Genomic DNA, 72089 nt, shown 5'->3' with positions numbered 1-72089 from the left:
AAAAAAAAAAGACACAATTTATTTATTTTTTTAAATAGAAGTATAGTGGGCACTCGATATCTGGCACTACGTCTTGGGTACAACAGATTTATTTAGGTAAACAGTGTTATCAATCAATCACAGACATAAAATAAAACTTGCAGAATATTCCCAATTGTATGACAGTACAATTTATAAAATGTCATAAAAGATTCCTAAAAGTTAAAAAATATATATAAAAAAAAGTGTTCATAATATAATACTCCTAGAGGTTAGTAATAGATATATATATATATTCACATTTATTGATAAAAGTCCCTTTGAAATCTTCCGCAATACTTAGTGCGATTGATATAGTAAAATATACTGAGTTTTAGCAATGTTCTATCCGCTTATATGTTCAAGTCTGTAGGTCTCACTTCTATGAAGGATTATAATGGTGGCTATTCAGGGGTTAGTTGTATGCAGTATATTATAATTATGTTTCACTCACTGCTTGATGTTCGTTAAGTTTCTCTGACTTTCGTGGCGTCCCACTACTGGTCAGATCACTCGCCCCTCTTATACGCCGTGTATGGGCTGCGCTTCCATTTAGCTGTATTGTTGCGATGTCCGTGAGGTTTCCTCTCAGTCTCTGTTCAGCGTCCCACGTGTAGATGGTTTGTCACGTGATCGGAGTTTCGAAGCGTCACGTAACTTAGATCAGATGTGGTTGGATTAGTACAAGTTCCGGAGGCGGTACCAACCTCCGTTTACACAGCTTTCTGGCGATAATCTTGTTGTTTTTTCGCACTAGTTTGTTGCTGGTTGTAGTAATAAAAGACGTCTAATTACTATAAGGATCTCATCCACTTATCCACTAGCGGGAGTGGATGAGATAAGGATCTCATCCACTCCCGCTAGATTTCTCTGACTTTCGTGGCGTCCCACTACTGGTCAGATCACTCGCCCCTCTTCTTATACGCCGTGTATGGGCTGCGCTTCCATTTAGCTGTATTGTTGCGATGTCCGTGAGGTTTCCTCTCAGTCTCTGTTCAGCGTCCCACGTGTAGATGGTTTGTCACGTGATCAGAACCTGAGGCGTTAATTGCCGTGGATTGCAGTGCCCTGTCGTAGAGGCCGGGTATGTGATTCTGCAGACGTCTTAGACGTCTTTTATTACTACAACCAGCAACAAACTAGTGCGAAAAAACAACAAGATTATTGCCAGAAAGCTGTGTAAACGGAGGTTGGTACCGCCTCCGAAACTTGTACTAATCCAACCACATCTGATCTAAGTTACGTGACGCTTCGAAACTCCGATCACGTGACAAACGCTCTGAAGCTCCGATCACGTGACAAACCATCTACACGTGGGACGCTGAACAGAGACTGAGAGGAAACCTCACGGACATCGCAACAATACAGCTAAATGGAAGCGCAGCCCATACACGGCGTATAAGAAGAGGGGTGAGTGATCTGACCAGTAGTGGGACGCCACGAAAGTCAGAGAAATCAACGAACATCAAGCAGTGAGTGAAACATAATTATAATATACTGCATACAACTAACCCCTGAATAGCCACCATTATAATCCTTCATAGAAGTGAGACCTACAGACTTGAACATATAAGCGGATAGAACATTGCTAAAACTCAGTATATTTTACTATATCAATCGCACTAAGTATTGCGGAAGATTTCAAAGGGACTTTTATCAATAAATGTGAATATATATATCTATTACTAACCTCTAGGAGTATTATATTATTATGAACACTTTTTTTTATATATATTTTTTAACTTTTAGGAATCTTTTATGACATTTTATAAATTGTACTGTCATACAATTGGGAATATTCTGCAAGTTTTATTTTATGTCTGATTGATAACACTGTTTACCTAAATAAATCTGTTGTACCCAAGACGTAGTGCCAGATATCGAGTGCCCACTATACTTCTATTTATACTTTTACCCCATATTGTGGTCTGGGTGAACCACAACTTAGTGAGAGCCCCGGTCTATATTAGCAGGAGGGGTGAGCCACTATATATTTCAACTATTTTTTTTTTTTTGTCACATTACATCACAAAAATTGCAACAGCAAGTGATCAAAAAGCCGTATGCCCCCAAAATAGTACCAATCCGACTATCACCTCATCCTGCAAAAAATGAGACCCTACCCAAGAGAATCGGTCAAAAAATAAATAAAAAAGCTATGGCTCTCAGACTATGAATACACTAAAATATTTCGGTTTCAAAAATGCTGTTGTGTAAAACTTAAATAAGGAAAAGTAGACATATTAGGTTTTGCCACTTCCGTAACGATCTGCTCTTTAAAAAAGTCACATAACCTAATCCCTCAGGTATACGCTGTAAAAATAAAAAACATCCTTTTTTTGTTTTTGTTTTTTTGTTACCTTGCCTCACAAAAAACGTAATTATAGAGCAATTAAAAAAATCATATGTACCCCAAAATGGCACCTTTATCACGTAGTTTCCAAAATGTGGTCACTTTCTTGAGTTTCTACTGTAGGGGTGCATCAGGGGGGCTTCAAATGGGACATGGCATCTAAAAACCAGTTCAGCTAAATCTGCCTTCCAAAAACCATATGGCGTTCCGTTCCTACTGCCGTGTGCCCCTACAGCAGTTTAAAATCACATGTGGGGTGTTTCTGTAAACCGCAGAATCGGGGTAATAAATATTGTCGTCTTTGGCTGTTAACCCTTGCTTTGCTACTGGAAAAAATGGATTAAAATGTAAAATCTGTGAAAATCTGGAATTTCATCTCCGTTTTCCATTAATTCTTGTGGAACACCTAAAGGGTTAACAAAGTTTGTAAAATCAGTTTTGTATACCTTGAGGGGTGTAGTTTCTAAAATGGGGTCATTTTTGGGTGGTTTCTATTATGTAAGCCTCACAAAGTGACTTCAGACCTGAACTGGCCCTTTTTAAAAAGTGGGTTTTGGAAATTTTCCGAAAAGATTTGCTTCCCAACTTCGAAGCCTTCTAATATCCCTAAAAAATAAAATGTCATTTTCAAAATGATCCAAACATGAAGTAAACATATGGGGAATGTAAATTTTTGTAATTTGGGGAATGTAATATTTTTGGAGGTATTACAATCTATTATAAAAGTAGAGAAATTGATATTTGCAAATGTTTCCAAATTTTTGCTAAATTTTTTTTATGAATAAAAATGATTTTTTTTTTTTTTTTTTTTTTACTCCTTTTTACCACTGTCATGAAGTACGATATGTGACGAGAAAACAATCTCAGAATGGCCTGTATAAGTAAAAGCGTTTTAAAGTTATTACCACATTAAGTGACACGTCAGATTTGCAAAAAATGGCCTGGGCAGGAAGGTGAAAACAGGCTCGGGGTTGAAGGGGTTAAATAGTTTGGACTCTTCGGATGTGGTGATAAGGCCTAGAACCTGGGATCTTTTAATCCCTTGTCCTATTCACCCTAATAGAGCTTTATTGGGGTGAATAGGACTTCACACTCTCCCTGCTGCCTTGTCCTCTGTACACACAGCAGCAGGGAGATTACCATGGCAGCCAGGGCTTGAGTAGTGTCCTGGCTGCCATGGTAACCGATCGGAGCCCCAGGATGACACTGCTGGGGCTCTGATCACAACTGACACTGCACCCCCAATAAGGAGGTGGGGAGGGGACCCTTTGGCCACTGCCACCAATTGCCTTGATACTGGGGGGAGGGCGCACTGCGCCACCAATGAAGATAACTAACCCATTAATCGAAATAAAGATGCCGACTGCAGAATCACATAGTCGGCACCAGACCTCTGACAAGGCGCCGCGATCCACTGCAGTTAACCCCTCAGGTGCGGAACCTGAGGCGTTAATTGCAGTGCCCTGTCGTAGAGGCCGGGTATGTGATTCTGCAGCTGGCACCCGCCACCTGTTTTTGTATTAATGGGTTAGTTATCTTCCCCCTCCCCTCTCTCCTGTCATTGGTGGCAGTGACACAGCGGGGAGGGAGAGACTCCTTCTCCACTGTGCTGCTGAGGAGAACATGGCACACGTTCAGATTAGCCGTAGCACAGCCTAGTATCGGTAAAAGGCATATCCCGGTTCTAAATTGACACCGATACAAAAGTATCGATTGGGTACCGATAATTCAATACCCGGTGCAACCCTAGGATGTAATGGTTTGTGTAATACATAAAGTTTGTCAGGAATATACAGTTAGGTCCATATAAATTTGGACAGAGACAACATTTTTCTAATTGCTCTGTACATTACCAGAATGGATTTTGAACAAAACAATTCAGATGCAGTTGAAGTTCAGACTTTCAGCTTTAATTCCGTGGGTCGAACAAAATGATTGCATAAAAATGTGAGGAACTAAAGCATTTTAAACTCAATCCCTTCATTTCAGGGGCTCAAAAGTAATTGGACAAATTTAAATAATTGTAAATAAAAGGTTAATTTCTAATACTTGGTTAAAAACCCTTTGTTGGCAATGACTGCCTGAAGTCTTGAACTCCTTGTTTCCTCCTTCTTAATGCTCTGCCAGGCCTTTACTGCAGCGGTTTTCAGTTGCTGTTTGTTTGTGAGCCTTTCTGTCTGAAGTTTAGTCTTAAACAAGTGAAATGAATGCTCTATTGGGTTCAGATCAGGGGACTGACTTGGCTATTAAAGCAAAGAAGTGGAATGTTCTTGAATGAACTCCTGGGTTGCTTTGGCTTTGTGTCATTGTCCATCTGTATTATGATACGCCGACCAATCAGTTTGGCTGGATTTGAGCACACAATATGTCTCTGAAAACCCCAGAATACATCTGCATGCTTCTGTCCTGTCACATCATCAATAAATACTAGGGACCTAGTGCCACTGGCAGCCATGCATGCTCAAGCCATCACACTGCCTCCACCGTGTTTTACAGATGATGTGGTATGCTTTGGATCATGAGCTCTGCCATGCCTTCGCCATCCCTTTTTTTTTTTTTTTTTTTTTTTTTTTTTCTTCCATCATTCTGGTAGAGGTTGATCTTGGTTTCATCTGTCCAAAGAATGTTCTTCCAGAAGTGTGCCGTTTTTTTTTAAGATTATATTATTATTTTTTTTTTTAGCAAACTCCAATCTAGCCTTCTTATTCTTGAGGCTTGTGAGTGGCTTGCACCATGCAGTGAACCCTGTGTATTTACTTTCATGCAATCTTCTCTTTATGGTAGATTTGGATCTTGATACGCCTATATCCTGGAGAGTGTTGTTCACTTGGTTGGCTGTTGTGAAGGGGTTACTCTTCACCATGGTAATTATTCTCCGATCATCCACAACTGTTGTCTTCATGGGCGTCCAGGTCTTTTTGCATTGTTGAGGTCAACAGTGCTTTTTTTCTTTCTCAGGATGTACCAAACTGTAGATTTTGTCACTTCTAATAGTGTAGCAATTTCTCGGATGTGTTTTTTTCTGTTTTCGTAGATGAAGGATGGCTTGTTTCACCTGCATGGAGAGCTCCTTTGACCGCATGTTTACTTCTCAGCAAAATCTTCAAAATGCAAGCACCACACCTCAAATCAACTCCAGGCCTTTTATGTGCTTAATTGAGAATGAAATAATGAAGGAATTGCCCACACCTGCCCATGAAACAGCCTTTGACTCAATTGTCCAATTGCTTTCAGTCCCTTTAAAAACAGGGTGCCACATGTAAAGGAGCTGAAATTACTAAACCTTTCATCCAATTTTAATGTGGATACCTTCAAATGAAAGCTAAAAGTCTGGACTTTATGTCCATATCCATTATAAAACTATAACTTGAATGTTTTCGTAAACGGGTAATAAAAGCTAAATTTGTGTCTGTGTCCAAATATATATGGACCTATTTGTATTTGTAAATATATGCAAAAAATGTTTCCCCCTAAATCAAGTACTAGGATTTTATTTCTCTTATCTCACCTATAAAACTGCCTTTTCAGTGTTTTATCTTTGTTTTCTAGATAGTTCAGTCTTTGGTATTTCTAGTCCTTGCTACCCTGTTCAGCTCCCTGACTGGCCTTCCATGGAGCCTGTACAATACTTTTGTGATTGAAGAAAAACATGGCTTTAACCAACAGGTAAGCATGTTGTTTTTGGTGTAAGGGCTCTTTCACACGAGCGGATGCCGTGCGTGGAATCCGCTGCATGAAAGACAGCCAAGCCCCGCTCCGGACAGCAGAGACACAGATAATTGCCATGATTGATAATGCTCCGTGCCTCTCTGTGATCTTTTTACTACAAAATCACAGTGACCACTTTATCTCACATCCGCTTATGTGAAAGAACCCTTTTTAAAAAAAAAAAATGTTTTAATTTAACTGGGGAACAAACCAAACCCTTACATGGTGGCCTTCTTTTCAGCTGTAGATCTGTAATTTCCTGGGCGCTGTTTCTGTCATCCAAGAGGGCTGCACCACTTCTCAGACTACCTGATGCACACTGCGCCCAAGACGCTTCTGCTTGCCCAGCCTTGATCTTGGTTTGGGCAGCATTTCTCACATACTCAGGCCAGTCTGAGGGAAGCGGGAAGCTTTGGCCTAATCTTGATCTTTATGTAATCATATAAATGCTTCATTTCAGATATTTCAGCAATGCAGATCTTCCCCTTAACACACTGCCCGCACACCCTTTCCTTTGCTTGGTAAAGGACTTTGGCATGCCATTGTATTACAGTACCTTAGAATAGCATGTCTAGCTGTGTGTGACTACAGAGAGAAGGCAGAGGCAGTTGTGAAGAGTGCTCAAATGTGGTTAGGCATTAACGTAACCCCATTTAGTGCTAATCCGAATTGGGCTGGGTTCAACTCTGCTTTGAGCTTTCCGTTCTTCTGATCCGTAATTTTTAATCTTGCTGTTCCTCTGATGGACCAGTCTTTTTGTGCATCAGTTCCGTCAGAGGTCAGTTATTTTTGACGGGAGAAAAAGCACCTTTACTCATTTACTCCCATCAAAAATAACTAATTTCTCACTAAACTTGTGCTGAAAAAATACGGCCTGTTTTTTCATTTTTCTGTTCTGACGGATCAGAAGAACAGAAAGCTCAATGAATATGTCCTCAGCAGCAGTAGATGTGATAAAATAACAAAAAAGGGTGATGCTTTCTCCCCTTTGTTTTCCGATCCTGCAGCGGTGACATCCATGCACATAAGTCACTATGCAGCCATTCGCTGACCTCGGCAGTAGACATGACCACTGATTGGCTGCAGCGGTGATGTGGCATGCATTGAATGTCACTGCTGCAGTCAGGAAACCGAACGGTTAACCCCAGCAACCTCTGCTTTGTCATTACCTGTCACCAGTTCCTGTTTAACAGGAATGAAAGGTGGTGCCACATTCCTAACCACAAGGGTAGGGTGAAAAAAGTTTTGTGTGTGTGTTTTTTATTTTTTTATTTTTTTCACATACCTACTAAACTTTATTTTTTATGTTGACAGACTCTGGGATTTTTTTTTAAAGATACCATAAAGAAATTCTTTGTAACGCAGTGCATTCTCCTCCCGGTAACCTCTCTTCTGTTGTACATCATCAAGATTGGTGGAGATTACTTCTTCATCTATGCATGGCTGTTTACTCTGGTGGTGTCCCTGGTAAGGCCCCTTGTTTTCTGCTCTTAAGGCCTCATGCGTGCAACCATATGTATTTGGCGGTCCGCAAAATACAGATACCGGCCCTGTGCATCCTGAAATTTCCACAGGCCCCTTTTTTTTTAAATGCCTATTCTTGTCTGCAAAATAGAGAAGAGTAGGACATGTTCTATCTCTTTTTGCAGGGCTGCAGAATGGACATATGGATTCGGACAATGCCTTTCATTTTTCTTGCGGCCTCATTGAGATGAATGAGTCTGCATCCAATCCGCAAAAATGCGTAGTGGATTTGAAAAAAACAATAGTCGTGTGCATGAGGCCTAATGGATATATAAATGTAATAGTGGAGTCTGCATAATGCATCTCCTATTCCTTATTTCCAGGTGCTCGTAACAATATATGCAGATTATATTGCTCCATTATTTGATAAGTTTACCCCGCTTCCTGAAGGAGAATTGAAAGAAGCTATTGAAACGATGGCAAAAAGTATTGCTTTTCCACTGACCAAAGTTTATGTTGTCGAAGGTAAGTGTCATGTCCTACATACTTAGGCCTATTGCCCATATATATGATCATATGAGTGCGGGACAATAGTCCAGCTGGCGGCCCGACGTGCACAGCATCATTGTAATCTATGATGCTGTGTGCTCCCGTGCGCACGATGTATGCCGCTCCGGGATATATGACCCGCTCATGGACTATATATCTCAGAGGGCATACGGTCGTGGGCAAGAGACCTTAAAGAAAACCTCTCAGGGCCTTCATGCTCCCCAAACCATGGGTAGTGTATCAGAGGAAACATAGTTCAAAGGCATGTTGGACATGGGTAGTGTATCAGAGGAAAGGCATGTTGGACATGGGTAGAAGAGTCACAGGGGTGGCTGTCCACCAGTTTCTGCCTACATGATATAATTGACAGGTCTCTCTCTATACACAACTAGGGAGAGGCCTCCCAATCAAGCTGAGCCAAGTCGGTAGAAGCCAGTGGGGACCTGCCGAGATGACTCTTCTCCCTGTTCAATTTTTCTGGAACGCCATAGCTGTTTTTAACCCAAGATCCTGTCGGGAAACTTATGATAGTTTGGCTTTAATACTGATGAAAACTTTAGTTTACAATGTCTTTCTCCTGTGTTGTGTACAGTTGTCTCTAATTGTAGTGGGATAATCCCCATAAGTCAGGGTCCCACCAAAAATCAACCACATGTAGTTTTGCTGCCAGTCACCATGGATCAGTTTTTTAAAGGGGGGTTTTCTGGGAATATTTTTTTTTAGCGAATGCCTGGAGTCTTCTTCTTCCTGAAACAGAAAATTCATACATACCTGCTCCCTGGTACGGTCTTCCGCTGAATTTGCTTTCTTCCATTTCTGGTCCCTGAAGTGTTTACCAGGCCTTCTCACTGTTTACCGCCGGCCCAATGACATCACGACTAGTATCAACTAACGTCGGCGCGGCTAAGCTCTGTTCACTTGAATGGAGCTTAGACCCGCCCACGCTAGTTGATACTAGTCGTGACGTCAGTGGGCCGGCGGTAAACAGTGAGAAGGCCGCGGTGCCGCTGCCTTCTCAAACAGCTGATCGGCGGGGGTTCCGCGTGCCGGACCCCCCGCCGATCAGAAACTGGTGATCTATCCAGAGAATAGATCATCAGTTAAAACAAAGTGCAGAACCCCTTTAAGTCAACAATGGCTTGTCTAATTTACTCACACACCAGTGCAACGAAGAACCTCAGAAAAAAAATATAACCTCTTCCTAACCTGATGATGATTTGAGAGCGTTTCAATCTGTAAATCCCATCTGGACATTGTGGCCATCGTGTAGGACATTCTATCATTCCAGAATGATAGAAGAAGATAGATGTTCCTGTCTTATTCCCAAGAAAATGGTTATTAGAATGATTCTATGGGGATTGCATTTCAGAGGCGTCATATGTGAAAAGCCTGTGCTTGTGGTTCCTTAATTTTTGACCATTTTAAAGGGGTTGTCTGGGATTTTTATTAATAACCTATATGAAAAATATAAAAGTTCCAGATAACCTTTTTTTTAAGGTAAATGCTTGAAAAATAAGTCTTGATCCATGAAAATTGAAAATGGTGAGGCATACTTCTAGATTATAAGCCTATGGACAGGGCACTCTCCCTTTCTGTACAGTCTGTCACTTGGTAAGGTTCTGCTTAAAGAGGCCCCTTTATCAGTCCAAACATTGTAAGATAGTTATTAGGCTGTGTAGAGCGGCGCCCAGGGATCTCACGGCACTTACTATTATCCCTGGATGCTGCTCCGTTCTCCCGCTATGTCCCACGGTATTTGCGCTGAATTGGTTATACTAGGCGGAGACTGCCCTGTTTCTCCCTGGGCGTTCCTTCTCCCTGGCTGTAGCTCTGTCCAATCGCAGCACAGAGCTCACAGCCTGGGAGTTTTTTTTGTTTTGTTTTTTTTCTCCCTGGCTGTGAGCCTGGGAGAAGGAACGCCCAGGAAGATACTAGTATAACCAAATCGGCGAAAATACCGGGGGACATAGCGGGAGAACGGAGCAGTGCCCCGGAATAATAAGTGCTGTGAGATCCCGGGGCGCCGCTCTACACAGCCTGATAATTATCTTACAATGTTTGGACCGATGAAGGGTCCTCTTTAATGTACTGATATGTTTTTGTCTCATTTTATGTACATAACACCCTAGAATCAATGGTGCTTTAAAATCTCAAAGCTATAATTGTAAATAAAGCTGGTGGTCGCCAAACTAATTAATCACTATCACCGAAATACGACTACCTAAAAATTAACCTTTAATAGGATAATCTAAAATAAATAATCCCTAAAAATGGGAACACAATAGTGCAAAAACAGACACAACGGAGCATATCTGGATCAGACGGGCAGATCAGCTTGAGGAAGATGAAGGGGAGGAAAGCATCGGGGCAACATGTGCCAAATCAGTGTCTGTCCCTGTGATATCCCTTATAGAGTCCTCAGCCCGGAGATGTGTCTTAATGGTAGGCACACTCCGTCCACGTGCCTATACTGTCTATCCTCATGGTGCCCTTGGTATACTAGCCCATATGGATATTTGGGTACTAGTATATATTAGATACCGGTTGTACTATCGCGTTTCCCCCCTTCTTTTCATTAAAAGGGGTTCATCAGGGGACATAAATCAATGTCAAACAAACACACCAAGTGTTCAACAAATTTCAGAAAAGATGGATCAAAAATGATAAACTGAAGGCCAAGACGTATTAACAAGATGCAAAAGACCACGCGCATGGTTGTTTAATGATAAAGCAACCATCAAGTAATCAAGAAAGTACTTAGCTGGTGGTCAAGATGGAGATCAAGCTGAGCGGTCCAGGGTGAACGTCTTGGGAAGGGCCTCCAGGGGGCAAAATATGATGTGGCCAATTTGTTGAACACTTGGTGTGTTTGTTTGACATTGATTTATGTCCCCTGATGAACCCCTTTTAATGAAAAGAAGGGGGGAAACGTGTCGGGACACGTGATAGTACAACCGGTATCTAATATATACTAGTACCCAAATATCCGTATGGGCTAGTATACCAAGGGCACCATGAGGATAGACAGTATAGGCACGTGGACGGAGTGTGCCTACCATTAAGACACATCTCCGGGCTGAGGACTCTATAAGGGATATCACAGGGACAGACACTGATTTGGCACATGTTGCCCCGATGCTTTCCTCCCCTTCATCTTCCTCAAGCTGATCTGCCCGTCTGATCCAGATACGCTCTGTTGTGTGTAATTTGTTTTGTGTTTTGTTGTGTCTGTTTTTGCACTATTGTGTTCCCTTTTTTAGGGATTATTTATTTTAGATTATCCTATTAAAGGTTAATTTTTAGGTAGTTGTATTTCGGTGATAGTGCTTTAAAATCTCTGATATCTTTAAAAAATGCATTGTTTTCTGTATTGTGACTTTTTCAAATTTCATTATCTCCAATGTAACGTGTTTTTTGTACTGTGGAATTTCTGAAGGCATGAAAAGCTTCAGTGCAGTGATTGTATAATGGCTGTCTTATCAGGAGTTTTGCGTATTCAGATATCCCTGTGCTAGGCTACTTTTAATATTTTCCCACTGTCTTTACCTAGGTTCCAAGCGGTCATCTCACAGCAATGCATACTTCTATGGGTTCTTTAAAAACAAGCGTATTGTTTTGTTTGACACCCTGTTGGAGGACTACTCTCCCCTAAATAAAGACAACGCTGAGGAAACCTCAGAGAGTGAAAATGTGGACCTTAAACCTAAAGCCAAAGTAAGTGCACATTGTGCTCCTCATGTTCTTCTGATCATGTTCAGCAGAGGTTACATTGTACTGCACTGCTAGGTAGACTTAGCAGTGTTCTCCAGCATGTTCCAGGCCACAATCATCTAGTCTATATACCTTTTTATGGGACTAGAGACAGGAATAAAAGGTCAGAATTGTGCCCTCTGTTCGTTTAGGAAGGAGATTCTTCAATATTGAACAGATTGCAGGAATTCTGAAAATCAAACCGTGGACATGCATTCAAAAGTGCATCTTATAAAAATATCATTGATGCTGTATGTTGAAATCTTAAATTATTATTATTATTATTATTTTTTTCTAATGCAAATTGATGAATTTTCTGTTCTCTAAACCTAGAATGTAAATAAGAAGCAAGGCTGCAACAACCAAGAGGTCCTCGCTGTTTTAGGTCATGAGCTGGGGCACTGGAAGCTGGGTCATACTGTAAAGAACATTGTCATTAGCCAGGTGCGTATATAGCGCTGGGTGTTTCTACCTAACTGTGGATGTAAGGTTGCAGTAGTTTTTGAGGCTACTCTCCTTTATTCTTTTGAAAGGTCCCCATGTGAATGAAGCTGTAGTGTGCAAGCAGAGCCACGGCTCCATTCTCTTCTATTGGACTCTCGGGAAGTATAGCTCGGCTCTATCTTTTTTTAGTCCCATAGAAGTGAATGGAATGATGGTCACATGTGCAGTATCGCTCCATTCACAAGGGACCTCTGTTCTAGTGACTCATCGTGATTAGACACTAATCCCCTGTCTCATGGATCCTTCATACGTGCATGGAGTATTATGGGGTGAGCGCACAGCTGACATTTCCCAGCAATAATGAGATTGGAGATATCTCTGGTCATTTAAAGGGCTTCTGTCACCCCCATTTTTCATTTTTGGGCTAATTAAAATCTTTATGGTGCGATTATTCAATATATAGTGCTCTTACCCTTATCTGTTGTCTAGTTTCTTTAAAAAACACACTTTTATAATATGTTAATTACCTGGCTACCAGCAAGTAGGGCGGTTACTTGCTGGTAGCCGCCGCATCCTCCTTTAAAAAAAACTTCCCCCTCCTCTTGTTGATTGACAGGGCCAGCGAGCGCTCTACTCCTCTGGCTGGCCCTGTCTGAGTTCTAAATCTCGCACCTGCGCCGTACTGGTCTTCAGTCGGCGCAGGCGCACTGAGAGGAGGACGCTCGCTCGGCCGCTCCTTCCTAAGTGCGCCTGCGCCGGGTGTAGATGTGACCTCATCGACGCAGGCGCACTGAGGAAGGAGCAGCCGAGCGAGCGTCCTCCTATCAGTGCGCCTGCGCCGACTGAAGACCGGTACGGCGCACTTCACTTCTGTGGGGCCTGCATTGCGTGAAAAACGCAGACTATAGAACATGCTGCGATTTTCACGCAACGCACAAGTGATGCGTGAAAATCGCCGCTCGTGTGCACAGCCCCATAGAAATGAATGGGTCCGGATTCAGTGCGGGTGCAATGCATTCACGTCACACATTGCACCCAGCGCGGAATACTCGCTCGTGTGAAAGAGGCCTTAGGGGTGAGCGTATCAAGCTTTGGATCCAAGATCCGAAGTCTGTTAGTTCGAAAACTTTGTTTTAATGCTGTACCGTATAGCATTAAAATGTATGTGCTTTGGCTGGGCCAAAATTCCGAAGTTGTGTGTTACTTTGGTGAATAACTTCGAGCTTCAATTCTGCGACTTTAAAAACATTTTGTAAAAGTTTTTGAACTAATTGACTTTGGATCTATGATCCGAACCTCACCCTGCTCACTCTGTCCTCTAAATGGAACTCTGCCCCCCCCCCCCCCTCCCAAGGTGAAATATTGGGGCTATGATTGGTTGCTGTGGCTGCCTGCGGCCTTGTGAAGGTTCCCAGGGCTGCCGTTGCAAATTGACCGTTAAGCCCTGCCTTAGGGTTTAATAGGCAGTGCAAAGTATTCACATAGACTGTAATGGTATACTATTGCAATATATGGTATAAAATATAAGCAATCGAAAGATCACAGGTTGAAGTCCCCGAGAAGCACAAAAAATTTAAGTTGAACCTTTTTTTTTTTTTTTTTTTTTTTTTTTTTTAAACATAAAGCATTTTCAAAAAAAAGTTATTCGCACCTCTCTTCCAATTTTGCATCTAAAAATATACAATAAAAACTGTATAAGGGGACACAAAATTAAAATGGATAAATCGCAGCTTTTTAGTTACTTTGTGTCTTCACATGCATGGTTTGTACATAAGAAGAATGTGCTCTACACTGAGGTAATTCATTTCAGTGGAAAAAGCTATAACATTTGGCAAGACTTTCAATATATGAGACACTAATAAAAAATTAAATAAAAAGTGGAAAAAAACATCCTTGTGGCCTTATTGCAGCCTTCACTTCTCCAAAGCAGTTAAAAAAAAAAAATGGTTGCCATGGGTAGCAAGGCCAGTTTTTCCACTTTTGATTGAGGTTTAGGGCTCATGCACACAGCCGTAGATTGTCCGCATTTATTTGTGTCGGATGCGGACCCATTCATTTCAGCGGGGCCGCAAAAGATGCAGACGGCTCCAAATGTTTTTGTCTCCTCGACCTTTTTAGACCTACTATGGTATCAGAACCTGGGCCCACAAGAGGATCCTCTGGTACTTCGGTGTGCTAGTCTGATGCTGACGACATATTTAAATTTGGCAACATCCGATTTTTCACAGAATATTAAGATTGTTCTCCCAATATTTCACGATGGCATAGTACTGTCTGCCAAAACCATGACAAGTCATGTGGGAATTTTCCAACTATTCTTGGCTGAAATAAGACATGTATGACAGATCACAGGTAAAATAAATTTGTGCTTGACATAAGTTTTTAGTCTGGCATTTCAGTGCTGAGATTGTTCCACTATCGGACTGATTGGGCGCATTCTGGCTGATCCTACACGTATGTGTGTGGGCCGCTTTAGTCATGTCTTCATACCTCACCTGCCTAGCTAGAAGAGATGGCAAAGTACAATCTCTTATTCCTACACAGATTTGACATATTTCCATGTAAAGTATTATCAATCACTAAGTATTGTTTTAGTATGTTGATGGGGATGTAATATATAGGGAGTGCAGAATTATTAGGCAAGTTGTATTTTTGAGGATTAATTTTATTATTGAACAACCATGTTCTCAATGAACCCAAACAACTCATTAATATCAAAGCTGAATATTTTTGGAAGTAGTTTTTAGTTTGTTTTTAGTTTTAGCTATTTTAGGGGGATATCTGTGTGTGCAGGTGACTATTACTGTGCATAATTATTAGGCAACTTAACAAAAAACAAATATATACCCATTTCAATTATTTATTTTTACCAGTGAAACCAATATAACATCTCAACATTCACAAATATACATTTCTGACATTCAAAAACAAATCAGTGACCAATATAGCCACCTTTCTTTGCAAGGACACTCAAAAGCCTGCCATCCATGGATTCTGTCAGTGTTTTGATCTGTTCACCATCAACATTGCGTGCAGCAGCAACCACAGCCTCCCAGACACTGTTCAGAGAGGTGTACTGTTTTCCCTCCTTGTAAATCTCACATTTGATGATGGACCACAGGTTCTCAATGGGGTTCAGATCAGGTGAACAAGGAGGCCATGTCATTAGATTTTCTTCTTTTATACCCTTTCTTGCCAGCCACGCTGTGGAGTACTTGGACGCGTGTGATGGAGCATTGTCCTGCATGAAAATCATGTTTTTCTTGAAGGATGCAGACTTCTTCCTGTACCACTGCTTGAAGAAGGTGTCTTCCAGAAACTGGCAGTAGGACTGGGAGTTGAGCTTGACTCCATCCTCAACCCGAAAAGGCCCCACAAGCTCATCTTTGATACCAGCCCAAACCAGTACTCCACCTCCACCTTGCTGGCGTCTGAGTCGGACTGGAGCTCTCTGCCCTTTACCAATCCAGCCATGGGCCCATCCATCTGGCCCATCAAGACTCACTCTCATTTCATCAGTCCATAAAACCTTAGAAAAATCAGTCTTCAGATATTTCTTGGCCCAGTCTTGACGTTTCAGCTTGTGTGTCTTGTTCAGTGGTGGTCGTCTTTCAGCCTTTCTTACCTTGGCCATGTCTCTGAGTATTGCACACCTTGTGCTTTTGGGCACTCCAGTGATGTTGCAGCTCTGAAATATGGCCAAACTGGTGGCAAGTGGCATCTTGGCAGCTGCACGCTTGACTTTTCTCAGTTCATGGGCAGTTACTTTGCACCTTGGTTTTTCCACACGCTTCTTGCGACCCTGTTGACTATTTTGAATGAAACGCTTGATTGTTCGATGATCACGCTTCAGAAGCTTTGCAATTTTAAGAGTGCTGCATCCCTCTGCAAGATATCTCACTTTTTGCCTTTTCTGAGCCTGTCAAGTCCTTCTTTTGACCCATTTTGCCAAAGGAAAGGAAGTTGCCTAATAATTATGCACACCTGATATAGGGTGTTGATGTCATTAGACCACACCCCTTCTCATTACAGAGATGCACATCACCTAATATGCTTAATTGGTAGTAGGCTTTCGAGCCTATACAGCTTGGAGTAAGACAACATGCATAAAGAGGATGATGTGGTCAAAATACTCATTTGCCTAATAATTCTGCACTCCCTGTAGGCCCACATGATGTACTAAGGTCTTGGTTTTCTTTCCTTCAGGTGAACTCTTTCCTCTGTTTCTTCTTGTTTGCCACCCTTATTGGGCGCAAAGAACTCTTTGCAGCTTTTGGATTTCATTCAGCACAACCCACTCTAATTGGTCTGATGATTATATTTCAGTTCATCTTCTCCCCATACAATGAGGTAAGAATTACGTGTCCGTCAGTAATGAGACTATAACAAGGGAGTGGGATTTTACCAATGAGGACTTCAGGGCAAATTCTCTTAGAAGCATATGATTAAGTTGCTTACAGTAGTTTCGGGGAAACTGTGTTAAGGCTGCGTGAATGTTTGTGTAATTTATATAGCCCTAATCTATATTTAAACGGATTGTCCAAGTTCAATAAAAAAGATGCTAATGTATTAAAAGAAGCCATACTTGCCCCTTTTCTCCCCTGCTGTTTGTTTTGCGGTCTGCAGCGGTGACGTTCTGTATACTGCTAAGGCCAGTGATTGTGTGCACATATCGTCACCGCTGCAGCCAGGAAGATGACGTCAGCCACAGGGAGGACTAGAACACGGCACTGGAAGCCGCAGGGGAGATGAGGGATGGGTGTGGCTTCTTATTTTTTTACCTTTATTGAACTTGAACAACCTGTTTATTTTTACGTAATTTTATAAATCTTTCTTATTTTAAGACAGGATTTTTACTATAGCTTCTGAATGGAATTCCAGTTTAGGCTGAGACCACCTTGGAAATGACAGCTAGCAGGACACTTTTATGACTTGTTTTGGTTAGTTGTTACTTTTCTGACACCTATAGTTGCACCTTTTGTGCCGCACAGTCAAAAATCAGACGGCAAAATTGCACACTGGCTTTGTGGCTTGTACAGGTGTAACACCTTGAAACAACACTAAGGCCCCTTGCAGACGAGTGAGTGACTCGCAGCGAGGCCCCTGTCCTGAACTCCGAGCACTGCCGGGATCACATAGCATTATATTGATTTATGATTGCATCCAGAAGCAAGTGCGGATACGATGCGTTTTTTTACTGATGGTTGCTAAGAGATGTTTGTAAAACTTTTTTAACGCATCAAAACTCATTGCACTAGTGCGGAAAAAACTGAATGCAATTGCAGACAAAACTGAATGAACTTGCTTGCAAAATGGTGCGAGTTTCACTGAACGCATCCGGACCTAATCCGTCACGCTTGTGTGAAAGGGGACTAAGGGTTACATAGCATCATAAATCAATATAATGCTATGTGACCCCGGCAGTGCTGGAAGTTCAGGGCGGGAGCTGTAATGCGAGTCTGCAAGGGGCCGAAGGGTCCGACCACATGGTAGTCGTGTCTTGGTTCTGACATGACAGAGTACAGTGTAGGCATAAGGGCCCCAGCTGGCTCTTGTTAACGAACAAAGACTGTTTAGTCGGTCTGCATTGCTAATGGCCACGTGGTATTGAAAGTGCCACACAGCCATTATTAATGCATGCTGACATAACAATGCGGTCTTCATTAGTTAAAGAGAGCTAATTGTGGCCCCTACGGCTGCACTGTACCCAAACGCAGCCCGGCCAAGTTGTACTTAAAGTGCAAATGTTATGTTTGGTGGAATGAGGGTGTTGCCATTGCTCTTGTTGCACCCAAGCTCCGCTCATTACTGTGGCCAGCTCCCCTCTGACTGCTTTGCCACTGTTGGGCACTGTTAATCAAATCACCCAAGGAGGGGCTGGCCACAGAAATGAATGGAGCTTGGGTGCAACAAGATCAATGGCGACTCCCTCATTGCCCCAAAGGCCTAATTTGCATATTAAAAAAAGTATCCTAACTCTGATCAACAAGAGACAAAGGAGTTTTAATCAAGTCTATGGAAACAGTTTGATCGGTTTGGTCGCTGGTGACGGGTTCCCTTTTAATAAATGAATACAATATGAATTATATATAATACTTTTATTTGAAGCCAGAGTGGGAGTCTGTATCTCTCAACAGTCTGACTCCACCGCCCTGTGTCTGAGGATCTCTGCCTTGAGCTTCCCGTACAAGATTTGTCTGTCTTCTCGTTCTAGGTCCTGTCATTCTGTCTTACTGTCCTTAGCCGGAGATTTGAATTTCAGGCCGATGCTTTTGCCAGGAACCTTGGAAAAGCAAAAGACTTGTATTCTGCTCTGATTAAACTAAATAAGGATAATTTAGGATTTCCAGTTTCAGACTGGATGTTTTCAATGTGGCATTATTCTCACCCTCCCTTACTGGAAAGACTGCAAGCTTTAAAAGTCGAGAAGCAGAATTGACGAAATGCTTTCCCGCTGAAAAAGGACTTGACATTTTTGGTTCCTCTCTTCAGTTCTGGCACTGCACGTGAAAGTGCAGACGGTATTCGAAATGCGTTGTTGATCTATGTACTATGAGGACATTTTTAATGATCTGGAAATGTATAAAATGTACAGCACGGGTTTTCATAAAAAGTTACTGTGTTTTATTTGAAAGTGTACTTTCCTCCATTGAGCCTTCTTGTGTTTTTTACTTATTACATGCTGTAACTGCTATAGGCAGTTTGTTGGCTTCTTCGATCAACAGGACTTTTCTTTTTAAATTTGCATTATGTTAAAAAAAAACTGGTATCACAACAAAATACATGTATAAATGGATGTATGACGCTGTATGTTCTCTATTAAATGTTTCAATTTCAGTTTGTTATTTTTATTTTTATTTTTTTGTGTCCCTGCATAGTCTGACACCAGCAGCAGTAGTCAGACACGCCCGCTACTGGTAACACCCAGCAGTACCTTTACCCTGCTTTCACACCTGAGCGTTTCCCAAACGCGCGTTTTTGACGCGCGTTTTTGGTAATAGTAAACGCGTGTTTGTGTCATTGACTGCAGTGTCCTATGGCCACAAACACGCGTCAAAACGCCCCAAAGAAGCTCAAGTACTTGTTTGAGCGTCGGGCGTTTTACAGCGCGATCGTACGCGCTGTAAAACGCCCAGGTGTGAACCCTTCCCATAGGGAAGCATTGGTTTTCATGTGTTGAGCGTTTTACAGCGCGTTTGAACGCGCTGTAAAACGCTCAGGTGTGAACTTAGGGTTACTGCAGACTGCTGGCAATTTATTTGTAAACGTCTTCTAGCAGGTATGGCACAACAGTCATAAGAAAAGATTCGCCAGAATCGGGAGAGGTGACAGGTCCTCTGCCACGGAACCACCACACATTGTGCTGTCCGCATCTTTTGTGGCCCCATTGAAGTGAATGGGACCACATCCAACCCTCCAAAAAAATGCAAATAGGATGCAGACATTATTTGTGTGCATGAGCCCTTACGCTGAGTACAGTCATTGATGTGCAGGTGTAAGTCATGCGATTGCTGCCTGCTACAGCCAATCGCTGTCCCCAGCATTAGACAATTAATCCCAGAATTCATCAAAAAGTCACAAAATACAGTTTTTGTTACTTTTTGGGTTCACTTGTGGAAAAAACAGTGACACCTTTTTCCATTTTTACACTACTCGCTCCAGTTTTGGAAAGTGGGCATGTTTAGCTGTTATCTGGAACTAGGACTTTTTTAAGGGAGTGGTGCAGAAAACTGGAGTAACATTTCTAGACAAAAGTGCACCAACTTTAACAAAAAACACATGAAGTTTGATAAACATATTGCAAAGTACACCAACGCAGACTCAAGGAAAACCGTAAACTAGGGATCGACTTTTTTTTTTTTTTTTTTGAGCAGATACCAATAATCTGAACTTTCAGGCTGATAGCCGATAATTTATACCAATATTTAATATATATTTTATTAGTTGGTAGTCACTGAGGTGGTGGAAATTTGCATTTGGCACTAGTAGATTATAAATGTAAATTATAAATTTAATAAAGTCCTTAGTTGGTAGTCAATTTATAATATACAAGGGCCAAATGCCAATTTCCACACCATCTCCCCCCCCCCCCCCCTAACTAACTTTATTAACCCCTATCAGACCTCAGATGAATAAAATAAAAAAAACTACTCGCCTCTCCTGTGCTGCGGCTCCTCTTCATCTCCGGGTTCGGCGTCTCGCTTCCCTGTGTTCGCCGGCCTGCGCTGCACTTTCACCTGACAGCGTGCAGCGTCAGGTCATAGTGCGCGCACTACGTCCTGACGCTGTACGGGGTCAAGACAGTGCAACGCGGGCCCCCATCAAAGACCACCAGGGAGGGTGAGTATCGGAAGCACTTGCTGCGCTTCTTCCAGGCACCGGATGCATACTAGTGCGTGCTTCCATAATGGAAGCGCTCACTTGTATTAGCTTTATACACATTATCTGTATATTGGCAAGGTTAGATGCCGATAATGTACAAAATCCTGATTATTGGCCGATAATATTGGTACTTCCGATAATCAGTTAATGCCTAATTAAAACCACTGCCTAATACTGTGTAGACCACCTTGTGCTGGCAAAACAGCTCTAACTGGTCTGGACTCCACACGACCTCTGAAGGTGTCCTGTATAATCTGACCCCAATTATATACCCATGTTGGTAGTGTGGCAGGAGCATTATACTGCTGAAAGTGACCACCGCCATTAGGGAATACCATTACCATTATGGGGTGCACTTGATCTGCAGCGGTGTTTAGGTAGGTGGTTTGGTTCAAGAGTGTCAGAACCCAAGGTTTCTGCTTCCACCTCCTTGACTTCTTCCTATAGTGCATCATGATGCCATCTTTCCCCCAGCACCTGGCTGCCTACATAATGTTATGATAGATGGGTATGATCACTTTTTCAATGGACAGGGCAATTTTTGGCAGCCCCACGTCCCACCAGACTTGTAGAGGGAAGCATGTTGCTTGTAGCCACGTGACCTAAAGCCAGTCATTGGCGGCAGCAGAACATATGATCATGCTGCTTCGGGTGTCAATACTGTGGAGACCGAAACATAGAGGCAGCGTGGAGGACCAGAGCAGCAGGACCAGGCAATTGCAAAAATGTCCTTATTCCCGGAGAACTCCTTTTTAAGGGTGTGTTCACATCTGTACTGAAGGCTCTGGTTGGGACCTCTGTTGCAGATTCTGTTAAAAAGACCGGATGAAAAAGTCCTGCACGTATTTGGTAAAAAAAAAAAAAAAAAAGGATTCTGAATGGACTGTTGGTGGTCAATGTTCAGCTCCGTTTTGGTCAGTTATGTGCCCTATCTGGCACTTTCCTTATTTCTGTTGTTCTGCTCCTCTAACTGAACAGAACATAAAAAATTGTGGCGATGTGAACGCAGCCTATGCCCCTTTCAGAGCAGCGAGTTCCACACTCAGGACTTGCAGTGTGAGTATGCGGCAGCTCCTGTCCTGACTTCCCAGCACTGACTGGGTTGCATACCATTATATTGATTTTAAGACGCTATGTAACCCTTACGCCTCTTTCACACGGGCGTTGCGGGAAAATGTGCGGGTGCGTTGCGGGAACACGCATGATTTTTCCACGTGAGTGCAAAACATTGTAATGCGTTTTGCACTCGCGTGAGAAAAATCGCGCATGTTTGGTACCTGAACTTCTTCACAGAAGTTTGGGCTTGGGATCGGTGTTCTGTAGATTGTATTATTTTCCCGATCCCAAGTGAAGAAGTTCGGGTTTGAGTACCAAACATGCACGATTTTTCTCACGCGAGTGCAAAACGCATTAGTGTTTTGCACTCGCGCGGAAAAATCGTGTGTGTGTTCCCGCAACGCACCCGCATGTTTTCCTGCAAAGCCCGTGTGAAAGAGGCCTAAGGGTTACATGGTACCATAATCATCGACAATCATCATCAATATAATGCCATGTGACCCTAGCAGTGCTCTAGAGTTCAGGACGGGAGCTGTCTTAGGGTACATGCACACGTTCAGGATTCATGTGCGGAGAATCTGCACTGAAATCCCCAGGTGTTTGCAGGCAAATCTGTGCGGTCAATCCGCATTAATTGGTGCGGATTTGCGTGCGGATTTCACTAAGTGAATGAAGAAAATCTGGTCAGGAAAAAAAAAATTGACATGTCGCGGATTTTAAAATCCGCACCGCAGGTCAAAATCCGCACAGGAAAAAATCGCATGGTGTGCATTGAGAATTTCAAATTCTCATAGAATACAATGTACATGACCTGCGGTGCGGATTTTCCGCACGCAATCCTGATCGTGTGCAGGGGGCCTTATACTCACGCTGCGAGTCTGGAGCCTCTGAATCATGTGAACAAATACACTTATGCTATGTTGGTGCTCTGTTGGAGCTGAAAAAGAAAAAACATTATTAACCAGACTGATGAAGCAGATCCAGATGGTGTGCAGAGTACAAACATGATGACTAAGGCTACGTCTACACGACAACATTTGTCGTGCAACATTATGTTGCGCGACAATATTTATAATGGCAGTCTATGGTGTCGTACTGCAAAAATTGATTTTTCTGCGACTGTTGCCTGGCAGTCGCAGCATGTTGCAGTGTGACACCATAGACTGCCATTATAAAAATTGTCGCGAGACATTGGTGCAACAAAATGTTGCGCTACAAATGTTGCAGTGTAGTTGTGCCCTATGTCGCGCGACAAATGTCGTTGTGTAGACCTAGCCTAAGGCTACTTTCATATTAGTGTTTTTTTGTGGATCCGTCACGTCCTCTGCAAAATGCTTCCGTTACCATAATGCATCCGTCATGAACAGATCCGGTTGTATTATGTCTTCTATAGCCATGACTGATCCGTCTTGAACACTGTTGAAAGTCAATGGGGACGGATCCGTTTTCTATTGTCAGAGAAAACTGATCCGTCCCCATTGACTTACATTGTGTGTCAGGACGGATCCTTTTTGCTCCGCACCACATCGCGGACAGAAAAACACTGCTTGCAGTGTTTTCCTGTCCGTGATGGGGATGCATCCAAACGGAACGGAATGCATTTTCGTTCAGTTTTCTCCCCATAGACAATAAATGGGGACAAAACTGAATCGTTTTCTTCCGCTATTGAGATCCTATGACCAGTGGCGGATTATAATTGGGGCGTTTGGGTCAGTAGCCCTGGGTCCGGCATCGCTGGGGGTGCCCAACGCTGACGCATGTCATCGCGCCGCGCCTGTGCCCAGATGCAGCACACTGATGTGTGTGCACAGCGAGCCTGCACCATCTAAGAGTTAGTGCCGACTGGGACACAGGTAAGTATTAACTTTTATTTTTTGTGTGCCAACTTTGGGGGACATTACTGAAGGGACAGTGGGGGGGCAAATTGCTAGTGTGGGGGAAATTACTACCATGGGGGAATTAGTACTGTGAGGGCAGTGTGGGCGCAAATTACTTAATGAATGGCAGTGTAGGGGCATATTACTATATGGATGGCAGTGTCTGGGCAAATTATCAAATGGGGGCAGTGTGTGGGGTTATTACTTGATAGGGGCAGTGTGGGGGGCAAATTACTTTGTGGGGGGAATTACTACATGGGAGGCAGTGTGGAAGAAATTACTGTATGGAGCAATTTGGGGGAAATTACTGTATAGGAGCAGTGTGGGGGAAATGATTACTATATGGGGGTAGTGTGGGGGAAATTACTATATAGGAGCAGTGTGGGGGAATTTACTGCATGGGGATAGTGTGGGGGAAATTACTGTGCGTTTCTATTAGGGAACATTATTTTTGAGGACACTATACAGGCATTATTACCTGGAGCACAATATAGGGTGTTATTACTGGTGTGTAAAAGTACACATTTAAATAAATTGGTACATGTGCTGTCCGTGAAAAATGCGCACAGCACGCGTTAGTGAAAAAGGGAAATGTGGACGAGGCCTAAGGGCTCATGCACATGGCCATAGCTGTTTTCGCGGCCCGCAAAACATGGATACCAGCCGTGAGTTCCGCAAAATGGCCATAAAGCGGACAAGAACAGGGGTACAGTTATACAACCACATTTGTCGCACGATAAAAGGGTACAACTATACTGCAACATGTCGCAGTAATGTCACGCAACATTTTTTTGTAATGATAGTCTATGGTGTCACATTGTGACATGCTGCGACATGGCAGCCGCATAAAAATCCAACTTGGATGGATATTTGGGTGACTGTCGTGTTGCAGCATATCACAGTGCGACACCATAGACTGTCATTACAAAAAATGTCTTAGGGCTACGGAACGGAGATACAGATGCAGACGGCAGACATGCTGTCCGCATCTTTTGCTGCTCCACTGAAGTGAATGGGTCCGCATCTGACCTGTAAAAAATGCGAAACGTAATGATAGGGGCAAGGCGGAAATTGGCGCTTGCCCCTCATGGTGTCACTGAGACACATTTTATGTTATGGCCATGTTTTCTCCCCCCCCCCCTTCTCTTTTCTCTCCTTGTTTTTTCTCCTCAGGTAAGCTGGCAACTGGACGGCGGGTGATTGGCTCAGGAGGGTTGCTGTCCGGTTGCTGGGTTTAGGCTATTTTTAGCCTGAAGCAAGGATTGGCCAGGAGGTGCTGTGGCGGGAAGGGAATCGCTATTTAAGGTCGGTCACTCACCTGGGTCCGGGCTGTTAGAATCTGCAATCAAGAAGGAAGCATCCCCCGCCCGCCCTCCCAATTTTATGTCGCGGCCTTTTGAATATGGGGGGGGGGGGGGGGGTTAGTCGCCCAGTCTTTTGGGTGGACGGATATTAACTTAAGGGATTGTTAGTTATTTATTTAATTTAAAACTCAGTATGATAAATTTATTGTGGTAATATTTATTGGTTAACCCCCAGATTTTAATAAAGACCCCGGCCTTATTTATCCACAGTTGGTTGGCTGTCATTATTATAGGAATTAGTTATAAGGGGTTTGTTAGTTGTCGATTGGGACACCATGCGGAACAAATATACAGTCGTGTGCATAAGCCCTTTTTCTGATGCCTAGAAGGGTAAATACACATTTCACCAGTAGGTGTCTCTCTGTCCTATTAAAAGAAAAAAAAATCCAAGGGCCATATAGTCCATTTTATCCAACAAGCGTTTCCAAATCTAGTGCAGCTAAATGTACTTTAGACATGCACAACGCTCTAATAGAGCCTTCTTACTTTTAATATGGTTTGTAAAAAAAAATAATGAAAAAAGACGCTGCGTGTAGATGTGAACAGAGCCTTAGGGTGGCCATGCACAGTAGATAGAGTTTGGTTAATGGTTGAACAGCAGTTGAAAAATCATCAAGTAAATGATCATTTCGCAAACACAGCCATACATATTTTACTTCACGGCTGTTCAGTCTGGCCGCACATCTTCTCGCGCCGTTGAGTATTAGGCGCAGGTGCAGTGAGGAGGCCAGCAGCCGCCGAGCCGAATACTGAACGCCGAAAGATTTACACTGCAGACACGGCTGGCGGGAGGAGAGCAGCGCTGCCCTGGCCCTGTCAATGAAGAGAAGGACATGAAAAGAGGTGGGCAAAGGGAGCCTCTAGGAGCAGGTGCAACGCCCCCCCCCCCCTTGCTCTTAGAGGCTATGTGACACTTACTAATACAGCCATTGCTGATTTTCTGTGCTGTTTCCTATATTTTATGAGCCATGTCCCCTTGTTAGGCAAATCATCTGTGCTGTCCACATAGGAGATCTGTCTATAAAATGGCTTCTGAGGGAGGGTCATGTGACCAGGCAAAAATAACTCCAGACACATCACTCCACTCAAATACATCACATCTGCACTTGCCCTGTTGGGAGTTTAGTACAGGTGTAGTGTATTTGAGTGGAGGAGACTGACCCTCCATCAGCAGCCATTTTATGGACAGGACCGCTGTGTGGACAGCACAAAAGATTTGGCCAACAAGGGAGAATACCTTATAAAATATAGAACATGGCACAGAATGTCAACAGAGACTATATTAGTAAGCGTCATATAATCATCTTACAAACACACTGATTAACAGTAGCTAGAAAGTGGCCAACCCCTTCAAATTTCACCCGATGAACGTTCATTTTGACTAATGTGTGCGGCCACCTTTATGACCTATATCCCTTGTGTGTTACACACATCTGCAGGTTTAGTCAACCCAAACGTACAGCATCATAAATCTGTTAAACCTGAGATTGGATTGTGAATGTGGCCTTAGGCTCCCTGCAGGGGTGCACCACCAATGAGGCCAGGTGAGGCGATCGCCTCAGGCAGCACCAGGTAGGGGCTGAATGGAAGGGGTTAGGTTAAGAAATTGGCATTCGGGAGTGAGGGAGGGGCACCGTTTCAGTTTTCAGGATTCAAAACAGAAAATCTGCACAATTTTCAGGCGGATTTCTGTGTTTCTTCACCAAAAACACGTTAGCCCGCTTTCAGACGAGCGAGCGTCCCACTACAGACTCACAGCGCAGCACCCATTCTGAACTTCCAACACTGCCGGGGTCACATAGCATTATATTTATTTACTATGCTATGTAACCCTTAGGCCCCTTTCACACGGGCGAGTATTCTGCGCGGGTGCAATGCGTGAGTTGAACGCATTGCACCTGCACTTAATCCTGACCCATTCATTTCTATGGGGCTGTGCACATGAGCGGTGATTTTCACGCATTACTTGTGAAAATCGCAGCAAGCTCTATATTCTGCGTTTTTCACGCAACGCAGGCCCCATAGAAGTGAATGGGGCCGCGTGAAAATTGCAAACATCCGCAAGCAAGTGTGAATGCGGTGCGATTTTCACGCATGGTTTCTAGGTGACGATCGGGCTGGAGACCCGATCTGTATTATTTTCCCTTATAACATGGTTATAAGGGAAAATAATACAATTCTGAATACACAATGCAAAGTAAAAAAGTGATGGAGGGGTTAAAAATATAAATAAATCGAGTCCACTTGATCGCGTAGTTGCGGATCTCTGTCTTCTTCTGTAATGTTGAGCTGCCGGCTAAGGACCTGTGGTGACGTCACATCACATGATCCAATCACATGGTCCCTCACCATGGTGATGAACCATGTGATGAGCACAGTGACGTCATCAAAGGTCCTATTCCTGTGCACAGCAAAGAAGAAGACAGAAGAGATGCCGGCTGCGCGATCAAGTGGATTAAGGTGAGTTAAAAAAAATTTATATATATATTTTTTTTTAACCCTTCCAGCCCTATTTTACTATGCATTCTGTATTAAGAATGCTATTATTTTCCCTTATAACCATGTTATAAGGGAAAATAATACAATCTACACAACACCTAACCCAAACCTGAAATTTTGTGAAGAAGTTCGGGTTTGGGTACTAAACATGCCGATTTTTCTCACGCGCGTGCAAAACGCATTACAATGTTTTGCACTCGCGTGGAAAAATTGCGCATTTTCCCGCAATGCACCTGCATCTTCTCTGGGCAAAAAACATGACGCCCGTGTGAAAGAGGCCTCACAGTTCTGGAATGTATTGGATAACACTGACAGCATTAGCTCAGTGTTATTCAGTACATTCCAGACCTCTAAGGGTTACATAGCATCATAAATCAATATAATGCCACGTGACCCCGGTAGTGCTGGAAGTTCAGGACGGGAGCTGCAATGCAAGTCCGGAGCGTGACACTCGCTCGTCTGAAAGGGGCATTACTTGTAGTTTTTGGTTCGGGTGGATTCAGACTTTTAGCAGATCTCATCCTTGCATTGCAAAGGGGGAAATCTGCACAAAGAATTGACAGGCGGAGGATTTCTAAATTTAATCTGAAAAGTGTAAATGAGAAATGTCTATTCTCAGCTGCTGTTTTTCTACATAAGAATCCACACAGAAAAACCATGCGTAATCCGCCACGTGTGCAGAAGGCCTTTGTGCTGTGTTAAAGGCCTGTCCTGCCTCGCAGTAGTAATGTGCTAGCAAATGTGTCTGCTGAAGAAGGGACCACAAATGGACAGGACAGAGATGTGGCGCTGGAACAGCTTGACTGTGAACAGGTGTTTTTTTTCTCTAAGCACACTTTTTGACCCGAGATGAACCCCATCAGGAGATGGCAATTTTTTTTTTGTGTTCACATGGATATATGAGGACTTGTTTTTTTGCTGGACTGTGTAAATAATCCCAAAATGTTAAACATATCACTAAAGAAGGCAATGAACAGACGCTCACAGGCTTATTCACAGAAGGGTGAAGAGTTTGGAGAAGGGAACAATCTAGGACAACATAACTGAATAGCAAAGTGAGCTGAATTGGAGAATTTTTTTCAAATCCGCTATGTTGTCCTATGTTGTTCACTTCTCCGGACTTCTCCGAACTCTTCACCCTTTTGTGAAATAATCCTGTAGGTGTTGTTGGTGTGTGCAACTAATACTACTTATTCTGCTTGTAACGCAGAATGCAGCGGTCAGGGGTGCGTGTAACTCAGGGTGCCTTGGTCAGGGGTGCGTGTAAGTTAGGGTGCTCTGGTCAGGGGTGAGTTTAACTCAGGGTGCTCTGGTCAGGAGTGCTTGTAACGCAGGGTGCGCTAGTCAGGGGTGCATGTAACGCAGGGGGTGCTGGTCAGGAGTGCATGTAACGCAGGGGGTGCTGGTCAGGAGTGCATGTAACGCAGGGGGAGCTGGTCAGGAGTGCATGTAACGCAGGGGGAGCTGGTCAGGAGTGCATGTAACGCAGGGGGAGCTGGTCAGGAGTGCATGTAACGCAGGGGGTGCTGGTCAGGAGTGCATGTAACGCAGGGGGTGCTGGTCAGGAGTGCATGTAACGCAGGGGGTGCTGGTCAGGAGTGCATGTAACGCAGGGGACGCTGGTCAGGGGTGCATCGCGGATAGAAAAGATACTTACAGTTCTGATGTGCTCTGTCCTCGTGCCTTCTTCCTCTAGGCGTGGTGGCAGGGGGTGGGGCGCGCAACGATGTTTCCTGATGTCAAATGCCCAAGCCGCATTCTTTTCTGCCTCTGCAGGCCCTGCTAGGCTGAAATACATAGGCAGCCAATGGCAGTGCTGCCCTCTACCTCCCAGCCAATAGCAGCTGAGGTGGCCGGGGGAAGATTCACTTGGCAGCCGACTGCCGAGGAGCCCGTAGTGAAGCGGGTGGGCAGCATGGGCAGTACTTTCAGTTTGGCAAAACTGACAGATCGCCACTGTACTCAGGGCCATCTTTAATATTGATTGGACCCCGGGCAAGAATTTACTTGGGCCCCCTGGATCCCGCCTTCCCACACCCTAGTATGCAATCACGCCCTCCACCACAACACACACACACAAAATAAAAATAAAAATACACACACCTCGTAGAGTAGTAAACTTTAATAATGATGAGTGGCCACTAGAGGTGTTCCTTGGCAGTATTAGAAAAACTGCCTTTTTTTCTGAAAACAGAATTTTTGCATCAGGGCCTGTAAGTCCTTAGTTATGTTTATGCAGGAGATATGTTGCAAAAATTACAGCAACTGCCGCATTCCTCTTAGGGGAGTACAGAAGGTACAGGTATTTGTATAAACTCCCTTCAGAGGAATGCGGCAGTTGCTGTAATTTCTGCAACATATCTCCTGCATGAACATAACTAAGGACTTACAGGCCCTGATGCAAAAATTCAGTTTGGGTCCCCCAGCATAAGTCACATCTCTGATTAGAGTTGTCTGCTTCTCAAATATTGACTGCAGCATTTAAGACCGTCTCCACCGGTGATTTTGCGCCAAGGCAGAACCTCTTTCGTTCGTTGCAAGTATCCTTTGGGGGACTAGACATCCTATCCAAAAGAAACTCCGTTTGCGGCTGCAGTCCTGGTGAAAAGGTCTTATTTACACAAGTTTACAATAGGGTTGTGCCTATTACTAGCACAACCCCATAAGGTGAGCCTCCAGATTTCTCACTTCCTGTCGTAATTATACTGAACATACTACCCTATTGTGCGCACTTTTCTCTTTCTTTTTTTATTCCCCTCATGTATTTCAGTGGAATCTAGATACGTCCAGTATAAAACAAATCTGAAAAGGCAGTTTTTACATTAAAAAGCTTGCGGAGACATGCTATAGACACCAGAACTACTACGTTTATCTGTTGTGGTTCTGGTGACTATAGTGTCCCTTAATATATATATAAAAAAAATAAAAAAAAGAATCAGCACAAAAGTATCAAATAAAATGGCTGTATCATTATTAAAAAAATTAAAAAAGCACAACTTCTGACACAGAGATATAGTATTTTGCAGATTACTTTATTTTTTATTTTTACAATGTGCAGATAGTACTGTACTACAAACCCCTCCATACAGGTAATACAGCGCCACATACCTCCTACATCCAGTGACGTCTCTTTGATGTAGATGTTCTCTTTCCTCATCTTCTCCTTTCAGACCTTCAGACCAGACCACCATTTTTCAGACATTTCTCGTCTCTGCAGTTTGACAAACAAAATCTTAGTTTACTACCTTTCCATCATCCTCCCATCTTCTGGACAAATCATCCTACCACCCCCAATACTGTGCCGCTGTGCTCCCCAAAACTATACTGCAGAAACAGATAAACCACCTGATAATAGTAGTACCATGCAGATAGTGCCCTTCAATAATTATTGGCACACAGTGCCGTAAAATAACTGCGCCCAGCAAATAGTGCCCCTGACACTAATAGTGTAAACATAACATCCCCCAAAAATTATTGTGGCAAGCTGATACTGTGCCAAGGTGCCCGCACAGTAATAGTGCTCCCAAAATTCCCACCAATAGGAGTAATTCTCTGCTAGAGCACACATGGTAGTAATAGTGCTCCTACAGTGCCCCCAACATGGCCCCACTGTGCCCGAGAAGTAATAATGCTCCCATAGTGCCCATACTAGTAATCATGTTCCCCATAGACCCCCAGTAGTAATAAAGCCCATCATAATGCCCCCAGTAGTAATAATTCTCCTTATAAAGTGCCAGTGCAAAAAATACCCCCTTTTGATGCCCTCAGTTGAACTAATGTCCCCATAGTGCCCCCATAATATGCCAGTATAAAATACCCCTATATAGTGCCCCCAGTAAATGCCCCATAGTGCTTCTCTTCCCCCGTCTTCCTAGTGCCCCCATAATGTACCAGTATAAAATGCCCCATATGTAGTGCCCCAGTAGATGCCCTCAGTGTCCCCCATAATTTTCAAGTATAAAATACCCCTTCCTAGTGCCCCCTTAAGATGAGCCCATAGTACTCATGTCTCTCCTTCCCCATAGTACCCACCATAGTGTGACCCAGTGTAAAATACCCCTATACAGAGCCCCCATTTAAAATACCTCTTCTTTGTGGCCTCAGTAGAAGCCCCCATAGTGTTCCTCTCCCCCCTTCCCCCATATAAAATACCCCTTCTTTGTGGCCTCAGTAGATGCAATGTGCCAGTAAGAAGTGCCCCCTTAGATGTCCCCATAGTGCCACCCTATAATCTGCCAGTAAAAAGTGCCACCAATAATGTTCCAGTAAGAAGTGCGCCCATAGATGTCCCCACAGTGCCCCCCAATCATGTGCCAGTAACAAGTGCCCCATAAATGCTCCCAATCATGTGCCAATAACACGTGCCCCCATAGATGCCCACCAATCATGTGACAGTAATAAGTGCCCCGTAGATGCACCCCAATCATGTGCCAGTAACAAGTGCCCCCAAAGATGCCCCCAATCGTGTGCCAGTAACAAGTGCCCCCATAGATGCCCCCAATCATGTGCCAGTAAGTGCCCCCATAGATGCCCCCCAATCATGTGCCAGTAACAAGTACCCCATAGATGACCCCCAATGATGTGCCAGTAACAATTGCCCCATAGATGCCCCCAATCATGTGCCAGTATCAAGTGCCCCCATAGATGCCCCCCCAATCATGTGCCAGTAACAAGTGCCCCCATAGATGCCCCCCAATCATGTGCCAGTAATAAATGCCCCATAGATGCCCCCGAATCATGTGCCAGTAATAAGTGCCCCCATAGATGCCCCCCAATCATGTGCCAGTAACAAGTACCCCATAGATGACCCCCAATCATGTGCCAGTAACAATTGCCCCATAGATGCCCCCCAATCATGTGCCAGTATCAAGTGCCCCCATAGATGCCCCCCCAATCATGTGCCAGTAACAAGTGCCCCCATAGATGCCCCCCAATCATGTGCCAGTAATAAGTGCCCCATAGATGCCCCCGAATCATGTGCCAGTAATAAGTGCCCCCATAGATGCACCCCAATCATGTGCCAGTAACAGGTGCCCCCATAGATGCCTCCTAATCATGTGCCAGTAACAGGTGCCCCCATAGATGCCCCCTAATCATGTGCCAATAGCAAGTGCCCCATAGATGCCCCCCAATCGTGCCAGTAACAAGTGCCCCCATAGATGCCCCCCAATCATGTGTCAGTAATAAGTGCCCCCATAGATGCCCCCCAATCATGTGTCAGTAATAAGTGCCCCATAGATGCCCCAATCATGTGCCAGTAATAAGTACCCCCCATAGATGCTCCCCAATCATGTGCCAGTAATAAGGGCCCCCTTAGATGCCCCCCAATCATGTTTGTACAAAAAAAGAGCAAGGATTTATACAAGGTAAAAAAAATCAAATTTTATTCAATATAAATCACATGATCATTACAGGTAATGCTCAAAAGGGACAGCACATGGAGACTGGGCCACAAAGGGCTATACAATGTGGAGAATCACAATGGGGGATGATGTGACCGTAAACAGCAGGGAACAACAATTAAACAGAGGCCATGAACAAAGGAGTGGTTGCGGGTGCAAGTGCTGATCCCTAGTATTGAACAACTACTTGACTCATGTTCACAGCATCTGACCATAGGATGCTGTAAGGTGTCAATGGACGATGCAATACTACTAATAAAGATGGCATATAACAATGAACTGCAAGCCTCTCGTCCCACCCTGATCCAGCTACCAAGTTACCTCCCCATGTCGCTGCTGTGGAATGGTGACACGATTCCCCCACTGCTTCAACCTCGACACGTGTTTCGCCACGTAGGCTTCGTCAGGAGGTATATGACGAAGTTATGTGCCAGTAATAGGCAAACCCATAGATGCCCACCAATCATGTGCCAGTAACAGGTGCCCCCATAGATGCCTCCCAATCATGTGCCAGTAACAGGTGCCCCCATAGATGCCCTCCAATCATGTGCCAGTAGTAGAACCATATAAAAAAAATAAACACTTATACTTACCTCCATCAGGCTGGCAGCGATGCGATGCAGGCCACTTCCGGCCTGTGTCCCGCGCTGTACGGCTCAGGCAGCGTGATGACATCATCGCGCCGCCTGCAACGGCCTCTGATGGGCTGCAGGCCTAGTGCCTGCAGCCAGCCTATCAGAGGAACGGGGAAGGGAGACGCCTCTCCCTCCCCTGCCCCGCCGCAGCACTTCCATCTGTATCGCTGTCCTGAGACCGGCTATACAGATTACTATGGAGATGAGTGTCCTGTGCCCTGCTGCCGCCCCCCACGTCACCAGTGGCCAGCAGGGCTTAAGAGGCAGCTGCCTTAGGCCCCCCAGGAGCAACTTTGGCCATCTTTTTCCCCATGTTAAAGATGGCCCAGGCTGTACTAGCGGCGGTGGCCAGCGTTCTAAAGGGGAATGGGGGGTGGGGGGTGGGGGGCTGTCAAGTATTAACCTGGGGGGGCCCTTTAGCAAAGCCTATGATTCGCTACCTCATATCTATCTATCTATCTATCTATCTATCTATCTATCTATCTATCATATATTTATTATCTATCTCATATCTATCTATCTCATATCTATCTATCTATCTCATATCTATCTATCTATCTATCATATTTATTATCTTATCCAGGGGGGTAGCTAGAAGTGACTGGGCCCCACAGCAAATTTTTGTATGCTTCGCAACTCCCTCCTCCTGTGTAAACCCCACACCTTTGGCTACTCACGCCATAAATATTGGGACATCTACACAATTCTAACATTTTTGGCTCTATACACCACCACAATGGATTTGAAATAAAACGAACAAGATAAAAGGTTGAGAGTTCATTTCAAGTGTGCTATTTGCATTTGAAATCTGTTGCTGCCAACTCTCAGGACGAGATCCAAAGAGCTGTCACTATCAGTGAAGCAAGCCATCATTAGGCTGAAAAAACACAACAAATCCATCAGAGAGATAGCAAAAACATTAGGCCTGGCCACAACTACTGTTTGGAACATTCTTAAAAAGAAGGAACGCAACGGTGAGCTCAGCAACACCAAAAGACCCGGAAGACCACGGAAAACAACTGTGATGGATGACCGAAGAATTCTTTCCCTGGTGAAGGAAACACCCTTCACAACAGTTGGCCAGATCAAGAACACTCTCCAGGAGGTAGGTGTATGTGTGTCAGAGTCAACAATCAAGAGACGACTTTACCAGAGTGAATACAGAGGGTTCACCACAAGATGTAAACCATTGGTGAGCCTCAAAAACAGGAAGGCCAGATTAGAGTTTGCCAAACAACATCTAAAAAAGCCTTCACAGTTCTGGAACAACATCCTATGGACAGATGAGACCAAGATCAACTTGTACCAGAGTGATGGGAAGAGAAGATTATGGAGAAGGAAAGGAACTGCTCATGATCCTAAGCGTACCACCTCATCAATGAAGCATGGTGGTGGTAGTGTCATAGCGTGGGAATGTATGGCTGCCAATGGAACTGGTTCTCTTGTATTTATTGATGATGTGACTGCTGACAAAAGCAGCAGGGTGAATTCTGAAGTGTTTCGGGCAATATTATCTGCTTATATTCAGCCAAATGCTCAGAACTCATTGGACGGCGCTTCACAGTACAGATGGACAATGACCCAAAGCATACTGCAAAAGCAACCAAAGAGTTTTTTAAGGGAAAGAAGTGGAATGTTATGCAATGGCCAAGTCAATCACCTGACCTGAATCCGATTGAGCATGCATTTCACTTGCTGAAGACAAAACTAAAGGGAAAATGCCCCAAGAACAAGTAGGAACTGAAGACAGTTGCAGTAGAGGCCTGGCAGAGCATCACCAGGGATGAAACCCTTGATTTATGATTATTATTCTGTCCCATTACTTTTGGTCCCTTAACAAGTGGGTGGCACATATGCAAACTGTTGTAATTCCTACACAGTTCTCCTGATTTGGATGTAAATACCCTCAAATTAAAGCTGACAGTCTGCAGTTAAAGCACATCTTGTTCGTTTCATTTCAAACCCATTGTGGTGGTGTATAGAGCCAGAAATGTTAGAATTGTGTTTATGTCCCAATATTTATGGACCTTACTGTATATTGTAGGAAGGCGCAAGGGTCCGTCGTTGACGGAAGGTATGTGTCACCGAGGTTCCTGGCCTCGGTGAAGTAAGAGACGGTATTTTCAGGTGTCAGCAGCAGCTAATGCTAATTGACACTTTGCTATTTTAGTATGGCTGTATAGCTGAGCCGGAACAGCTCTTACTGGGAGTAGTCAAAGTGATGGGTGGGTGTCTACTCCCCACGTTCCAGGCCAGGTCTTGACTGCCCTATATGGCCTATAAAAAACCCAGCCAGCTGTGAGTGATTACCTCTCTCATACAGAGGAGCTCTGGCAAACGCTGGTGTGGGAACTGAGCCCTGTGCTGAAAAGCTGAGTGTGTGTTGGGAGAGCAGGCCACCTGAAGCCTGCATTTTGACTGCTGGAGGCAGAACCACCGACAAGGTGACTTTTTTTGTTATGCACAAACTTTCTACTTGGTGTGAACAAACACGAACCTTGTTTTTTGTTTGACCTTATGTGTGAATAAACAGACATTTGAATTATGAACTTGTACTTTGCCTCTGTACTACACCCGCTTATGCCAACTACCAGAGCGAATACCCACAATTGCAGTGAGGCTGGCGTAAAGGCCGAAATAATTTAGTTTTTCTGGGCACGGTTGTATGTCTTACATTAAACCAGCGAGATTACAATTCGTGTCCCTCGACAAAATGGAGGCTGTCGTGAAGGCCCTCGTGGAGGCTAACCTGCAACAGCATGAGGCCAATAAGCAACAGCAGGAAACAAACCAGCTGCTGTTACAACATGTGATGCAGAAGGAGCATCCCAGAGCGTCCATGATGCCCGGAAAGCGGTCCGTGCGGCAATCCCCAAGATGACCCCCGCAGACGACGTTGAGACCTATCTGGCGATCTTCGAGAAGGTGGCCGTGAGAGAGAAGCTACCCCGGGAGCAATGGGCTGAGGTTGTCGCTCTGTTCCTGGCGTCTGGACCCTAGCAGGTGTATTTTGACTTACCGGATGATCAAGCGGCTGATTATTCAACAGTAAAGAGTGAGATCCTGGCGAGACTGGGGGTGAATGTATTAGTCCGGGCCCAGCGGGTGTATCGGTGGGAGTTTAACCCGGCTGAGCCCGCAAGGCCACATTGTTATACCCTATTACACCTGTTGCAAAAATGGCTACAACCTGACGTGCTGTGTTGGACCGTCTGTTGGCTGATGTGTTCTGGGGGGCTTTGCCGTATTCTCCCCAGCACTGGATCGGCCAGGTGTCTCCTGGTAATGCCCTTGAGATGGTGCACCTGGTGGAACGCTATGAGGCTACCAGGGATTTGAAAGGGGGTTAATTTGGGAGGGGGGCAGGAAAACCCCAGCAATCTCCACCCCAGACCCAGAGACTTGCCCGGGGTGTACCCCCGTAGACCCGGCTGCGAAAGTATGCTGGCGGTGTCAGGAGCCACATCGGGGCAAACTCATGGAGACTAACTATGAATCCCGCAACTCGTTGTAAACCAGGAAGCTGTGTGCTTCAGGTATCCCAGAGACTATAGACAATAACCACCTGTGCCAGGTAGAAGTGGGAGACACTCTGGCAGTGGCTTTGTTGGACTCAGGGAGTCTGGTGTCCCTGGTAAGAGCTACCCTGGTGCGGCTCGACGAGTATACTGGCCGAAAAATCGGGGTCATGTGCATACATGGAGATTTAAAGGACTATCCCACCGCCCTGGTGTCTCTATCCACGGGAGGCAGTAAGTGGACCCACGAGGTGGCCGTTGCCACCACTTTACCTTATGAATTAATAATAGGGAGAGATTTTCTGGGCTTCCCGACCCTGAGGCTGGCTGTGAGAGTTGTTGATGCCCCTGAGTCAGGGGTAACTTCAGCAGAGTGGCCTGGTTCGGGCGGGAGACCAGAACCCTGGGAACCCAAGGCCAAAGGGCCAGCGGTAGGGGTGACCGCCACTTTGGTGGAAGAGGGGGAGACAACCCCGCTGAGTGTGTTGGTAGGAGACGTTGAGGACTTGCTGCCGGGTCCTGAATTGGCAGACCTCAATGTCTCCGGTGAAAATTTCGGGACCGCACAACACTGGAACCAAACCTTATCCGGGGCCTGGGAGAATGTGGTAATAATTGATGGTGAACCAGGGGCCAAGTCGATGTTTTCCCGTTTTGTCGTTCACCAGGAAATGCTATATTGGGTAAACTAACAACGGGGTGAGCATATTGAACAGCTTGTGGTGCCTAAGGCATATCACAAGCTCGTATTGGAGCTTGCCCACCAACATGTTCTTGGTGGTCACTTGGGGTGGCAGGAAACGCAGGACCGGATACTACAGCGGTTTTACTGGCCCAGTGTGTTCAGAGAGGTAGAAGAGTTTTGTAAGTCTTGCCCAACCTGCCAGATAAATAGCCCACAGCCACATTTTCAGAGCCCCCTGGTGCCTCTCCCAATTAACGAGGTCCCGTTCGAGCGAATCGCTATGGATCTCATAGGCCCAGTACTGAAGTCCGCTAGAGGGCACCAACACATCTTGGTCGTCCTCGACTATGCCACTCGGTACCCGGAGGCGGTGCCACTGCGACATACATCAGCCAAACTCATAGCTAAGTAGTTAATGGAGATATTTTCCCGAGTGGGACTACCTAAAGAGGTTCTGACTGACCAAGGGACCCCTTTTATGTCCAAGGACATGAGGGAACTCTGCAAGTTGCTCCACATAAAACAGCTACGGACACCTGAAGCCTGCATTTTGACTGCTGGAGACAGAACTGCCGACAAGGTGAAGTTTTTTTGTTATGCACAAACTTTCTACTTGGTGTGAACAAACACCAACCTTGCAAAGAGTGTTTTTTGTTTGACTTTATGTTTGAATAAACACAGACATTTGAATTACGAATTTTTCTATTGATGACCCATTCTCAAGATAGGTCATCAATATCAGATCAGTGTGGGTCCGACACCAGCCCCCCGCCAATCAGCTGTTTGAAGAGAAAGCAGCGCTCATACAAGCTCTGCCTTCTCCTCATTGTTTGTCTGCTTGCCCCTCACAACTGCATTCACTTCAGTGGGATAGCTCCTTCCTGTCCAAGTGAGTAGTAGGGAAATGTCCCATAGAAGTGAATGGGGATGCCATATTACACTGCTCTTCACTGCAGTCGGTAAGCAGGTTAACAATGAGGAGAAGGCAGCACTTGTATAATTGCTGCCTTCTCTTCAAACAGCTGATCGGTGGGGGTGTCGGGAGTCGCCCCCCATCGATCTGGATAGGTCATAAATAGAAAAAAAAAAACAGACAAAGCCTTTAAGGAGATTCTCTTAGTAGTCTGCTGCTGCCTTCCTCCAACACCCTGCAAGTTCCAAGTCCCACTCGGTGTAGCTTGGTGGCCAGTGCCGGATGCCACGGAAGTCCATTCTTCCCCTCCTCTAATATTACTAAGATGTAGAGGCTGAGAAGGAGATACTCGGGTCCACAGCACTGAAGCCAGCCGTACTCACCCTTGTTGGGATCTTTCTCACTGGACTGCAGTCTTCACTGACGTGCTCTTCTCCTCAAGTTCTGCCGATGCACTGCTCCAAGCAATGAAATCTAGAAGGTAGAAAAAAATCTTTTGTAATATACTATTAGCCCAAGAGGTAGAAAATGTAAGATAAGGCCTCATGCAAATTGTGCGTCCGCCCCAAAAATGGATTTGGCATCCGTTTTTTTGGGGAGGATCCGTTTTTTTCCACAGATCCCTTGTAATAAATGCCTATCCTTGTCCGCAAATGTGAAATAAGTAGGACATGCACTATTTTTTTTGCTGAAGGCAATGAGGCCTAAGGGTAAGAAAGTAATCGAATCTTAGACATGACCTGAGCAGTGCGCTTGGCTATTTTCAGTTTTAGTGTTTTGTTATAGAAATAAGTGTGGGCCCCACAGTGTGGGCCCCGCACCTAACTGACATTGGTGGCATTTTGTAGCAACATGCTACCAATGTCTAAGATTACACAGCCCCTTTAAGGCCTCTTTCACACGGGCGAGTTTTCCGTGCGGGTGCAATGCGTGCGGTGAACGTATTGCACCCGCACTGAATCCTGACCCATTCATTTCTATGGGGCTGTGCACATGAGCAGTGATTTTCACGCATCACTTGTGCGTTGAGTGAAAATCGCAGCATGCTCTATATTGTGCGATTTTCACGCGACGCAGGCCCCATAGAAGTGAATGGGGTGCGTTAAAATCGCATAGCATCCGCAAGCAAGTGCGGATGCGGTGCGATTTTCACGCACGGTTGCTAGGAAACGATCGGGATGGAGACCCGATCATTATTATTTTCCCTTATAACATGGTTATAAGGGAAAATAATAGCATTCTGAATACAGAATGCATAGTATAATAGTGCTGGAGGGGTTAAAAATAAATAAAAAGTAATTTAACTCACCTTAGTCCACTTGATCGCGAAGCCCGGCATCTCCTTCTGTATCCTTTGTTGAGCAGGACCTGTGGTGAGCATTAAATACAGGTAAAGGACCTTTGATGACGTCAGATCACATGCTCCATCACCACGGTGATGGACCATGTGATTGGAGCATGTGATCTGACGTCACCACAGGTCATTTAGCCCACAGCTAGTAAAGAAGAGAATGGGAACTATGCGATCAAGAGGATAAGGTGAGTTAACTTTTTTTATTTTTTTTAACCCCTCCAGCGCTATTATACTATGCATTCTGTATTCAGAATGCTATTATTTTCCCTTATAACCATGTTATAAGGGAAAATAATACAATCTTCAGAACATCAATCCCAAGCCTGAACTTCTGTGAAGAAGTTCGGGTCTGGGTACCAAACATGCGCGATTTTTCTCACGCGAGTGCAAAACGCATTACAATGTTTTGCACTCGCGTGGAAAAATCACGCATTTTCCCTCAACGCACCCGCCTCTTATCCGGGCAAAAAAACTGACGCCCGTGTGAAAGAGGCCTAATACTTATTTTAAATTTTTTTATTTCCTCCTTTGCCTCTAAGAAGATCAGGAACTTTTTAATTTACATTTTTTTCAATACGCTCTTCTGGTAATGCTCCGGATCCCCTGTGTGGCGGTCAGAGGAGCCGGAGCTGGTGTACGGCAGCCCTGTCATAGTGAATGACAGGAGGCTGCTGCACAGTGTTTCCTACGGAGCCCCTGTCTGTAGCCCGGCTCAATAGGAAACTAGTAAAATCATTATAGACTCCAATGCTAGTTAACTACAAAAAGCTTATAGGGGTACGAAAATGGCAAAAAAAAAAAAAGGTTCAATTTTATTTATTTTTTTACAGTATCAAAACACAAGAAAAACTATACATATGTGTTGTCTGCCAATATATACTGATCTGGAGAATCAAGATCACAAGAGAAAAAAAAAATCCTGTAAAATTGTGGCAAAGTTGTTCTTTTTTCAATTCCACCACCTTTTTTTTACCACTTCCCACTACATTTTATGCAATATTAAATGGTTGTGTTGGAAAGTACAATTTGTCCTGCTAAAAACAAGACCTCATACAGCTATGTGAATGGAAAAATAAAAAAAGGTTAAGGCTCTAGGTAGGCAGAAAGCACAAAATGAAAATGCAAAAGGAAAAAAAAGCCTCTGGGGTAGAAGGGGTTAAAATAAAACCTTTGATAAAAAAAGTTTTTTCTTTGCATCACCATTTTCTGGCAGCCATAATTTTTTCACATTTCTTTCTTTATATAGGGCTTTTTTGTGGGTGAACTGTAGTTTTTATTGATACCATTTTTGGGGTACGTGCGATTTCTTTATCATTGTTAGGGCTCATGCACACAACCACATGCCCTCCGAGACATACATGTCCCGGAGCGGCATTGATCGTGTGCACAGGAGCGCACAGCATCATAGGTTATGTGCGCGCGAGACTACTGTCCCATAATCGTACGTTTTAGTATTCTATGAAGCTGTGCACACAATCAATGCCACTCAAGGACCGAATGTCTCAGAGGGCATATGGTCGTGTGCAAGGGCCCCTAATCAATTTTTTCTGTTTGGTGCTTGTGTGTGTTGTGGGGGAAGGGGTGGCCGGGGGAGTTGGTCACCAAAACCGTGTTTTTAGTGTTTTTTTTTAAGACTTTTTTTTTGTTTAGTTATCTATATATAAAACATTGGGAAGGGGGGTGATACTGTCTATAGCTTGCAGTACATGGCAGCCTCCCCTTTCTGCCCCCTGTTCCACCCTGTACTAGTGCTTATTATGGCACATATAAGCGCACACCCTCTGCATATATAAGAGTAACAAAATAAGCAGTAGTAGATGGCAGAACAGCAAGCAGGGGGGCGCAAACAGGGGCCAAGGGGGCACAGACAAGGGCCAGGGGCGCAGACAAAGGCCGGGGGGGGGGCACAGATAAGGGCCAGGGGTGCAGACAAGGGCCGGGGGGCACAGATAAGGGCCAGGGCACAGAGGCCAGGGAGGCGCAGATAAGGGTCAGGGGCTGTGCTGAAAGAGCCAGGGAGGCACAGACAGGGGCCAGGGCTTGTGCTGACAAGGGCAAGGGGCGCACACAGGCAGCGGGCACAGACATGGATGGATGATGGAAATTGAAGCGCAGAGCGTCACAGCCAGGGACAAGGTGAGTTTTTTATTCTCCCTGGCTATGACGCTCTGCGCTGCGATTGGACAGCTACATCCAGGGAGAAGGAACGCCCATTGAGAAAAAGGGCAGTCTCCTCCGATAGTAGTAATTATCATACAGCGCGGGAGATGGTAACGGGGGCCACAGCGGGCGAACGGAGCGGCGCCCAGATATAATAGTAAGTGCAGGGAGATCCCTGGGTGCCGCTCTACATGTCCTGCTACTTAGTTAACAAAGTCTGGACCCATGGAAGGTCTGTTTTAAATAATCTGACACGCTGCCGGGCGTCGGGCCCCTTGTCAGCCCCGGCCTCGAAGCAGACGCTTCCCCGGTAGTTACGCCACTGCTCATATCTATCTATCTATATTAGATAGATATGAGCACCGGACGGGGTTAAAAGCAGAGTGTGCTTGGCGTGCATGCTGTACCTGCGCTCCCTGGACTTTGTGTGATGTCATGGCCCATAAAAGGTAGGAACTAGTGTTAGGGACCACTCATGGAGGCGACCTTGATGTGGTGAGTGGCTTATTACGCTTTGGCCAAAATGTACACCAATGCCTCATTCAACATCCAGCATAAAGGCAGGGCAGAGTGCTGGTTGCAGAGTGCGATTGCATTTTGTGTTTTTGCGTTTGTATCTGTATTTCGCCATAGCAATGTGCACCTGCTAGGGGTTGTGCGGGCTGAATCCCCCATATTTTTATCTAGATTATCTACCTCATATCTATCTATCTTATATTTATTATCTACCTCATATCTATCCATCCTCTTTCTCTTATCTATCTCTATAGATTTCCATAGGTTTTTCAGCAGCGCACATACACAGCACTGTCCTTCTGCCCTCTACCAGCGCTCAGTACAGTCAAGCTCCGCCCTCGCCTTTACACGTGACTGATCACATGGTCATGACATCACGGAAGGTCCTTTCGCCTGCTAGGTGCAGTAGGTGTTATAAGCAGGTTACCGGGCTGGCAGTTGGTAGGTGGCTGTGTGTCTGTACTATATTCTGGTGGCCGCTTCACTTCATGGAAGTTGTATTGCAGTGGTGTGGGGAGAACCGGTGCCCATTTCCTGGTGCTCTGCCAGCCTGTGACCCCGCAGCTCTCATACACTTACCACTAGTGGTGTAGGTCACAGCAGGTACAGTGGCATGTGCCATGTAGACACTACGTGATGCCAGCTGATAGGAGGTGTCCCATTAACATGCTGCTGCATTTGATGTATTTTTGCAATGTGGTTTTACCGGTAAAATGTCTCTGACCTGGAGAAAACACAAGGCCAATAACCGCACTGCAAAGCTGAGGCAAAACTGCATGCGTTTTCTTACCACAATGTGTGCACATACTCTAAAACCTGGCTTTAAATGGCAGTTTTTATGCTTTAAAAAAATGTCATAACATTAATGTGTTTTTTTTTTTTTTATCAACTTTTTGGGTCAAACATTTTATATATTTTTTTCAATAGAAAGGTCTGTAGACTGGGAAATGCCTGAAATAATGCCGTACTTAAAGCATGCTGCTTTTTGGAAAAAACATCATGGACCCTCACCCCACCAAAAAGGACCAAAAGTGATTAAAAAAAAGAACACAAAATGCATGTTTTTAGTGCATGTCCTAATCCCGTAATGTCATACCGCTAATATCTGATGTTTTTTTGCTGGAAAAATAGCTGAGAAAACCCCATGAAACCACCTACTGCCATATTTCATGGCGATAATGGGGCTCACTTATCAAGGGACTTGTGTGTATTTTAGGTGTAAAAAATAGTCACAAGTCCCCATTTTGACAGGCCATACCACAATATGAAGCTGCATGTCGGAAAGTTTTCGACAGTTGGGCATGTTGGTGGCTGTGCCAGGACCAGGGCTCCAGCCTCTGCATATTTACTGATATTTACAGTTTCCAGGTGTACATGTTGGTTAAAAAGCCCCAGGCTGGCATAGTTTTTCCGCCAGGTGCTTGGCTGCCTTAGATTAGCCTAATTTATGACGAGACACACACCTCTTCCCAGGCTTATCATCCAGCAGCGCAGTGAAAACGCCGTTCTTTGGAAATGGGCCCCAGTGTCTTTGGCATCAGAGTGTGTTCAGCCCTGTGTCCCATACCCAACATTATGTGACACACCCTAAAATGTCCTAAAGTTAAAAAGAAGTTTCATAAAAACCAGGCATCAGCTGTAAATGGGATAAAGTAAGCGAGGCGATATAATTTTTCTCTCCTGCCCCTAGCGTCGTTCCTGGTCCAGCAGAGATGACATTTTGTGCACGCACGTCACTAGGCATCCACTCACCGACCTCAGACGTGTACGGGACGTCACTGCGGCATCCAGGAAAATGAACACTGGTGGGGGAGCACTGGAGCCCAAGTTTTTATTTAACCCCCAACATAATATGCAGGGCCTTACAGACATGATCATTGTGGGGAGAACCTAAAAACTCCATGTCGACATTGCACTGGATAGAAATCCGAGGATATATTAGCAATATCTCTCAGCATTGTACTGTAAAGGTCCATTCACACGCCCGCAAAATGGGTCTGCATCCGTTCCGCAATTTTGCGGAACAGGTGCTGACCCATCCATTTTCAATAGGGCCGGAATGTGCTGTCCGCATCCGCATTTCCGGATCTGCACTTCCATTCCGCAAAAAAATAGAACATGTCCTATTCTTGTCCGCAATTGTGGACAAGAAAAGGCATTTTCTATGAGAGTGCCGGCAATGTGCGGTCCACAAAATGTGGAACGCATATTGCCAGTGTCCTTGTTTTGCGGATCCGCAAAACACATACGGACGTGTGAATAGACCCTAAGGCTGTGGGCCTGTGACCTTAGTCAGACATCTCTCTAATATTAAAGTAGTTTCCCGGGAGTTCGATATTGGTGACCTATCACCAGGATACGTCATCAATATGAAACTAGTGGGGGTCCGACACCCGGGACCCCAGCTGATCAACTGTTTGAAGAGACCGTGATGAAGGCTGTGGCTTCCTCACAACTTTGCAAGCACCAGTATCGTACGTTGGTAAGTGGCTGTGCTTGGTATTGCATCCAGGCCCATTCATTTGAATGGGACTGAGCTGCACCTCGCTCATGTGACTGATAAACGTGACATCACTGGCTAAGGAAAAGATGGGGGTCATATTGAGGATAGGTCATTGATATCAAACTTCTGGAAAAACCCTTTAAAACATGTTTCCTCTAATGCAAAAGTATATGGCAGGTTATATCTATCTATCTCCTATTTATCTATCTATTTCTTATCTATCTATCTCCTATCAAATCAAATCAAAAAAGCTTTATTGGCAAGTCTAAAAATTATACATTAGTATCTACTATCTTTCTTCTATCTATCTACTATCTATCTACTATCTATCTACTATCTCAAATCAAATCAGCTTTATTGGCAGGACTAAATACATTTTAGCATTGCCAAAGCAAGTGGGAAATAATTGGGTAGGGTTGGGGATGGGGACAGGTCCAGGGTGGGGGTATAGGAGTCCATGGTATATCAGGCTCCTCTCAGTCTATGGCAGGCAGTAATATATTGTACTGCTATGGCCGTTGTGTTCTCCTCTTCCCCCAGCAGTATGGAGAGTCTCTCTTCCTCCTCCATGGAGGTGAAGTCTGGGCAGAGATCAGACAGTCTCCTGAAGTGAGTCTCCCTCACTGCTGAGTATTTGTGGCACCGCAGCAGAAAATGAGCCTCATCCTTCACGGTCTCCTGGTCGCACTGCTGGCACAGTCTGCTCTCCCTGGGTATGTACCTCTGTCGATGACGCCCGGATTCAATGAGCAGGCTGTGGGCGCTCAGTCTGTACCGGCTCAGGATCTGTCGGTCTTTTGGATTGGGGAGTTTCTCCAGATATGGGGCCAGTTTGTACTCCCTCTGCAGGCTTTGGTATACTGTCAGCTTCTGGGATGTTCTTATGTCATTTTTCCAGACACTAATATACTCCTCTTTGTACTTGTGTAGCGTCCTCTGGATTTCGCCCTTTGTCAGGCTATATTGGTTGGTGGCTTGGGCAGGCTGGGTTTGGGTGACTTGTTGCAGGGTGCTTTGTTTTTCTGGGGCTTCTTGGTGTAGCAAGGCTTTGTGATGGTAGGAGCTGGGACTGCTGCTATGAAGATGGGATCTGAATGATAGCGCCCTCTTCTGTACAGCAAAGTAGAGTGGGAATCTGCCCAGTTCTGCTCGACAGGCGCTGTTTGAGGTGCCCCTGTGGACCTGGAGAAAGTGTTTGCAGAGTTCTAGGTGGAATAGTTCTGTTGGCCCAGAGTCCCACTTTGCCCAGTCTGGGTATATGTCTGGGCCCCAGACTTCACTGCCATACAGGAGGATTGGGACGATGATGGTGTCAAGGATTTTAAGCCAGATGGTCAGTGGTGCTTTAAGGTGATACAGATGCCTTCTGATGGCATAGAAGGTTTTGCTCGCCTTGTCTTTCAGTATTTCCATGGCTTTCTTAAAACTCCCTGATTGGCTGATTTCTAGGCCCAGGTAGGTGTAGCTGTCTGTTTCTGAAATTGGACAGTTTAGCAGGAAGGGAGGACGCCTGGCTGCTTTTCGATTTCTTTTCTGGAACACCATGATGTTGGTTTTCTTTGGATTGATGGGCAGTGCCCACGTGTTACTGAACTTCTCCAGGATTTTCATGTTATCATGGAGACCTTTCTCAGTTGGCGATAGTAGCAGAAGATCATCTGCATAAAGGAGAAATTTCACCTCGGTGTCATGGAGGGTGAGACCAGGTGCTGTGGAGGACTCCAGAGCCGCCGCCAGCTCATTGATGTAGATGTTAAACAGGGTTGGACTGAGGCTGCAGCCCTGTCTGACTCCTCGGCTCTGCTGGAAATAAGCCTTTCTCCTCCCATTTACCTTCACGCTGCATCTGTTCTCAGTGTAGGAGCTTCTGATGACATCATATGTTTTTCCTCCTATTCCGCTTTCAAGAAGTTTCAGGAATGGGCCCGGATGCCACACTGAGTCAAAGGCCTTCTTAAAGTCCACAAAGCAGGCATAGATCTTTCCATGCTTTGTATTGTGGACATGGCTCTTGATGAGGCTCTGCAGGATGTAGATGTGGTCCGTGGTGCGGTGGTTTGGTATGAAGCCTGCTTGGCTTCTGCTGAGGATGTTGTGCTGGGTGAGGAAGCTGAGGATCCTCTTATTCAGGATACTACTGAGTTTTCCCAGGTTGCTGCTGACACATATCCCTCTATAGTTAGCTGGATCATACCTGTCTCCGCCCTTGTGTATGGGGGTGATGATGCCCTGGTTCCAGCTCTGGGGGAAGTAGCCGGCACTCAGCACAACATTGTAGAGTTTTACTAATGCGGCCTGGATGCCTTGCGGGCTGTATTTGATCATTTCTGGAAGAATCCCATCTGGGCCGCTGGCTTTTTTACTCTTTATCATTGAGATCCTCTCTGTTATCTCCTGCAGCGTGATCGGTGTGTCTAGAGGGTTTTGGAAATCTTTGATTTTTTTCCTCCATATCCTTCAGCTTTTTCGTGATTTCTTTTTGTTCTGGGCTTTGATCCTCCCTCGAAATGGCTTTGTACAGGTCCTTGAAGTACTGGAGCCAGATGTTGCCGTTTTGGATGTGGAGGTTGGTGTTCTTGCTGGTTTTGTCCATCTGCTTCCATAGTTCCCAGAAGCAGTTGTCCTGGAGAGCGTCTTGGAGGAGCTTGGTTGAGATGTTGCCTTGCATTTTCTTTCTGAGGGTATTTTTGTATTGCCTTTGTATGTTGTTGTAGGCTTCCCTCAGACTGGGGTTGTTCGGATCTTGGTGTTTCCTATTTGAGGCCATTCTTAGCGCCTTCCTTATATCTTTACACTCCCGGTCAAACCAGCTGTTGGGTTGTTGCTTTTTTGGCCTTCTGTTGCATCTTTTGAGGTCACACATTTCCGCCATGGTGCAAAGTATATTATTAAAGTCCCTTACCGCGAGATTTACTCCTTCTGGATTCAGCTCATACACTTTCCTATGGAAGTTATGGAGCATCTCCTGGATCTCTGTGCTGTTTATGGTCTCCATATACTTTGGGGCTGACATCTTGGACCATTTAAAAGATGCTGAGATGTTTGTGCCGGTAGTTTACTTGTGGATTTTATGTATAGGAGCAGTTGGTTGTGGTCTGACAGGTGTGTCTGTGGGGTGACTATGAAGCTACTAACATTTTTGGGGTCCATATCTGTGATTGCATAGTCTACCACACTGTTGCCTACATGGGAGTTTAGAGTATATCTACCAAGAGAGTCTCCCTTGGTGCGGCCATTGAGAATATGAAGTCCGAGGCTTCGACATAAGTTCAGCAATGTTCTGCCACTTTTGTTTACTGTGCTGTCATAGCTGTTCCTCTCGGTGTGTACTGAGCTGTCACAGTCAGTGTCTGCTCCGAATATATAGACATTTCCGTCAGTTGTCAGGTAGTCTCTCTCCCTCCCTGTTCTTGCATTGAGGTCTCCAAAGATCAGAACATTGCCCAGGGCCTGAAAATGGGCGGCTTCCCTCTGTAGGATCTCAAAGCTGTCGGGATTGAAGTATGGAGACTCTGGTGGAGCTATGTATGCTGCACAGAGGTAGACGTCAGCCGGAGAGGTGAGGATGGAGCGGGCTATCCTTCCCCAGATGTGGCTGTCTCCTTTCTTTACTGGTCTTATCTGCTCATAGAGCTCCTCTCTATACCAGACTAATATTCCTCCTGAGCTCCGGCCCAGCTTGACGTTTTAGTTTTTTAGAGCAGGGACAGAGATCTCCCTGTATCCGGTGGGCACCATGGATTTAGTCTCTGTTTTAGTCCACGTTTCGAGGAGGATCTGTATGTCAATGTTTTTTAGTCTTTGGTAGGGGTGCACCGAAATTCCGGCGGCCGAAAATATCGGCCGAAAATGGGCCTAATCCATTTCGGCCGATATTGGTACATATCGGCAGAAAATAGCGGGGAGGGACTGGGAGGAGGAGCTGGGGGCCGGTGCGTTCACTGTGCTCCGGCCCCCAGCTCCAGTAGTTATAAAATGTGTACAATTAATAAGGATTCTATTCATGAGGCCCCCTCTGCAGTAGAACATTCAATATAGCCACATCCTACTCACAGGGCTGTTATCTTAATGCTGGCCGGCTCCTTTCTGAATGAAGGAGGCGGCGCAGGCATGTGACATCAGTCGTGACGCTGCCGCTCGTCTGCCCGGCCGGCCAGCATTAAGATCCTGTGAGTAGGATGTGGCTATATTGAATGTTCTACTGCAGAGGGGGCCTCATGAATAGAATCCTTATTAATTGTACACATTTTATAACTAGTCTGTACTTGAGCGGCAATGGGGGGGGGGTCTGTGGATGGCACTGTTATGGGGTGGGTGGGGGTCTGTGGATGGCACTGTTATGGGGTGGGTGGGGGTCTGTGGATGGCCCTGTTATGAGGTGGGGGGGGTCTGTGGATGGCACTGTTATGGGGTGGGTGGGGGTCTGTGGATGGCACTGTTATGGGGTGGGTGGGGGTCTGTGGATGGCACTGTTATGGGGTGGGTGGGGGTCTGTGGATGGCACTGTTATGGGGTGGGTGGGGGTCTGTGGATGGCACTGTTATGAGGTGGGGGGGGGTCTGTGGATGGCACTGTTATAAATATCATTAAAAAAAAAGTATTTTAAAAGTATTTGGGCAAAAAGGCAGTTTCGGTTTCGGTCAAGGGCATCCTGAATTTTCGGTTTCGGTTTCGGACCAGAATTTTCGTTTCGGTGCACCCCTAGTCTTTGGGTAAAGTCTGGATCGTGTGTCTTACATCCGAAGGCTGAAGCGTTCAGGGCCTGAATGTTCCAGCTGCTGACAATAAGAGATGTAATTTTTTGTCCGTATACCTTGTAATGAGCTGCCCTATTTAGGACAAGCTGGATTATAGACTGGTGGCCATATTCTAGCAGTTTGGTCTAGTCAGTGTTCTGTACAGAGTGCTGAGCAGGGTCTTTATCTCCTCAATGTCTTTGCTCTGCATTACTTTATGTGAGGCAGGTGGATTCCTCCATGGTTTGTGCCTCTGATGGCCATATTTTGGGTAAAGGTCACCATTTCCAGTTTGTTGAGGAGGGTATGAGGTTTCAGGTCTATTTGTTGTTGGTGACTTTTCCATAGGCTTTTGTCTTGTGTGGGGTCTGGGCCGGGGGTCTCTGTTGAGCACTATGTCTTTGAATTCTTTGGCTAGAAGGCTGACTCCTTGGTTATTGAGGTGTTTATTGTCATATAGGTGATGATAGTTTATGGAGGGGTGTTGTGCCAGGGTCATGTCTGGCATGGCGCTGATTTTAGCTGCCAGCTCTGTGTTGATGCTCTGGATGATGTGTTCAGGGATGTCCTTTCTTGGGAGCAGAGATGACAGGATGATTTTACAGCTGGGGAACTTCTGCTGTGCGGTCCCTGCTAGCTGGCTCAGTTGTCCTGCTATCTGCTGGTGCTGGTCCTGGAGGTTATTGGTGCCCATGTGTATGATAATGTGGTTGGGTTTGATGAAATATGGATTATTGATGATGGCTGCTGCTTGTTCGATAGTATAGCAGCGAATTTTACTGACTCTTTTTCCTGGGAAAAGTCGCTTTGTGTTCAAGTATTTACCATTGGAGTCTATAATCAGAACAGTATCGGGGCACTGTGGCTTACTGCTCATGTCTGTGTCCGGCCTGCTGCTTGGGCTTCTTGTAGGAAGCTGCTGTGTTAGAATTCTGGTAATGGTTGGCTCTGTTGTTGGGGTCTGTTGTGGTTGTGTTTTGGGGGTTGTCAGCTCTGGCCCCTCTTTTATTACTCTGCTGTTCTTTGCTTTTCTCTCATCTTCTGTTAATTCCATTTGGCAGTTCATTGATGTATTGGTGTCATGGCTGCTGGCTTTCATTTGGTTTTCACCCCCTTCTTTCCCTGGGTTCCTCTCCTTGATTAGGGGATAAGTCTGGGATTTCAGTATTTCTATCTCTCGTCTCAGCTCTGTGTTTTCTTGCTGCAGTTCTTGTAATTTACCTCTTATTTCCTGCAGGGCTGAGGCCTGTTCACACTTCAGTTTGGTTATCTCTTTAGCTACTTGGTCATTTGCATTTTTGTCACCAGAATTTCTTTGAAGCTTCTCTTTAAAGTGTTTAAAGTCTCTTTCTAGCTGAGATAAGCAGTCTCTGAGGATCTCTAGGGAGGGGTGTGAGGAATTAGGACATGGGGCTGAAGGGGGCTCTCTGTTGGTTTTCTCTGTAGGGGTTAGGGGGTCTCTGGTAGTTGTCTCTGTAGATTTAGGATCATCACTGCTCTTAGTCAGTTCTTTGTAGGTTTGGGCCTGGACTTTTATATGAGGGAAGATATCTTCAAACTGCCCAAGGTTGTCCTCAGTGCCCTGGATGACTATGGTGCCATTATTGTACACGTTGATGGTGAGTGTGACGTCATTGTCATTTTGTGGGTCTTTTACCCTGATCTGTTGGCCCTTGTTGATGCCACACCTGGTGATATTCTTATAATTCCTGCACAGGGCTGTGTGCCAGGCGGTGGGTTGCTGGCTATAGAAAAGCACATTTGTTTTTCTCTTTTCTTCTTCTTTTAAGGTAAAATCACTGAAAAGGGTTTCTGGTCTTTCTCTAAATTTGGCATGTTTTATTGTCTTTTTCGCTTGAATGCTTCTCTGGCCTTCACAGTATGTGATCTCCTGGGTGCCTGACCCCCTGCTGTCTGAGGCTGCAGTCTCCAGCTCTATCCTATGGTCAGTTATAATCTTGGAGCTTTCTTTTTCTAAATTGTAGTTTTCCATTTTCTGGAGGCTCTCCATATTCTTTACTTCTATGGGGTGTGCTCTCTAGAAGGACTATTAGACAGGTGATGGAGCCGGATGCTCTTACCTTTTAGATGCCTTCAGATGCTCAGCTCTGTCTGATGCTCCCAGTTGCTTGTAGTCTGTATTATAGGTAGAGTTCTTGTCTGATCAATAAAATCCAGTTTTTATCCTTCTTTGTCCTATTTTCGGAGATATTTAGTCCTCCTTGTTTCTGTCATCCATGGAGTCGGTATTTTCCAGCTTTTGTCTTACAGGTTGCTCATTACAAGGTATAAATTGGTGAAAACTCAGGAGCTCATGTTTAGTGCTGCTTACTCCTGGGACTCCTGGGCGTGTCTATCTATCTATCTACTATCTATCTCCTATCTATCTAGACAAAAAGATAAGTTTGCTGGGCAGCACTGCAGACAAGATCAAGAGATGGAGTGCCACCGGCTGCGGAAACGATCCACCCTCCAAGTAATAATAAGAACAAAAAATTCCACAGCACTTCCCCCAAAAATTGTGTATTTATTAAATCAGATGCAACGTTTCGGTTTGCTCTATGGAACCTTTTTCAAGCAGAAAAAGGTTCCATAGAGCGAACCAAAACGTTGCATCTGGTTTAATAAATACACCATTTTTTTGGGAAGTGCTGTGGAATTTTTTGTTCCTATCTATCTATCTATCTATCTATCTATCTATCTATCTATCTATCTATTATTGTACACTGTCCGTTACAGAAAAGAACAGATATTAATAACCTTTCTTATATCTGTAGGTCTTCACTTGCCTGCTTTTCAGTAACATTACCTGAGGAACCATGTGGCCTGTCTTGTGGGCTGCCCTAAGGACATATGCCCCATATGTCACTTTTCCAGTGGCACTTGTGGTTGGTACAGTAGGATACCAATTGGAATGGTTTATTCGTGGAACTCCACAACAGATTAAGGAGGAGCTGAGCATTTCAGAAAAGAGAGAGGAAAGGACCTTACAGGAGGCGGCAGGTCGTGATCTTACGCAAGTCACTAGCTTGAAAGAAAAGTTGGAATTTACCCCAAAGGCAGTTCTTAACCGCAACAGACAAGAGAAGAGTTGAGATGACTTTATGCCTTGCCCTTGTGACAGGGGGAACTTCTGCATGACACTGGAGACACATGAATGGGGTCAACACGTGCAGTACTGGATTTCCTTTTGCGCTCGGTTAATTCTATGGTGGTTTGTCATTCAATAATCACAATGTCACAAATTCCATAATTACAGTTTCATGTCCTACAATATTGTCAGCAGCTCGGTTCACATATAGCCATTTCTGAGGATTATTTTACTTCTAAATAAAGTTAAATTAAAAGATCTGCAAGTTTATTGTTCACTCTAAGAACAGCTGTAGACAAGACTGGAAGCTATATTGGCAGGAACTATCGATGGAGTCCACAGGGTTTTATATCTGTAAAAATAAACCGACAATAATAAAGTTAAAATAATGAGCGTTGTACTCTAGATCTGAACTGTTTCTTCCTAAGTATATGGAAGTAAGCAAATGCTTAGTACTAGAGAACGGTGCTTGTGAAAACCAGATCTCCGGCCATTTCTACTGTATGGCGCTTATTCCTACATGCTACCAGCACTTCTGGACCTGGCTGTCAAGCAGTGGAAGATTATATCTTTATTTAATGAGGCATCTGCAGTTCTATGGTGAAGAATTATCAGATGTTAGAAATTGACAAGATAGACATCCAATTATTAACCCTTAGTTTTGGAGAAAAGTGTCCAACAAATACAACAGAAAACCAAAGAAAATTGTGGACATAGCCTTGCTAATCTTATTTGAGACATGTAGACTAAAGATAATGGTGTATGCAACGCAAAGGAGGTCTTTCGCAAAAACGAGAACCAGCCTGGGTCAGTCTGGACATTCACTTATGATGGCTTAAAAAATTTTGGGTAAAAAAACACCAAACACTGGAGAGTTGGAACAGGCCCTTACGACTACTGATGTGTTTACTTTAGGGGTTGTGGTACCACAAAAACCAAATGAAGGGTAAATGACGTTATCTTTATTCTGCTGGTCAATGCGCTTACAGAGCTAGTAACATAGTTTATAGGGCTGAAAAAAGCCCTCTGTCCATCCAGTTCGGCCTGTTATCCTGCAAGTTCATCCAGAGGAAGGCAAAAAAAAACTCCAAGTTTTGCATTGCCGTTTTCTAAAATCATGTTTTTTTTTTACATTTTTTGGGGCGATTGTCTTATGTAGGCACTATTTTGTGGTACATACAACTTTTGATCGCTTGGTATTGCACTTTTTGTGAGGCAAGGTGACCAAAAATAGCTGTTTGACAGTTTTTTTTATTTTTTTTTACAGCATTCACTTGAGGGGCTAGATCGTGTGATATTTTTATAGAGCTTGTCATTATGGACACGGTGACATCTAATATGTATATTTGTTTATTTTACACAGTAAACGCCATTTTGAAAAGAAAAAATCTTCTGAAAGCTTTTTTTTTATTTTTCGGGCGATTTGTCTTATGTAGGGGCTCATTTTTTGCGGGATGAGATGATGGTTTGCTTGGTACCATTTTGGGGTACATACAACTTTTTGATCGCTTGGTATTACTTTTTGTGATGCAAGATTACAAAAAAAAAGTCTGTTTTCACACAGTTTTTAGGAACAGGCGGCCCTGTAATAAATTAATCTCTAAGGGACTGCCCGAGATAGTAGAGTATAAGCACTCAGCTATGCACGGCTGTGTGCATGCGCAGAGACCCGCTCCGATTTATTGGGCCCCATGGGGTATGTAGTCCCTCTTCTCATGGTCTGTGGGGGTCCCAGCAGTAGGATCTCCACCAATATATTAGTAATCCCCTATACTGTGGATAGGGTATAACTTATTACACTGGATGAGGTTCAACATGTAAAGGGGTTGTGTCACCTAAGCAAATAGCATTTATTATGTAGAGAAAGTTAATATAAGGCACTTACTAATGTATTGTGATTGTCCATATCCTTTGCCGGCTTGACTCCTTTTTCTATTACATTATACACTGCTCGTATCCAGGGGTAACAACCACCCTGCAATGCATCAGCAGTGGTCGTGCTTGCAAAAAAAGTGTCAGCCTCTTTGGTGGCCAGGACCAGGGATTGACGGATTATCGGAAGTACCGATATTATCGGCCGATATTCTGGATTTTGTACATTATCGGTATCGGCATCTAACCTTGCCAGTACACCGATAATGCGAATACTAGCGAGCGCTTCTATTATGGAAGCGCGCACTAGTATGCATCGGGTTCTGGGAGCAGGGAAGAAGCACAGCAAGCGCTTCCAATACTCACCCTCCCTGGTCTTCTTTGATGGGCGCACTATGACCTGATACTGCACGCTGTCAGTGCAGCGCGGGCCGGAGAAGACAGGGGAGTGAGACGACGGACCCAGAGTTTTTTATTTTATTCATCTGAGGTCTGATATGGATTAATAAAGGGCTGATAGGGGTTAATAAAGGGCTGATCTGAGATCTGATAGGGGTTAATAAAGTCAGTGAGGAGGGGGGATGGTGTGGAAATTGGCATTTGGCACTAGTATATTATAAATTATAAATTGACTACCAACTAAGGGCTTTATTAATTTATAATTTACATTTATAATATACTAGTGCCAAATGCAAATTTCCACCACCTCAGTGACTACCAACTAATATAATATATATTATGAGATATAAAATATCGGTATAAATTATCGGCTATCGGCCTGAAAGTTCACAGATTATCGGTATCGGCTCTAAAACATCAATATCGGTCGATCCCTAGCCAGGACCATAGGAAAGCATTGGCTGGTGCTTTTCCCTATAGTGTGCAAGCATGACCACAGCTACTGGATTGAAGGGTGGTTGTAACCATGGAAACGAGCAGTGTATAATGTGATGAAAAAATTAACCCAGCCGGCAAAGGAGGCAATATGCACACTCACAATACATTAGTAAGTGGCTTGTATTAACTTCCTCTACATAATAAATGCTTTTTGCTGATGAGAGACAACCCCATTAAATTTAGGAGTGGTTAGGAGACCTCTTTATTTTAGATCCGTATGTTTTAACAAGGCATTAAAAATTGTTGTCTAGGACTAGATTCCTTTTGGATAAAAACAGGGTTTGATGTTGGCGACATGGCTTCAAAAGACAGTGTTATTTTAAAATCCCTGGGGTCTAGGGTAATTGAGAGACTAGTGAATTCAACCCTGGTGGCCAGGATTAGAAAAACATTGCTGCTCTCTTCTCAGAAACAGCATCACACCTATCCAAAGACTGGGTTGAACTGCAAAAAGGCCATGCGACATCACAAGCCTGCGGGGTTGCTGGAGTCAGACCCTCCACTAATCAGATAATAATGACCTATCCTAAGAATATTGAGGATATATCAAATAGATCTCGGAAAACCCCTTTAACATCAGCATATAGTGTGGTCTAGGGCAGTGAGGGGGTTATGTCATTGACCCTGGTCACAATAATAAGAGTGCTCCCTGAGTTGCAAGACAAATTTTCAACAATTATTGTTGCCAGGGAAAACTTAAAGGCGATTTCCAGGTTTTACTATTGATGACCTATACTCAGGACAGGTAATTAGTCTAATCATCTGACCAGCAGGGGACCCGCACCAATGCTGATCAGCTGTTTCAGGGTAGATCAGGCATTGGAACAACACAGATCCGTCCATTGTGTAGTGGACAAAGCTGGTCAATGCAGTGTTGCTCCCATTCGGGGGGTCAGACAGTGATGAGCGGCAGGGGCAATATTCAAATTTGCAATATTTTGCGAATATTCGTCATATATTCAAGAATTCATTATCTCCAGTCATTATTTTCTTGATTGCAAAAATCGTTAATAGGAAAATTTGTGATACGAAAATTTGCGATCAACACGACTCCTAAAGTCAAAGATATTGCAGCCTTCTCATTGGCCCACGAGCAAAAAAAATCTAGAATATTTGCAATTACGAAGATATAGCACTATGTTCTAGATATTTGCGAATTCTCGAAGTGCCAATATATAAAAATCACCACTAGTGTCAGACCCCTCTGATCAGGGTGGCAGAGTGTCAGACCCTAACCGGTTAGATATTGCTGGCCTGGACATCGATAGTAAAATCCTGGACAATCCCTTTAATACCAACATTTATCTCTCTGTTTTATTTTCCAGACATGCCAGTCACTTACTGGTCAGGTGGCAATCCTAGTGACATCAGAGATAGCAGTTGGCGCATTAAAATTGTGTTCCAGATTAAGACATGCGGGGTCATTTATCAAACTGGTGTAAAGTAGAAGTGGCTTAGTTGCTCATAGCAACCAATCAGATTCCTCCTTTCATTTTCCAAAGGAGCTGTCAAAAATAAAAGGTGGAATCTGATTGGTTGCTATGGGCCAGTTCTACTAAGCCAGTTCTACTTTACACCAGTTTAATAAATGAGCCCAATTGAGTCTAGAGTAGCATGTTTTTTTACTATTCATTGACTGTCACATAATTATAAAATTGTGAAAAATATGGAGTGAAAACAGTGGTGTGAGTAATCTGTGTCTCTTTAAATCTTTGGTCTGGGTTAAGAGCACTTGTTTAAATACTAAATGGTTATTATAAATCTCTTTCACCTCAGTTACGTACATGACATTTTCACGAAGCTATCCCTTAAAGTGACCCATCTAAGGTCTATAAAGCAAAGCACATCTCCGTCATAGGCACAGAAAAATGGAATGCAAGCCAAAGACCAGTCTATTACATGACTGATACCAGCGGCACCTGACAGACCCCTTTGGCTATAATGGGGTCCATTGGGTTTCCATCAGACAAACCAAAATCAGCCTCCAATGGGAGTTTGAAAAAAAAAGCTTAGTACAGTGTCTGTAACTGAGGTGAAGAGAACATTGTTACGAGATATTGTCAAGTGATAAAAAAAAAGTGCCAAAAGCAGCTATTTTTACAGTTTAGTTACTGTTTCCATTTGCTTTTGCAAAAGCCCTTCACATTTTTATATGAAACTGGAGCTGACAGATACAATGTTATTGGCTAATGCTACGTAAAGAAGCCCATGAACATTAGATACGTCAACTGAACCGGCCAATTTTAGAAGAATGTGGTTATTAATGTGTATTTGGGTCTCTCTCCTCCGTCCATTAGCAAATGACAGATATGTGAGGAGTTGTGTCCAAAGGGAATGTTTAAAATGCGTTTCAACTGAATCTGGTCACTGAGATGACATTTTTTTCTCCGGCTTCTGCTTGCCCTTTCAGCTATTCTCCCTAACCAGTAACTATTAGCTCAACAACTATTTGGCCAAGTTTTTTCTTTGGAGGGAGGGGGAAATAGGTCCACCAGTCACCCATTGGCACTGCTTATCTCTAGTGAAGCAAAGGACCAGCTAGCAAGTCCTAATGCTGTAAGACCTGTTTGCCTGGAAGTGAGTCGGGCGGTCTCCATTGACATTAAATTGTCAGCAGATCCTTCTAGAAATCTAAAGTTTAACTTTTATCTGGATGCAAGGATTTTGTAAGATTATAATAATATCCCTGACTTAAAGAGGACCTTTCACCTGGAAAAACATTGTGAACGAAGTATACAGACATGGAGAGCGGCACCCGGGCATCTCACTGCACTTACTATTATCCCTGGGCGCCGCTCCGTTCTCCCATTATGTCCTCCGGTAACTTCACTCAGTAAGTTATAGTAGGCTGAGACTTAGGACTCTTGGTTATAGTAGGCGGAGTCTGCCCTTGTTCTGCTGGGCGTCTCCTCCTCCTAGGCTGTAGCGCTGGCCAATCGCAGTGCAGAGCTCACAGCCTGGGAGGTTTTTTTCTACTATAACTTAGAGAGTGAACATACCGGAGGGCATAACGGGAGAACGGAGCGGCGCCCAGGGAAACTAGTAAGTGCAGTGAGATCCCTGGGCGCCCCTGTATATGTCAGGATACTTAGTTTACAATGTTTTTCCAGGTGAAAGGTCCTCTTTAAATACTGATGACCTGTCCTTAGGATAGGTCATCAATATCAGATTGGTGGGGGTGTGACTCACCTATTTGAAGTAATAGTGGTGCTCATATGAGCGCTACTTCCTCTTCAAAATTACCTGCGCTCCGTCTTCTTTGCAAATGCGGTGCAGTGTACCTACAACTGCTCATCCTATTCAGTTATATAAAAATTCTGGCTGAAATTATGACTTGTAAATGAGTTTGAATAGTGATGAGCTCTAATTTGTCTCTAACCATATGTATGTGTATTTGAATATAAACTATAGCTCTAGAGTGATGCATTTGACCTTGACTTTTGTGCTCTTAGTTCAGCATAATGAGGAAACACTTGCTGCCTTCATCTGATAAGTGCTGTAATGGGTTTCTAGAGGAAACTACAAGCTGGTGACTCCATCATCTATTGTTACTTTATGCTTGAAGACTAAACACAGGCAGGATTAGGCTTGTGAGTAACAAAACATATGAACACATAGGAACATGGGAATTGGCAGAAAGATGCAGGACTACACAGCCGCAAGAAAAAACAAATGAGCCCTTTTGGAATTACGTGAATCGATTGACTACTAATAAAATGTGGTCTGGTTGTTAGCTAACTTATAGACGAACAATAAACTGTGCAAGGAGTAAAGTAAAGCCTGTATTATACTGCCTGATTTTTCAGCAGATAATTTCTAACGAGTGTTCGCTTGTTAGCGATCATCTGGCAGTGAAATACTGCCGCAGATTGCCCTATGAATGAGCAAAATTATCGTTTGCGGGTGACCTATCAGGGTGTCTAATAATGATCTGCCGCTGGTAAACCACTATACAGCATGGAGATGAGTGATGGCATAGTGATCGCTGCATAGAGATTTCTGCATGTAATAGCAGTGGTCTCCTCCGCTAGCAAGCAGGCGATTGCTGGGAGGGAACACTTCACTCCTGATAATTGTCTACCACATAGGGCTGTGTAATACAGCCTTAAGTGAACCTCCATGTTAAGGACTTCGCCAAGAGCTAATTTGTAAAAGGTGTTTCAATTCAGAAGATGAGATAGGTGCTTTGTCTATTAATAAAGGCACACAATGCCTGGTTACTGACATATCAGTTCTTCTCAAGAAAGTTTGGTCTGTGTGAACAATGTTTTAATGCAAACAGTTTTTAGGAAACCTCAGTAGACATGTTAGAGACATGCATAAAGTGGAAAAATCTGCAAAAACATTGTTAAAGACCTGGGTATACAGCAATCTATAGTCAGACAAATTATCGGGAAATGGAGAAAATAAATTTTAACATTATTTCAAAAGCACCACAGGCAATCTTGAAAGAACCGAAGGTTAAAGGGGTTGTGTCACTTCAGCAAATAGCATTTATCATGTAGAGAAAGTTAATACAAGACACTTACTAATGGATTGTGATTCTCCATATTGCCTCCTTTGCTAGCTGGATTCATTTTTTCATCACATTATACACTGCTCGTTTCCATGGTTACTACCACCCTGTAATCCAGCAGTGGTGGCCATGTTTGCACACTATAGAAAAAAGCACCAGTTTATGTGAGCTCCCACGGTCCTGGCCACCAGAGAGGCCACGCTTTTTTTAAACTGTGCAAGCTTGGCCACTGCTCCTGGACTGCAAGGTGGTCGTACCCATGGAAAGGGAAAAAATAATCAAGCCAACAAAGGAAGCAATATGGATAATCACACTACATTAGTAAGTGGCTTGTATTAACTTTCTCTACATAATAAATACCACTTGCTAAAGTGAGGCAACTCCTTTAACAGCAAGAGACCAACAGAAGACTCTACAAACTGCAAAAACAACAAGGACACCATGAAGTAAGCCGTTGCTGTCCAAAAAAACACTGCAACCCATCTCAAATTTGCCTAAGACCACCTGGATATTCAACAATGCTTCTGCGACAATGTTCTATGAGCAGATGAAACAAACATAGACTTTTGTAGCACAAATGCTCAGTGTTAGGCCTCATGCACACGTCCGTGGAACACGGACCGTTAGATACCGGCCTGGATTCCTGCTGAGTGCAGGAGCGCATGGCGTCATTGGTTGGTATGACGCCGTGCTCCCGCTGCTGTACAGTAATACACTTGTATCATCTATACGAGTGTATAACTGTACATCGGCGGCGGCACAAAGCGCACGGCGTCATAGCAACCAATGACGCCATGCGCTCCTGCACTCAGCAGGAATCCAGGCCGGTATCTCACAGTCCGTGTTCCACGGACGTGTGCATGAGGCTTTATGTTTGGAGGAAAAAGAACACTGCACACCAACATGTTAATTTTAGCATATGTTACTGCTGTAGCAGCATTATGCATAAAGCAATCGTTAGTTTCTTCACATATCACTATTTTCCTTAAGTTTTTCCCTTAGTTATGGCTGTTTAAACATTTACAATATGAGGACCTTCTCAAGCTGGCTCCTCTGCCAGTTCTCTGAGACCAAAACTGCTTTCCCTCACTTCCCATGCACACTTACTGTAGCCAACAGCTCACTGCTAGCCAGTCAGATTGGATTACTGAGAGACACGCCTCCTCACTCTGAAGCCTAATGCAGGCATGCAGTGTGAAGGACCGCCCCTCCGTCTTCCTGTCTTAGCCAGAGACAGACGAGCCCTAGCAACTGTCTTTTACGGGGGCAATGAAAAGGGACAGAGGACATTAATGAAAGCTGTTAGTTATAAGGTAATTACAGATCTTTTGACATTCATTGACAGGCTAACTCAAGTATTGTCACGGCCTTTGTTTTGCGCTGTGGCACTGTTGCCACACTTGCGGTTGCCCGCAGCAATGTGTTGCTGTGAGAGCATGCAGTGGCAGTGTCTCGGCCTTCTGGATGTTTGCCGTGACATGGTTGCGAAGCATGCTGTTGCCGGTGGTAACGTGTGGTTTGGTATGCTTGTGTGTGCACTTCCCCTTTAAGTTGTAGCCTCGCTCTGTCTGGTGCTGTAAGGGTTAATTCCCTGACTGGATGTGGTCACTAGGGTTTTATCCTCTGTGGCTCCCTGGCTGGAGTCAGTTGTACTTCAGCTGTTGTTGGTGCTGGAGCTCTGCTCCAGCCCAGGGTGTTCCATCTGTCCAGTGAGGGCCACCCTTGTGGTCATCAATGTCATCTCGGTGTCTCCTTCCCTTCCTGTCCCTATTTGTATGGAGTGGGTTATGTTCAGGGTGTTTGTATGTCTAGTTTGGTGTTACATGTCTGGTGGTGTTTGGTGTCATGTTTGGTAGACATTCCCCTGTCTCATGTTTATTGCAGCTATGAGTGTTCTGGGTTCCTGTGTGGTTTGTGGTGTGTGCTGTGTCCTTTTTATGTTGGTGTGGACAGCAGCACTTGTGCACTGGTTCCAGTCGGTGTGTCTGTGGCAGGTAAGTGTGTTATTGGTTTCGCTTACCTGCCATCTCCTTAAGCTGTATGTGTTCCCCTCTCCTTGCAGGCTGGCCTCAGATAGAAACACCTGTTCCTCCATTACTGGAATGAACAGGTAGTCTCTTCCCTGCTCCTTGGTGAGGGATCACCAGGGCGATTTAGGGTCTCTAGGAATCCTGAGTATGAGTCGTCCTACCATCGGGGTCCGCTCATACGGTGAGGAGTCAGGGAGAGGATTAGGGACGCTGTAGTAGGTGACCTGCTCCCTTATTACTCCTTTTGGCCAGGCTGATCCCCTTTTACCCTTTGACACCGCACGGTGTGGGGCTTTCCCCACTCCCCACCGTGACAAGTATACATGCCTAACTCTATCAAACTAGCAAATGAAAAAAATTATGACAGTTACCCTTTAAGTATTCTATTGTAGCTGGACTGGCATGTCTGAAAAACACAATAAGGAGTTTTAAATTACAACATAAAAAAGATCTACAAGCGCTAGCATTGTGAAGCGGAGAACAAAACATGGGGACTAACACGGAAATAAAGTTTCTTGTTATTGTTGCAAATACAATTAGATGCGGAGAGAAAGGGTGCAGCTTACTGTAGTAGAATCGGGCGTCTTCCTGGGTATGCGGGGAAGCCAGCCCTTGAAAAGATATGCAGGCAGCTGATTAGCACAGCTATTCTATAGGAGTTCTCTTATCACTGTGTCTGTTCTTTGAGGTCTTGGATTATTCTTGTAAGGGCACAGGAAGTAGCTTGTAGGGGATGTAATGTGAGGTACTTAGTAGGGGAAGTGCTCTTAATAATAAGAAATTCAATAAGAAATTGGGCTAGCATGTTAAGAGGAAATGTCATAAAAAGAGCATTGTGTTCTGCCTGAGAACAAACTACTTGGCTAGGTCAAGTGAGACATTGACAAACCTATGGCTACTAGTGAAGGAATTTAACCATTTTATATAGCTGTCTCATGTGAATGGCAAAATACATTTGCCATGTAACTGACTGGTTGATTCTTTAAATTTTCAGTAATGCATGTGGGTTAAGGGTGTATGTAGACAGGCAGATAGTCTCCCAGATCATCACTAACTAGTGTTCGTATGAAAGCTCTTTAGCGATGATCTGGCAGTGTAATAGTGCTGCCGTTTGCTCATTTTTCAGGCAATTCAAGTCTTTCAACAGGTTTAAAAATCATTGTTTGCCGGCAGCAGATAGTGATTCTAATCATGATCTGCTTCCGGCAAACAATCATTCAGTATGGGGGCAAACAATCACATTAGCTATTGCTCATCCCCATGTAATAGCAGCGGCCTCCTCCTCCAATCACCTACATAATCTGCCTGTCTAATTCACCCTTTATTAGTCAATACACATGTATTTGATCTGGCCTGAATTATGGCTCCTAAAATAATCCATTCAGCTGTTTGTTTAACTCCTTGGCTCCATTATCAATTCTCATTTTTGTTTTTTCCTCTCTGCCTTTCAAGAGCCATAACTTTATTACTTTTCCATGCCATTTAGGGCTTGTTTTTTGCAGGACGAGTTGTACTTTCTAATGGCATAATTGAAAGGGGTTTTCCAGATGTTTAATATTGATGATCTATCCTCAAGTAAGATCAGTGGGATCTGACATCCAGAACCAACACTGATCAGCTGTCCACGGCCAGCCCCCCTTACCCCATGGGCCCCATAGCAACTGTATGGTCTGCCTCCATTGGCGGTACAACACTGGCCAATAATTGAAAAGGCATCAGTACTGAGTTGGGAGACTACAATGCATTTTAAAAGTCTTCAGACCTTTTGACTTTTTTCACAATTTGTTATGTTGCGGCCTTGTGCTAAAATAAAATATAAAATCAAATTTTCCCTCATCATTCTGTACTCCCCATAAAGAGAAATCGAAAAAGAATTTTAGAAATCAGTGAAGCAGAAGAGATGCGGCACTCACAAAGGTCTTGAGAATACTTGTAGCTTTATTGCAGGTTAAGTGGCATACTGCGCAGGCTGGGGAGCGGATGGCCACGATGCGCTTCAGCGGTGACGGCCGTTTCGCGCAGGAGTCGCGCTTCTTCAGACCGGCTATGACGTGCAGGCGCACGGACGTACTTTTAAAGGGAAGCTGTCAGTCATCACCATGGTGATCCCAGACGCTCCCCGAATGCGCAGCTGCAAAAGAACAGAAAGAAGCACAGGGAAATAGTAACAGTCACATAGAATACAAAATTGCAATTACAGCAAAAATACCATTATACGCATCCTATTATGGCGACAAATTCCAGAAGCCAAGCACAGAGGTACGTGAGAGAATACATAAATAATACATAAGAAGTGCATGATTGATTAGAAGCCAGAAAAGGGAATTAACCAAACACATTGAGGGGGTTCATTCAAAACCCGTCAATACCGGCGGGATAGTGGGGTCATAAAAAGACCGCCATGTTGTTCTTATCGTTGAGGTCATGGGGTCCTTGGACGTTTAGAGTCTCTATACCCATATTCCCCATGATGCTGGCTTGAAAGCCATAGCGTCGGTTCTCGGCCGCACGGACAAGAGTACGGATAATCGTCAGTGGTACCGCCAGATACTAAGTACAGCGATGGGCACGCCCATGTCGTGCACGTTCGCCAACCTGTATCTGGCGGTATTTGAGGAGACCTACGTCTTCTCCTTGGATAACCCCTTTCTTATGCACATCCATCATTTCCTACGTTATGGGGATGATGTGTTTCTGGTCTGGTCGGGCAGCGAAGGGCAGTGTAGGCAGTTTGTGCAGCACCTCAACGAGACTAATAAGATGAACATGAAGTTCACTCTCAACTTCGGGGGCAACTGTCTGGATTTCCTTGATGTGCATGTCTCCGTTGTTTCCGTAAGCCCACGGCCACTAATTCGTTGCTCCACCAGACTAGCTTTCATCCTCCTGCCGTCAAAGACACGGTCCCTTATGGGCAGTTTATACGGTTGCGCAGAATTAACAGCACTGACGCAGACTATTTTAGGCAGGCTCACCAGCTTAAAGAGAGGTTGCTTGAGAGGGGTTATCCAAGGAGGGTCGTGGTGTATGCACTCCATCGAGCGGCTCTTCGTCCTCGACTTAGCCTCCTCAGTGATAGGACCCATCATGATAATGAAGACAGGTTTGCGTTTATTTTCAAATTCAGCCCAGCAGCTGACATAGTGAAATGAGCCGTTTACAATAACTGGGACCTCCTAAAAGGTGAACCGTCTCTGGGTGCGGTGGTTTCTAGCAAACCTCTTATTACTTTCAGGAAATGCCACACCTTGAAGGACAGATTAGTCCATAGTGTCCTTAGATCCCCTAAACGGTCGAATTGGTTACAGAGTAGAATTCCCCAAGGCAATTATAAGTGTTGAACTTGCTCTCTCTGTCTCCACAATTCACAGGCAAAGAGCCTGTCCCTGGGGGGTATCACACATAAAGTCAGACAGTTTATCACTTGTCGCACCTCATACATGGTTTATGTTGTCTCATGCACCTGTAGCAGGTTCTATATTGGCAAGACAATCAGCCCAATGTTCGAAAGGATGCGTGAGCACCTTAACTCCATTCGTACTGGACGAGGTTCACCTCGCTTAATCGAACATGTTCGTTCTACCCACAATGGTGATCCGTCTGGCCTCTCCTTTGCTAGCATTGAGGCCGTGGGACCCATCCCTAGGGGTGGTGATCGCCACCACCTTTTGCTGCAACGGGAGACCAGATGGATTATCAGGACGGGTGCCATGGGACCCCATGGCCTCCACGATAAGAACGACATGGCGGTCTTTTTATGACCCCACTATCCCGCCGGTATTGATGGGTTTTGAATGAACCCCCTCAATGTGTTTGGTTAATTCCCTTTTCTGGCTTCTAATCAATCATGCGCTTCTTATGTATTATTTATATATACTCTCACGTACCTCTGTGCTTGGCTTCTGGAATTTGTCGCCATAATAGGATGCGTATAATGGTATTTTTGCTGTAATTGCAATTTTGTATTCTATGTGACTGTTACTATTTCCCTGTGCTTCTCTCTGTTCTTTTGCAGCTGCGCATTCGGGGAGCGTCTGGGATCACCATGGTGATGACTGACAGCTTCCCTTTAAAGGTACGTCCGTGCGCCTGCACGTCATAGCCGGTCTGAAGAAGCGCGACTCCTGCGCGAAACGGCCGTCACCGCTGAAGCGCACCGTGGCCATCCCGCTCCCCAGCCTGCGCAGTATGCCACTTAACCTGCAATAAAGCTACAAGTATTCTCAAGACCTTTGTGAGTGCCGCGTCTCTTCTGCTTCACTGATTTCGTTCCCCTACACTACGCTGAGCACCACTATCCTGGTCAACGGGGGCAGCCACAGGTCTATGGACTTCTGACATACTCAAGGGGCTAACAGGTGATCTACAATATTGCGTAGTGCCGCTGTTTTTCCTTCTATTCTCACATACCATAGAATTTTAGAAATGTTTGCAAATTTATTAAAAAGCAAAATCTAAAATTTTCCATGATTTGGAAAGATACAGCCCTGTTTATCCAAAGTCTCACATGCTTGTCGAAGCAAAAACCAAGCCATGAATAGGAAAGAACTGCCTGTAGAGCGCAAAGACAGAATTATGTGGAGGCACAGATCTGGAGAAGGGTACAAAATAATTTCTGCTACACTGAAAGAATGAACTTTTTGGCCTCAATTCTAAGTGTCATGTGTGGGGCAAACCAAACACTGTGCATCACTTGCTCAATACAATGGTGGTAGCAGCATTATGCTGTGGGGGTGTTTTTCAGTTACTGGGACAGTGAGATTGGTCAAAATTGAGAGAAAGTTGAATTGAGCAAAGTACAGAGATATTCTTATTGAAAACTTGATCCAGAGAGGGCTGAGGGTTTACCTTCTAACAAGACAATGGCCCTAAGCACACAGCCAAGACAACACAGGAGTGACTTAGATAGAACTCTGTGAATGTCATTGAGAGGCCCAGCAAGAGCCCCGATTTGAACCCAATCGAACATCTCCTGAGAGACCTGAAAATGGCTATCCATCAACGGTCCCTATGCAAGAGGATCTACAGAGAAGAATGGTAAAATATCCCCAAATTCACTTGTATAAAGCTTAGGGCATTATACCCAAGAAGACTTAAGGCTGTAATCACTGCTAAAGATGCTTTAACTAAGTAAAGTAAAGACTCTGAATACTTATGTCAATGCAATATTTTATTTTTTTATTTTCAATAAATTAGCAAGGATTTCGAACATTCTGTTTTCCTTTCATTATCAATGTCAACTTTTGTTGTTTCAACATAAAATGTGAAATAAGTGAAATGGTATTTAGACTTTCCAACACATCCAATATTCCCCTATACGAATAGTGCAGTTGGTTCATGATATAAATCACTCCTACCTTTGTTTCTCCTGAGGTCTGTTCCTTTGATGGTCCAGCTGTTATAAAAGCTCCAGTCGCTTGGCTTAATCCTGAGTCCTTTAGAGGCAGTTTAGTTCTTTCTTTAAGATGGAAGTGTGCCCAGGCTGGTAGCACGCCTCCTGTTTGATCCTTGCACTCTGGTAGCTGAAATGGGGAAAAAACCAACGCGTTTTGAGAAGCATCTCTTCTCTTCCTCAGGCAGGGGCTGATTAGCCATAGAACTTACAGGGAAATTTCCCGGTGGGCCTGATACCCAGGGGCCTGCCTAAGCCCTCATCACAGCCGGCCAGTGGAAGTTTTTGGGGATGTATTTTGTGCTGTTGACAGTATTTTGTGATGGATTGTGATATTTGGCTCTGGTGGGGTGATATAATGTGCCATAATATGATATTGCTGGCTCTGCCTTCCATCAATTTGGACTAGGGCTGCACGATATGGGAATTTTGTGCGATTGCGATTAGGGCCCTAAAAATTGCGATAACGATATGCGATGCAATATTTTAAAGGAATTGTGCTAGAGGTCTATTTGCTTGGATTTTCCCATATGAGCCGCTGACGCGGCTGGGTATGACATAGTTATGGGGGATCTGTGGATGACGCTGAGTTGTGGGGGATCTGTGGAGGGTGCTGTTACATGGGGATCTGTGGAGGACGCTGTTATATGGGGGATCTGTGGAGGACGCTGTTATATGGGGGATCTGTGGAGGACGCTGTTATATGGGGATCAGTGGAGGACGCTGTTATATGGGGATCAGTGGAGGACTGCTGTTATATGGGGGATCAGTGGAGGACGCTGTTATATGGGGGACCTGTGGAGGACGCTGTTATATGGGGGATCTGTGGAGGACGCTGTTATATGGGGATCAGTGGAGGATGCTGTTATATGGGGGATCTGTGGAGGACGCTGTTATATGGGGGACCTGTGGAGGACGCTGTTATATGAGGGACCTGTGGAGGACGCTGTTATATGGGGGATCTGTGGAGGACGCTGTTATATGGGGGACCTGTGGAGGACGCTGTTATATGGGGGACCTGTGGAGGACGCTGTTATATGGGGGATCTGTGGAGGACGCTGTTATATGGGGGATCTGTGGAGGACGCTGTTATATGGGGGATCTGTGGAGGACGCTGTTATATGGGGGATCTGTGGAGGACGCTGTTATATGGGGGGATCTGTGGAGGGCGCTGTTATATGGGGGATCTGTGGAGGGCGCTGTTATGGGGGACCTGTGTATGGCACTGTTATGGGGGACCTGTTGATGGCACTGTTATAGGGGATGTGTGGAGGACACATAGGGCCATGAGGGGGGCCAGCTTAAGACATATAGCATCTTATGCTGGTCCCCCTCATGTGTCCTAAACTGGGCACATAACTGCCTTTTGCGTGTAAAGTGTTTTACTAGTGTGTGTGTGGGTGAAACAATCTCTCTCCTAACAGGTCCGGCCTCTGTACTCACTATGAATGCAATGCACTGCAGCGAGCGGCAGTGAGGTGGCCGGCCGGCGCGTGACTGACGTCACTTAGTAACGCTCCTGCTTCCTGAAGTGGGAGGAGCGTTACTAAGTGACGTCAGTCACGCGCCGGCCGGCCACCTCGCTGCCGCTCATTGCATTCATAGTGAGTACAGAGGCCGGTGTTCCGAGCGCCCGTAATTTTTGCCTACCCCAACTCTGCTGAGGCTTCCGGCGCATGCGCGTGGGCCATAAATCTAACCTACCGCCCCCCCGTCGGCGCATTCACATTCACTTGCCCTGAAATGTTGGTACCATAGTTAGTTCTGCGCAGGCGCTAACACCTTCTTTTCAGCCACTGAGGTGGCGATCTCGGCGACACACCTCCTTCTGAGCCTTCCGATGCCTCTACGTCACTACCGGAAGTGACGAGGGTACCAACTTTTTACAGGTACCAACTTTTCACGGAACACCGGACCTGTTAGGAGAGAGATTGTTTCACCCACACACACACTAGTAAAACACTGTACATGCAAAAGGCAGTTATGTGCGCGGGGCCCCTTCATATATATAATCGCGGCATTTTCGGGTCGGCCAAATCGCCATATCGCATTTGCCGATTATCGCGATTCGATTGTTTTTTAGATTTATCGTGCAGCCCTAATTTGGACCCAACTACAGTACAAAATGGGGCCACTGTTAGTATTTTTTCCAGGGCCACTTTAAGTTCCCAGTCCGCTCCTAGACTCTAGGATTCCACACTTCAGTGTGGAAGGGAAACACCACACCAAGCATAGGAGGGAAGGGGGGGAACAGGGAATCAGGCCTGAGAACTAGGGAAGGAAAATGGACACCTCCTAGTGAAAACCCTAACCAAAATCCTGACTGACTACCAGTATGAACAGACCCCAAAGGTAGGAGAGCTCATACGCAGGAATACCTAGAGTCCTATCAAGCCCGATAGGACCCTGGTACTAAAGGCAGAGACGAGACTACATGTTCCTCCAAAAGGAAGGATGAACAGGAGTCTCCTTTTAGGCCTAATACAAGCAATAGGGAAATGCAACACACAGAACCCAAACAAAATACAAAAGGGGAAGGAAAGACTTAACTTCAAAGGAGCAATGGAAGCACCAGGAACTCAGCCGAGATCCAACCACAATCTGTCCAAAGGTCCAAACAGAAGCTATAAACCGCACAGCATTGTGGGAGAAGCAACTATAAATAGAGAATGTTAAATGACCCTAATAGCCACACCTGGGGAAAGAAGGTGTGGCAAGCACCAGAAACAACACAGATGTCATTTTAACCAAAAGGAAAACATGTCAGATCAAACCACGTGTTGCCAGTCTCACCGATCTCCTGCCACCTGTTGCGGGAACGTCTATATAAGTCCTATCTGGGGTTCCAAGGTGGAGTTATGCAAATCCATGTCAGTCTGGGTATACACATATGTGACCCTTTTAGTTGTCAAAACCAACAGTCCCAAATAAACTGATGCTTTACTATACAGTACCGCAGTCAGTGGCACACCTTCAATTGAGGCAGACAACATCTTTAGGGGAGTTTACTGTAACTTAATTTATGAAGGTGCATGGATGTACAGGATTAAAAATAAACATGGGTTTGTTTTCCTAACAAGTGCTACACCTGTCTACAGGTTGCATGTGGTACTGCCACTGTTTACTTCAATGTATCCAAGCTGTAATATCAGATACAACCCATAGGCAGGTATGGTCCTTTTCTTATCTTGTACATCCTCTTTAAAGAGGTATTCCAGTTTCATGAGACTGATGACCTATCCACAGGATAGGTTAATAGTTCAGTAAAGGATAATGTAACATACTCTGATTGGAGACAACCAGTCATGTACACCTCCTCAGGCCTGCACCAGGCATAACACAGTAACACCTATACAAGGATTTCTCTTGTACATGGCTTACTGCCAGCTACAAAATTACTGCCAACATCATAGTACACCATTAACACTCGGCTGTAACTTCTTCCGTGTAACTCCTCTTTTCTCTGACATACTGTATATGAAACATGTGAGCAAACACCCGAAGATGATCATTTGTATCTTCTTAGACCTATAGTGACATACAGTACCAGTCATATACACTGAGCGTTTCAGAGAATTTGGCAGTACATCCAACCGGCCTCACAACCACAGACCACGTGTAACCACACAAGCCCAGGACATCCACATCCAGCATGTTCACCATCATGATCGTCTGAGACCAGCCACCCGGACAGCTGCAGCAACAATCGGTTTGCATAACCAAAGAATTTCTGCACAAACTGTCAGAAACCGTCTCAGGGAAGCTCATCTGCATGCTTGTCATCCTCATCGGGGTTTGGACCTGACTGCAGTTCGTCGTCGTAACTGACTTGAGTGGGAAAATGCTCACATTCGATGGCGTCTGGCACGTTGGAGACGCATTCTGCTCACAGATGAGTCCCGGTTTTCACTGTTCAGGGCAGATGAAAGACAGCGTGTGTGGCTTCGTGTGGGTGAGTGGTTTGCTGACACCAAAATTGTGGCTCTTAGACTATGGAGACACTAAAACATATTTTTTTTGTTTAAAAAATGTAAAACTTAAATAAATAAAAAAAGTATACATATTAGATATTGCCACGTCCGTAACAACCTTCTCTATATAAATATCACATGAACTAACCCCTCAGATGAACACCATAAAAAATTTATAAAAGCAGTGCCAAAAAAAGACAAAAAGTGCAACACCAAGCGATCAAAAGGATGTATGCCCCCTAAAATAGTACTAGTCAAATCGTCATCTCATCCCGCATAAATTAGATGCTACCTAAGACAATCGGCCAAAAATTTAAAAAGCTATGGCTCTCAGACTATGGAGACACTAAAACATAATTTTTGGGCTTCAAAAATTGTATTATTGTATAAAACTTAAATAAATAAGAAAAAGTATACATATTAGCTATTGCCAC

General features: G+C 44.5%; 2 protein-coding genes and 1 long non-coding RNA gene across 4 annotated transcripts in view; 2 read left to right on the top strand and 1 right to left on the bottom strand.

The window, feature by feature from the left end:
• ZMPSTE24 (zinc metallopeptidase STE24) overlaps nucleotides 1-19123 on the top strand; it is a 24664-nt gene extending 5541 nt beyond the window's left edge. The window contains exons 4-10 of the mRNA XM_044285273.1: nucleotides 5921-6037; nucleotides 7394-7546; nucleotides 7927-8068; nucleotides 11643-11806; nucleotides 12176-12286; nucleotides 16493-16636; nucleotides 18501-19123. Coding sequence (XP_044141208.1) covers nucleotides 5921-6037; nucleotides 7394-7546; nucleotides 7927-8068; nucleotides 11643-11806; nucleotides 12176-12286; nucleotides 16493-16636; nucleotides 18501-18725 — 1056 coding nt within the window. The 3' untranslated portion in view covers nucleotides 18726-19123. The remainder of the gene's footprint in view (nucleotides 1-5920; nucleotides 6038-7393; nucleotides 7547-7926; nucleotides 8069-11642; nucleotides 11807-12175; nucleotides 12287-16492; nucleotides 16637-18500) is intronic.
• Nucleotides 19124-43007: 23884 nt separating this feature from the next.
• SMIM12 (small integral membrane protein 12) lies at nucleotides 43008-53236 on the top strand. 2 transcript variants are annotated; one of them, XM_044287847.1, is made up of 2 exons: nucleotides 43008-43088; nucleotides 52664-53236. In XM_044287847.1, exon 2 carries the CDS (start codon nucleotides 52706-52708, stop codon nucleotides 52979-52981), a length of 276 nt encoding a protein of 91 aa, XP_044143782.1. In that variant the 5' UTR covers nucleotides 43008-43088; nucleotides 52664-52705; the 3' UTR covers nucleotides 52982-53236. The 2 variants fall into 2 exon arrangements, with proteins under 2 accessions (XP_044143782.1, XP_044143784.1); XM_044287849.1 differs by lacking the exon at nucleotides 43008-43088 and adding an exon at nucleotides 52277-52362.
• LOC122933088 lies at nucleotides 53196-62985 on the bottom strand. Its single transcript, XR_006388380.1, has 3 exons — nucleotides 62859-62985; nucleotides 62664-62698; nucleotides 53196-53329 (listed from the first exon to the last, which is right to left on the bottom strand). It is a non-coding gene; the product is annotated as an uncharacterized LOC122933088 (long non-coding RNA).
• Between the last annotated feature and the right edge of the window lie 9104 nt (nucleotides 62986-72089).

Source organism: Bufo gargarizans, chromosome 3, assembly GCF_014858855.1.
Source record: "Bufo gargarizans isolate SCDJY-AF-19 chromosome 3, ASM1485885v1, whole genome shotgun sequence".
Classification (NCBI taxonomy): Eukaryota; Metazoa; Chordata; class Amphibia; order Anura; family Bufonidae; genus Bufo; species Bufo gargarizans.
This window is presented reverse-complemented; position numbering and strand designations above follow the sequence as displayed.

Bases quoted from the DNA above. Each gene is read 5' to 3' on its own strand.
- SMIM12 (XM_044287847.1), top strand. From the start codon at position 52,706: ATGTGGCCTGTCTTGTGGGCTGCCCTAAGGACATATGCCCCATATGTC.